Source organism: Neoarius graeffei, chromosome 13, assembly GCF_027579695.1.
Source record: "Neoarius graeffei isolate fNeoGra1 chromosome 13, fNeoGra1.pri, whole genome shotgun sequence".
NCBI lineage: Eukaryota > Metazoa > Chordata > Actinopteri > Siluriformes > Ariidae > Neoarius > Neoarius graeffei.
In genome coordinates, this window is record NC_083581.1 from 50579715 (window position 1) to 50643041 (window position 63327).

The 63327-nt window shown below is 42.2% G+C and overlaps 3 protein-coding genes and 1 non-coding gene across 4 annotated transcripts; 3 read left to right on the top strand and 1 right to left on the bottom strand.

Annotated features, from left to right (window-relative positions):
* Positions 1-279: 279 nt before the first annotated feature.
* Positions 280-38134, top strand: ttll9 (tubulin tyrosine ligase-like family, member 9). Its single transcript, XM_060936669.1, has 14 exons — positions 280-325; positions 6570-6660; positions 13708-13800; positions 13913-14024; positions 14172-14357; positions 27733-27801; positions 27986-28076; positions 28161-28201; positions 28351-28438; positions 28538-28596; positions 29546-29742; positions 37450-37563; positions 37720-37844; positions 38064-38134. The coding sequence occupies exons 1-14, from the start codon at positions 280-282 to the stop codon at positions 38132-38134; spliced, it is 1383 nt and encodes a 460-aa protein (XP_060792652.1).
* Positions 38135-42522: 4388 nt separating this feature from the next.
* On the bottom strand, positions 42523-45585 carry fam217ba (family with sequence similarity 217 member Ba). Its single transcript, XM_060936876.1, has 5 exons — positions 45442-45585; positions 45122-45337; positions 44905-45022; positions 44763-44830; positions 42523-44660 (listed from the first exon to the last, which is right to left on the bottom strand). Exons 2-5 carry the CDS (start codon positions 45226-45228, stop codon positions 43328-43330), a joined length of 1626 nt encoding a protein of 541 aa, XP_060792859.1. The 5' UTR covers positions 45229-45337; positions 45442-45585; the 3' UTR covers positions 42523-43327.
* Positions 45586-48481: 2896 nt separating this feature from the next.
* On the top strand, positions 48482-50609 carry ppp1r3da (protein phosphatase 1, regulatory subunit 3Da). Its single transcript, XM_060936877.1, has 2 exons — positions 48482-48683; positions 48890-50609. Exons 1-2 carry the CDS (start codon positions 48681-48683, stop codon positions 49835-49837), a joined length of 951 nt encoding a protein of 316 aa, XP_060792860.1. The 5' UTR covers positions 48482-48680; the 3' UTR covers positions 49838-50609.
* Positions 50610-54365: 3756 nt separating this feature from the next.
* LOC132897238 (U7 small nuclear RNA) lies at positions 54366-54420 on the top strand. Its single transcript, XR_009656288.1, has one exon. It is a non-coding gene; the product is annotated as a U7 small nuclear RNA (small nuclear RNA).
* Positions 54421-63327: the final 8907 nt, after the last annotated feature.

The following is a 63327-nucleotide window of genomic DNA, read 5'->3' on the forward strand; positions in this document are numbered from 1 at the left end:
ATAACAAAGTATTGAGATGAACTTTTGTTATTGACCAAATACTTATTTTCCACCATAATTTGCAAATAAATTCTTAAAAATCAGACAATGTGATTTTCTGGATTTTTTTTCTCATTTTGTCTCTCATAGTTGAGGTATACCTATGATGAAAATTACAGGCCTCTCTCATCTTTTTAAGTGGGAGAACTTGCACAATTGGTGACTGACTAAATACTTTTTTTGCCCCACTGTAAACTTGACTTGACTTGACAGTCGGACCGATGCGATGTGCGTGGTAATATGGCGGCCAGACAGCTTCACTCTGACGGGCCAATGAGCTCTCCAGGTATTTTACGTAGAGATCAGTGCTCGACCTGCCTCCTTTTGTTGCGGTCTGTTGTTGCTGTGACAACGGAGAGAACACCATTAAGCAAGAAACACACCGAGCTGTCGGAACTTTATGACGCAACGGTTTTGAAAATATATTTATATGGTGTCATATGTCGAAAAACAAGGTAAGGAAGGAAAGAGAGAGAGAGAGAGACTGACTAACTAACTAACTGCCGGAACCAAATTCCTTGTGTGTATCAACAGACTTGGCCAATAAACATTGTTCTGATTCTGATTCTGAAAATAAGCGCGAATGAGAAACACAAATAACTTCAACGATGGTAGAACAAAATGTTAACTCTAAATGCCGGTACATAAGTTACTTTACTGTATACTTTACTGTATTTGTTATTAGTATAGGTAATCATATGGGGCCGAGTAAAATTCAGGATTAATTTCACGAGTGATTTCGACGAGGGCAATTTCAAAACTTAGAAATCACGAGTGAAATTGATCCTTAATTTTACGAGGAGCCATACGATTATTTGTGTACAACCCCGATTCCAAAAAAGTTGGGACAAAGGACAAATTGTAAATAAAAACGGAATGCAATGATGTGGAAGTTTCAAAATTCCATATTTTATTCAGAATAGAACATAGATGACATATCAAATGTTTAAACTGAGAAAATGTATCATTTAAAGAGAAAAATTAGGTGATTTTAAATTTCATGACAACAACACATCTCAAAAAAGTTGGGACAAGGCCATGTTTACCACTGTGAGACATCCCCTTTTCTCTTTACAACAGTCTGTAAACGTCTGGGGACTGAGGAGACAAGTTGCCCAAGTTTAGGGATAGGAATGTTAACCCATTCTTGTCTAATGTAGGATTCTAGTTGCTCAACTGTCTTAGGTCTTTTTTGTCGTATCTTCCGTTTTATGATGCACCAAATGTTTTCTATGGGTGAAAGCTCTGGACTGCAGGCTGGCCAGTTCAATACCCGGACCCTTCTTCTACGCAGCCATGATGCTGTAATTGATGCAGTATGTGGTTTGGCATTGTCATGTTGGAAAATGCAAGGTCTTCCCTGAAAGAGACGTCGTCTGGATGGGAGCATATGTTGCTCTAGAACCTGGATATACCTTTCAGCATTGATGGTGTCTTTCCAGAAGTGTAAGCTGCCCATGCCACACGCACTAATGCAACCCCATACCATCAGAGATGCAGGCTTCTGAACTGAGTGCTGATAACAACTTGGGTTGTCCTTCTCCTCTTTAGTCCGAATGACACGGCGTCCCTGATTTCCATAAAGAACTTCAAATTTTGATTCGTCTGACCACAGAACAGTTTTCCACTTTGCCACAGTCCATTTTAAATGAGCCTTGGCCCAGAGAAGACGTCTGCGCTTCTGGATCATGTTTAGATACGGCTTCTTCTTTGAACTATAGAGTTTTAGCTGGCAACGGCGGATGGCACGGTGAATTGTGTTCACAGATAATGTTCTCTGGAAATATTCCTGAGCCCATTTTGTGATTTCCAATACAGAAGCATGCCTGTATGTGATGCAGTGCCGTCTAAGGGCCTGAAGATCACGGGCACCCAGTATGGTTTTCCAGCCTTGACCCTTACGCACAGAGATTCTTCCAGATTCTCTGAATCTTTTGATGATATTATGCACCGTAGATGATGATATGTTCAAACTCTTTGCAATTTTACACTGTCGAACTCCTCTCTGATATTGCTCCACTATTTGTCGGTGCAGAATTAGGGGGATTGGTGATCCTCTTCCCATCTTTACTTCTGAGAGCCGCTGCCACTCCAAGATGCTCTTTTTATACTCAGTCATGTTAATGACCTATTGCCAATTGACCTAATGAGTTGCAATTTGGTCCTCCAGCTCTTCCTTTTTGGTATCTTTAACTTTTCCAGCCTCTTATTGCCCCTGTCCCAACTTTTTTGAGATGTGTTGCTGTCATGAAATTTCAAATGAGCCAGTATTTGGCATGAAATTTCAAAATGTCTCACTTTCGACAATTGATATGTTGTCTATGTTCTATTGTGAATACAATATCAGTTTTTGAGATTTGTAAATTATTGCATTCCATTTTTATTTACACTTTGTACTTTGTCCCATCTTTTTTGGAATTGGGGTTGTATAATATATAGGGCCAAATTCATACTTCGGAAGCCATTCAAGTTCGCAACTTGTTTGGGTGAGACGGCTGTGGAGTTCCAAACGAGATTGTTTAATAAGATCCTAGAGAATGAGAAAATGCCAAATGAATGGAGGAAGAGTGTGCTAGTCCCATTATACAGTACAAGAATAAGGGAGATGTACAGAGCTGCAGTAATTACAAAGGAATAAAATTGATGAGCCACACCATGAAGCTATGGGAAAGGGTATTGGAGGCGAGATTGAGAAGAGAGGTAGCAATCTGTGAACAGCAGTACGGGTTTATGCCAAGGAAGAGCACGTCAGATGCAGTTTTTGCTTTAAGAATGTTAATGGGGTGGCACGGTCGTGTAGTGGTTAGTGCTGTCGCCTCAGAGCAAGAAGGTCCGGGTTCGAGTCCCGTGGCCGGCGAGTGTGCGGAGTTTGCATGTTCTCCACGTGTTTGCGTGGGTTTCCTCCGGGTGCTCCGGTTTCCCCCACAGTCCAAAGACATGCAGGTTAGGTTAACTGGTGACTCTAAATTGACCGTAGGTGTGAATGTGAGTGTGAATGGTTGTCTGTGTCTATGTGTCAGCCCTGTGATGACCTGGCGACTTGTCCAGGATGTACCCTGCCTTTCGCCTGTAGTCAGCTGGGATAGGCTCCAGCTTGCCTGCGACCCAGTAGAACAGGATAAAGCGGCTAGAGATAATGAATGAATGAGAATGTTAACAGAGAAGGCCAGAGAAAGCTACATTGTGTGTTTGTAGACCTGGAGAAGGCATACGATAGAGTGCCGAGAGATGAGTTATGGTATTGTATGAGAAAGAGTGGAGTGAATGAGAAGTTTATTAGCGTGGTGCAAGACATGTATGAGAACAGTGAAACAGCAGTGAGGTGTGCAGTTGGAACAACTGAATGGTTCAAGGTGAAGGTGGGACTCCATCAAGGATCTGCTTTGAGTCCTTTTTTGCTTGCCATAGTGATGGATAGCTTGAGGGACGAAGTGAGGCAAGAGTCACCATAGAACATGATGTTTGCGGATGATATTGTGATATGTGGTGAAAGTAGAAAGGAGGTCGAGTTGGGTTTGGAGAGATGGAGGGATGCATTGGAATGAAGAGGAATGAAGGTGAGCAGTAGCAAAACAGAATACATGTGCATCAGTGAGAACGGGGATGAGAGTGTAGTGAAGATGCAAGGAGTAGACGTAAAGAAAGTTGGTGAATTCAAGTACCTGGGGTCAACTGTGCAGGAAAATGGGGGCTGTGATAGTGAGGTAAGAAAGAGAGTGCAGGCAGGGTGGAGCAGTTGGAGAAGGATTTCGGGAGTCATTTGTGATAGGAAAGTCCCAGCAAAAGTGAAAGGTAAGATGTACAGTGGTGCTTGAAAGTTTGTGAACCCTTTAGAATTTTCTATATTTCTGCATAAATATGACCTAAAACAACATCAGATTTTCACACAAGTCCTAAAAGTAGATAAAAAGAACCCAGTTAAACAAATGAGACAAAAATATTACACTTGGTCATTTATTTATTGAGGAAAATGATCCAATATGACATATCTGTGAGTGGCAAAAGTATGTGAACCTTTGCTTTCAGTATCTGGTGTGACCCCCTTGTGCAGCAATAACTGCAACTAAACGTTTCCGGTAACTGTTGATCAGTCCTGCACACCGGCTTGGAGGAATTTTAGCCCATTCCTCCGTACAGAACAGCTTCAACTCTCGGATGTTGGTGGGTTTCCTCACATGCACCGCTTGCTTCAGGTCCTTCCACAACATTTCCATTGGATTAAGGTCAGGACTTTGACTTGGCTATTCCAAAACATTAACTTTATTCTTCTTTAACCATTCTTTGGTAGAACAACTTGTGTGCTTAGGGTTGTCGTCTTGCTGCATAACCCACCTTCTCTTGAGATTCAGTTCATGGACAGATGTCCTGACATTTTCCTTTCGAATTCGCTGGTATAATTCAGAATTCATTGTTCCATCAATGATGGCAAGCCATCCTGGCCCAGATGCAGCAAAACAGGCCCAAACCGTGATACAACCACCACCATGTTTCACAGATGGGATAAGGTTCTTATGCTGGAATGCAGCGTTTTCCTTTCTCCAAACATAACACTTCTCATTTAAACCAAAAAGTTCTATTTTGGTCTCATCCGTCCACAAAACATTTTTCCAATAGCCTTCTGGTTTGTCCACGTGATCTTTAGCAAACTGCAGATGAGCAGCAATGTTCTTTTTGGAGAGCAGTGGTTTTCTCCTTGCAACCCTGCCATGCACACCATTGTTGTACAGTGTTCTCCTGATGGTGGACTCATGAACATTAACATTAGCCAGTGTGAGAGAGGCTTTCAGTTGCTTAGAAGTTACCCTGGGGTCCTTGGTGACCTTGCCGACTATTACACGCCTTGCTCTTGGAGTGATCTTTGTTGGTTGACCACTCCTGGGGAGGGTAACGATGGCCTCCATTTGTACACAATCTATCTGACTGTGGATTGGTGGAGTCCAAACTCTTTAGAGATGGTTTTGTAACCTTTTCCAGCCTGATGAGCATCAACAACGCTTTTTCTGAGGTCCTCAGAAATCTCCTTTGTTTGTGCCATGATACAGTTCCACAAACATGTGTTGTGAAGATCAGACTTTGATAGATCCCTGTTCTTTAAATAAAACAGGGTGCCCACTCACACCTGATTGTCATCCCACTGATTGAAAATGCCGGACTCTAATTTCACATTCACGTTAACTGCTAATCCTAGAGGTTCACATACTTTTGCCACTCACAGATATGTAATATTAGATCATTTTCTTCAATAAATAAATGACCAAGTATAATATTTTTGTCTCATGTGTTTAACTGGGTTCTCTTTCTCTACTTTTAGGACTTGTGTGAAAATCTGATGATGTTTTAGGTCATATTTATGCAGAAATATAGAAAATTCTAAAGGGTTCACAAACTTTCAAGCACCGCTGTATAAGACAGTAGTGAGACCAGCTGTGATGTATGGATTGGAGACCGTACCCTTAACGAAAAGACAGGAGGCAAAGTTGGAGGTGGCAGAGTTGAGGATGTTAAGGTTGATTGCGATGGGAGTGATGAGATTGGACAGGATAAGGAACGAGCACATCAGAGGGACAGCACATGTGGAGAGCTTGGGAATGAAGCTAAGAGAGATGAGATTGTGATGGTGTGGGCACATCCTGAGAAGAGATGCAGAGCATGTGGGAAGGAGAATGTTGAGGATGGAGCTGCCAGGCAAACGAAAACGAGGAAGGCCAAAGAGGAGATACATGGATGTGCTGAGAGAGGAAATGAAAGTGGCAGGTGTGGTAGAGAAGGATGCGGAAGACAGGGAGCAATGGAGACGAAAGATCCGCTGTGGCGACCCCTAATCGGGAGCAGCCAAAAGAAGAAGTTTTCTGAACCAATCAGGGCGCAAGACTATCTTGCACGTTTGAATCAGTTTTTAAAACATCTTTCATCATGACATGGCGACACGAGGATTTTGGACAGGATTTTAACATCTTTCAGGATTGATCCCGGATATTTCTCTTGTCTCAGATGCCGATCCAATGCTGCCTGTATTACTTTAAGAGAGTCTGGTTCGTAGTTTTCCCCATTTTCTTTCCTCACTTCTGCATAAAACTGCGATAGCACCTTGTCTAACTCACAGCATTCATATGCCACTAGAGAGTCGTTTATTTGTCTTTCTGCGGCCCATTTCTTAAACAAGGAAAGCCAAAAATTCGTACTTTTTTTGGTATTTTCATTTTCCCTTGCAGCTTTCAATTAGTTTATCATTTCTTTGTCAAATATAGCGAAACGCGGCATTGCTGAGTCAGCAGAGTCAGCCATTTTGTTGACAAAATTTGCTAATTTTTGTGACCGTAACCAAGCAACGAACTAGCCAATAGCATTTCAGAAATACGGCCCCGTTTTAAGGAAAAAGCCCTCCTTGATTGACCAATCAGAATTGAGTAATTTGGCCCTATGTATTATAAGTTAGTTTACTCTTAACGTGATAACTAATAGGGGTGGGGTTTTTTTTCTTTTTTTTCTTTGTCTTTTTTTTATGAACTTTTCCCCCTGTAAACCTGTAGGCTCTAAAATTACTAAACCAGCTCAGTCTTGTCATTCCCTACAGGCAATAGGACACAAGGGTGCTTTTGGTTCCCAGAAGAGAAGAGATGGGTGAGTCTGTTTACATTGACATATTGGAAAGCATTATATTGTTTCTGTCTTTCTATCCATCTGTTTCTCAATTTTACGTTAAATAATAGAGCGGTGGCTACAGTTATCGACACCTTACCGATCTTTTGGCCATTGCAAAAGTAGAAAAGACATTCAGTACGTAAATTGTGCATGAATAATTACTCAAACTTCAGATCACGTGACACCATTCCACAATTATTGATGATTATTTATTTAAAAGAATAATAATTGGTATGTGGTAGTAAGTTAACAAAACATTAGTTTTTATTTAAATTTTGTTTTACATAGACATATTTTAGTACAAAATCTTAAATATAAATATATCGATGTTGGTGTTTATGTAAATGAGGAAGTAATTCTAATGTTTGTAAGTAAATGAACTGATAATGTTTAACCTGCGTCAGAAAATCTTTTTGTTCCACTTTCTACGTATTTTCATAGATCACATTTTGTTAATCATTTGTTGTTGTTGTTGTTTGTATTAATTTCTAGTTTTGTAGTTTACCAGTACTGGTGTAGTGGTTAGCACTGTCAGCTCACAGCAAGAAGGTCCTGGGTTCGAGCCCAGCGGCCAGCGAGGCCCTTTCTGTGCGGAGTTTGCATGTTCTCCCTGTGTCTGCATGGGTTTCCTCCAGGTGCTCCGGTTTCCCCCACAGTCCAAAGACATGCAGGTTAGGCTAACTGGTGGCTCTAAATTGACTGTAGGTGTGAATGGTTGTTTGTCTCTGTGTCAACCCTGTGATGACCTGGTGACTTGTCCAGGGTGTACCCCGCCTCTCGCCCATAGTCAGCTGGGATAGGCTCCAGCTTGCCTGTGACCCTGTAGAACAGGATAAGCAGCTACAGATAATGGATGGATGGATAGTTTACCAATAAATGTCAACATGAAAATCCAGGTCAAAGGTCACATGCCATTCCTCAAAACTTTTATATTTTTACATCTAAAAATATAAAATGTCTACTGATATTGTAATATGTGGTAGATATTTACAAAAAACTGCAAAAAAAAATTCTGAATGGAGTGGAAAAATCTGAAAATTTCAAGAATGTGATTTTTTTTTTTCCAAATATATGCAAGAAATTTAATTCTGGACTAATTCTATTTATTGCAGTAAGATTCAAAATACTCTATAAGCATTCCATTCTGTTATAAATCAGAAAAAATTATGATAAATCACAGCACTTTTTTTTTAAAAAGTACTTAATCTCCTTCAAGAACATTACATAAAGATCAATACATAACAGTTGTAAATGTCAGTTAATTCCACAGGGTGTCGATAATGGTGGACACCGGTGAAAGTGATCACTATTATCGACACCTCACATGACTTCTCAAATGCGCGTTTAGATACAAAATGAAGACTGTCAAATGAAAGAGTAAGAAACAAAGTAGGTTTTGACAAGGAGATCATGAAATATCGGTGAATTTGAAAAGTAAAAACATGTCCATGATCTTTCCACCATGCTTACCTGCGATGATAACATCCAGGTTTTTCTCAAATTGCTGATCATGCTAAAAAAATTCCATCTCAGGTAACGAGCTGTGTCAGTAGATGACAAGATCAAAGGGTGGGGTGAGGGGGGTCTTCTGGTTGATTAATTAACCAATAATAACTGTTGTTGGGGGCGTCGTGGCTCAGGTGGATGAGGTACCATACCATAAATCTGGGGACCTGGGTTCGATTCCGACCCGAGGTCATTTCCCGATCCCTCCTCATCTCTCTCCCGCTCATTTCCTGTCACTACGCTGTCCTATCCAATAAAGGTGAAAAAAGCCCCAAAAAAATCTTTAAAAAAAAATAATACCTGTTGTAACTGAAACTCACCTTTGTAAAATTGCTTTTTATTGGTAAATCTGAAAAGGTGTCGATAATTATGGGTTGTTGATAATTGTAGCCACTGCTCTACTTTATTGGCACAAATGTCACATTACAATATTACCAAAGCAGCAAAATGTAAAGTTAGTAATATTAATATAACAAGGTTAGTTCAAAAGAAACAAGAAGTTATGAACAAGCTATGACAGGCAAAAATTGGAATATTAATTTATTTGTTGTTCGGGAGCCACTTTATTCTGGTCAGATTTGTGGTGGATCCGCAACCCATCTCAGGGACTCTGGGCTTGAGATGAGAATACAGTGTCCTCCGTGATTATTAGCACTGCTTGTAAAGATTAGTAAAAAGGGTTAGAAAAAATCCACTTTTTGGTGAAGTAGTTTCATATCACACTGAAATGTACAACCCCGATTCCAAAAACTTGGGACAAAGTACAAATTGTAAATAAAATCGGAATGCAATAATTTACAAATCTCAAAAACTGATATTGTATTCACAATAGAACATAGACAACATATCAAATGTCGAAAGTGAGACATTTTGAAATTTCATGCCAAATATTGGCTCATTTGAAATTTCATGACAGCAACACATCTCAAAAAAGTTGGGACAGGGGCAATAAGAGGCTGGAAAAGTTAAAGGTACAAAAAAGGAAGAGCTGGAGGACCAAATTGCAACTCATTAGGTCAATTGGCAATAGGTCATTAACATGACTGGGTATAAAAAGAGCATCTTGGAGTGGCAGCGGGTCTCAGAAGTAAAGATGGGAAGAGGATCACCAATCCCCCTAATTCTGCGCCGACAAATAGTGGAGCAATATCAGAAAGGAGTTCGACAGTGTACAATTGCAAAAAGAGTTTGAACATATCATCATCTACAGTGCATAATATCATCAAAAGATTCAGAGAATCTGGAAGAATCTCTGTGCGTAAGGGTCAAGGCCGGAAAACCATACTGGGTGCCTGTGATCTTCGGGCCCTCAGACGGCACTGCATCACATACAGGCATGCTTCTGTATTGGAAATCACAAAATGGGCTCAGGAATATTTCCAGAGAACATTATCTGTGAACAGGGCGGCACGGTGGTGTAGTGGTTAGCGCTGTCGCCTCACAGCAAGAAGGTCCTGGGTTCGAGCCCCGGGGCCGGCGAGGGCCTTTCTGTGTGGAGTTTGCATGTTCTCCCCGTGTCCGCGTGGGTTTCCTCCGGGTGCTCCGGTTTCCCCCACAGTCCAAAGACATGCAGGTTAGGTTAACTGGTGACTCTAAATTGACCGTAGGTGTGAATGTGAGTGTGAATGGTTGTCTGTGTCTATGTGTCAGCCCTGTGATGACCTGGCGACTTGTCCAGGGTGTACCCCGCCTTTCGCCCGTAGTCAGCTGGGATAGGCTCCAGCTTGCCTGCGACCCTGTAGAAGGATAAAGCGGCTAGAGATAATGAGATGAGATGAGATTATCTGTGAACACAATTCACCGTGCCATCCGCCGTTGCCAGCTAAAACTCTATAGTTCAAAGAAGAAGCCGTATCTAAACATGATCCAGAAGCGCAGACGTCTTCTCTGGGCCAAGGCTCATTTAAAATGGACTGGCAAAGTGGAAAACTGTTCTGTGGTCAGACGAATCAAAATTTGAAGTTCTTTATGGAAATCAGGTTCGCCGTGTCATTTGGACTAAAGAGGAGAAGGACGACCCAAGTTGTTATCAGCGCTCAGTTCAGAAGCCTGCATCTCTGATGGTATGGGGTTGCATTAGTGTGTGTGGCATGGGCAGCTTACACATCTGGAAAGACACCATCAATGCTGAAAGGTATGTCCAGGTTCTAGAGCAACATATGCTCCCATCCAGACGACATCTCTTTCAGGGAAGACCTTGCATTTTCCAACATGACAATGCCAAACTGCATCAATTACAGCATCATGGCTGCGTAGAAGAAGGGTCCGGGTACTGAACTGGCCAGCCTGCAGTCCAGCTCTTTCACCCATAGAAAACATTTGGCGCATCATAAAACGGAAGATACGACAAAAAAGACCTAAGACAGTTGAGCAACTAGAATCCTACATTAGACAAGAATCGGTCAACGTTCCTATCCCTAAACTTGAGCAACTTGTCTCCTCAGTCCCCAGATGTTTACAGACTGTTGTAAAGAGAAAAGGGGATGTCTCACAGTGGTAAACATAGCCTTGTATCAACTTTTTTGAGATGTGTTGTTGTCATGAAATTTAAAATCACCTAATTTTTCTCTTTAAATGATGCATTTTCTCAGTTTAAACATTTGATATGTCATCTATGTTCTATTCTGAATAAAATATGGAATTTTGAAACTTCCACATCATTGCATTCCGTTTTTATTTACAATTTGTACTTTGTCCCAACTTTTTTGGAATCGGGGTTGTATTTATTTGTTTGAAAAATCCAACCTTTAATTATAAAAACTGTATTCAGAGAAAAACAAATCCCTCAGCAAGAAATAATTATTTTCAACAAAAACGTGTGCTACTATTACTGGCACCCCCTGGACATGATAGTAAATTGTTATAGTGATGCTTCAATATAACTGAAGCATGTTTCTTATTTAAATTGTACATTTCTGAGTTGATTGGAGTGTGTGCTTTCAAGCTGTAATCCATGACTTCCTGATTAACTGGGGGACAAATATGAGGGGACACAAAGGCCAAATTCTCTTAGTCATCCATCAACATGGGAAAGATAAGAGAACACACAAACCAAATGAGGGAGAAGTGTGTTGATCTTCAATAATCGGGGAATTGTTAAAAAAAAAAAAAAAGTAGCTACTCGCCTGAAAATGCCCATTTCTACTGTTTGGGCAATGATAAAAAAGTGGACACCAACTGGAACTGTTACAAACTTGCCTGGAAGAGGACCCAAGTTTATTTTGCCCCCACATACAGTGAGGAGGAGGGTAAGAGAAGCAAAAAAAAAAAATCCCCAAGGATTACTGTTGGTGAATTACAAGAAAAAGTAAAATCTTGGGGTTTCCAAGTCTCCAAAGCCACCATCAGACACCATGTCCATGCCAAAGGATTATGTAGAACGTATGCCAAAAAAAAAGCCTTTTCTGTCAGTTAACCCCAAATGTAAGTGCCTGAAGTTTGCGAAACAATACGACAACTTTGACTGGAACCGTATTCTATAGTCTGATGTAACAAAAATAGAGCCTTTTGGCAATAAACACTGGAAGTGGGTTTGGTGTAAAAAGAAGGATGGCTATAATGAAAAGAAACCGATTCCAACTTGAAAATATGTTGGAAATTCTGTGATGTTTTGGGGCTGTTTTTCCTCCAAAGGCCCTGAAAACCTTGTTTGCATCATGGATTCCATGAAATACCAGGACCTTTTAAATCAAAATCTGGCTGCCTCTGCCAGGAAACTAAGGCTACATCCACACGACAACGGCAACAAGATTTTATTTAAAAAAATATCGCGTCCACATGGGCAACGGATCAGTAAAATATCAGGTACATATGGCAACGCAACGCTTGCTGAAAACGATGCAATACACATGCCACACCTCTACGTGCGCTGTAAGACGGTCCCATCGGAGACACCAGAACAATAGAAGAAGTAGGACGCATGCACATAAACCCCTTCTTCTACCCGGCGTGAAGCACTCACAGGAACAAACACACAACAACAAGAAGAAGATGGCTGCAACTACGCGAGGAAATCATGCCTTCTGTGTGTACAAATTAGTTTTATTAGTGTGCATAGTTTTATATAACTTAATTTTCTTATTGTGTGTGTGAACATTTTGAAAAGCATTTTTATATAATTTATATAACTTTTTATATTGTGTGTGAACATTTTGAAAAGCAGTCTTATCCAATAAAAAAAAGAAATTCAAGAAATGGTTCAGTTACTTGTTTATTTAAAAGAAAAGCTGTATACAAAAGTGAATGCAATGCAGTGGTTCATACAAAACAGCAAGAGTGCTGCTTGTTCTAGTCATGTGGTTGTGACGTCATCGTAAACAAATCTGTTCTACTCATCCAGACGACTTCGCAACGGCGCCGTTGCCAGATTTTTCCACCCTGGAACCCGTTCTCGTTTTGGGGCACCCAAAACGCTGGTGCCGTGTGGACGCCAGGCTGAAACGATAAACAATTTTATCAGATTCACCTGAATCCGTTGCCATGTGGACAGCCTCTAAAACTGGGTCATCATTGGACAATGATCTGAAACATATGTCCAAATCAACATAAAAATGGTTTTCTGACCATAGAATCAAGATTCTCCCATGGCTATCTCAGTCCCCTGACCTGAACCCCATTGAAAACTTGTGGGGTAAGCTGAAGAAGAGAGAGCACAAGAGAGGGCCGAGGACCCTGGATGATCTGGAGAGATTGTGTTCAGAGGAATGGTCTCAGATGCCCTTCTCTGTATCTCCAACCTTATAAAATGTTATAGGAGACTTGGTGCTATTTTACTGGCAAAGGGAGGTTGTACACAGTATTAAAAGCAGGGGTACCAATAATTGTGGCACATATGTTTTTGGTGAAAATAATTATTTCTTAAGGGATTTGTTTTTCTCTGAATAAATTTATTTCAATTAAAGGTTGGATTTTTCTCATTTTTTTCAGTGAGATGAAGCTACTTTATCAAAAGGTGGATTTTTTTTTCTAATTCTATTTTATTAATCTTTACAAGGGGGGCCAGTAATCCTGGAGGGCACTGTACACCCTAGATGGGACGCCAGTCCATCACACACATATTCACACATTCTTTTACACCTTGGGATAATTTAACGCAGCCAGTTTGCCTTGGCAGGTGGGAGGAAGCCCATGTGAACACAAGATGAACATGCAAACCTCGACACAGAAAATCAGGAATAGTCCCCTAAATATATCAGTATTTGTAAGACTTGTCACTACTTGTCCCTAAAATGATGAGAGGATACCATAAATTTGGCTGCAGGTAGAATGATTGAATGATTTCACTTTTCTCTCACAGCATATGTGGGAGTTTATCAGTGTAAGTGTACTCCTCAAATTCTGGCATGATGCTGATATTTTTTCATCGAATGCATTTCTAATTGATGCATTTTGGGGCAATTTGATAGACAAACAGAGCTGCAATTACTTTGTGTGTGTGTGTGTGTGTGTGTGTGTGTGTGTGCGCGCACACGCAAGCTTTTCTGAAGGTACACTGTATTAAACTTTGACTTCTCATCATAGGGAAGGGAGGAGTTGTGTGCGCTTCCGATGTAGCCTGAACAACACAGTCTTGGATGTTCTTCGCCAGAGACCAGGCTGGGTTGAGGTCAAGGAGTAAGTCTTACAAAGCAAACCTGTTCCTTGAAGTCAAACCAATGCTGTGTGGTCTGACTCATATCCCTTTAATTTTAATGTAATGCAGTTAATTTTTGTCTCAACTGTATAGCGACGGAGAATGGGACTTCAACTGGTGTGATGTGGGGTATCTCAGAGAGATCTTTGACCACACTTTCATGGAGGAGCATGTTAGAATTTGTCACTTCCGAAACCAATATGAGGTTAGCAACAGCAGCAAAGCTATTAATGATCACTGATAATCTATGTTCATTGAAATGTAGAAATAAAATTCTTAGTTTGTCAGAATATTGAAGAGTGGAAATACATCTGTTAAAGATAATTCTAATACTAATGTTGTTTCTTTGCAGTTGACACGCAAGAATCTGATGGTGAAGAACTTAAAACGCTATAGAAAAACCCTTGAACGCAAAGCTGGCCGCCTGGAGGCAGCTAAATGTGATTTCTTTCCGCGTACCTTTGAACTACCTAGCGAGTACCATCTGTTTGTTGAGGAGTTTAAGAGATGTCCAGGCAACATCTGGATTATGAAACCGGTAAGTATAAAGCCCTTACACTTATACGTAGAGATCCATGTTATTTTACACTGACTGTAGAATGCACTCTGAAAGTAATTGAGTGATACAGTTAACAGTTATTCCATTAAACTGAGTCGTACATGAGCTGATAGCCGCGGCGCGTAGCACTGAGTTGGCTATAAGCCATGTATGACAAGATTGAGTGGAATAACTGTTTCATTCTATCCACATTCACTGGATTTTGAGAAACAGAGCATTTTTATGTTTTGCAAATTCGATAAATAAAATCTTTGTACAAAACATCCGACAAAATCATTTCCACTTAGAATGTAAACAAACCGGTGAAATGACAGTAGCAATTTGTGAAAAATGCTATAATAATAATTCTTGGGGGAAAAAATGATATGTTCTTACCATCAAATATTTTCATTCCATATTTTGATGCTTTGTGTGTGTGGGGGGGGGTTCATCGAGTATAGTTTTTATTTCGTCTTTGGCTGGTTCAGTAAAACGCTCCACCATTTTTTTTTTCTTCTTCTTTAGTTTTTTTTTTTTTTTTTTGGCTGTTCGCAAACCAACTTAAAGGTGCATTACCACCACCAACTGGGCTGGAGTGTGGAACGGGAGATAATGGGGGGGAAAACTATATTCTTTTAGCTATTTCTGTTTCTTTTAAATACTTGATAAAATGATTATATCTGACTTGATACGCTCTGCCATTTTGTTTTTCTCTATTCACAGTATATGAGCTGATAGTCTTGTAATAGAGTAGCCAATCAGAGTGCGTGATTGGTCATATCTAGTAAATGTGGATATAATAATTCTAGTTGTTTCTCCATATGCAGTAAAGACTAATAGTAATGCAACCCTTTGTACATCTATTTGTTTTCCAAATTTATGATATATGTAACACGAAAGGCATTTTCGCACCTGGGGTGATTTTTTTTTTAATGTGATTAATTCGCAAGTCAGGATTTTTTTAACTGCTGTTTTTGTCATGACTACTTTCATATTGATTGATTGATTGATTGATTGATTGATTGATTGCTTTATTCCGAACAGTCAAGGAAAAAAAAATAAAAATAAAAAATGCAATAATCGAAACATAGTCATGAACAATCAGGATAGCGTAGCCACAAGGCAATAACATAATAATGTTCTGAAAGGATTAGGAAGAAGTAAATAACTTATCAAATCCTAACCCTCTATACCACCGCTAATCAAACGTCACTTTCCACCATAATAAAAATATATATAAAAGACAACAAAAGCAACAAACAAAAAAGAAAACATACCAAGATATGCCAACATGGTATAATATGGACCAAATCAGTCATATATACAGATACTTAGTATGTTTTATATATATACAGTATGTGCATGTACACATAGACATACACATACATATAACTATACACATATCCATACGTACACAGACACCCATAATATCATATAATTATGCATATATATATATAATACACACACACACACACACACACACAATACTCATTATGATATAAATATATATTCATATGTACCCATACACACATGTATACACTTGTATTATCAATAGAATGTTATTGTAATTCCTCCTCCCTATACCTCATAAAGATCTGTTCCTTATATCTTTTTTTGAACTGGTTTATAGTTGAACATTTCATGAGCTCCACATTCAAACTGTTCCATAGCTTTACTCCACAAATAGAGATACTGAACATTTTTTTTTTTTTTTTTTTAAAGATATTTTTTTGGGCTTTTTGCACCTTTATTGGATAGGACAGTGTAGAGACAGGAAATGAGCGGGAGAGAGACGGGAAGGGATCGGGAAATGACCTCGGGCCGGAATCGAACCCGGGTCGCCCGCATTCATGGTATGGCGCCTTAACCACCTGAGCCACGACGCCCCCATACTGAACATTTTTTAATGTTGTCCTAGCACTGCGAGTTTTAAATTTCAATTTTCCCCTCAAATTATAGCCCCCCTCTCTATCTGAGAACATTGTTTGGGTATTCCTTGGTACTTTATAATTCCTTACTTTGTACATTACTAAGGCAGTTTTATATTCTATAATATCCCTGAATTTTAAACATTTTGAATTTAAGAATAGTGAATTAGTATGATCTCGGTAACCAGCACTATGAATTATTCTTATAGCTCTTTTTTGAAGTATAGTTACTGCATGAAGTGAACATTTATACGTATTTCCCCACAGCTCTGAGCAGTAATTGAAGTACAGTAAAACCAGGGAACAATAAAGAATGCGGAGTGAATTATAGTCCAGGACGTGCTTAGCTTTACTCAAAACAGATATGCTTCTTGATAGTTTAATTAGTATGTATTTTATATGTGATTTCCAAATAATTCTATCATCTATTATTACCTCAAGAAATTTCTTATTAGAAACTCTTTCAATGTCAACACTATCTACCTGTCCATTTATTGCCTTATTTATTTTATAATTATTAAATAACATGATTTTTGTTTGAGACAGATTTAATGATGATTTATTTCGATCAAACCAGCTTTTTAACCTGCACAATTCTGAAGAGATTGTTTTCTAACTCATGTAAATTTGTTCCAGAACAAAACATATTCGTGTCATCTGCAAATAATACCATCTTAAATATCTTAGATACATTGCACATATTTATATAAAGAATGAACAGTTTAGGACCCAATACTGACCCCTGGGGGACACCACAAGCAATGTTCAAACGAGATGACACAGAATCACCCAACTTCACAAATTGCGTCCTGTTGCTCAAATAACTTCTTATCCAATTTAATACAACTCCCCTGATCCCATATTGTTCCATCTTATTAATTAATATATAATAATTAATAGTATCAAAAGCTTTTTGGAGATCAATAAATATCCCAGTGACATATATTTTTTATCATCTATGGAGTTACTGATTTCTTCAATTGATTCCATTAGTGCCAGCTCTGTTGTTCTATTTGCTCTAAATCCATATTGACTATCACTGAGTAGTTTGTATTTTTCAATGAATTTATCTAATCTGTTATTGAATAGTTTTTCAAGAATTTTGGAGAATTGAGGAAGTAAAGAAACAGGTCTGTAATTTGTGACGTTGTGTTTGTCCCAAGATTTATACAATGGAATTATTTTTGCTATTTTCATATTGCTTGGAAATGTTCCGGTTTGAAATGACAAGTTACAGATGTATGTTAATGGTTTAGAAACCCCCCCCCAATAAGAGTTTTCACTAGTTTCATATCAATATCATTACAATCTGTGGACATTTTATTCCTACATTTATTAACTATATCAATAATTTCCCTCTCATCTACTGGTGTAAAAAACATAGAACAAGAATTCCTCTTTATTATATTATCAATACAATCATCATTTGTTACCGGATCAGAGATATTTTGAGTTAATCTTGGTCCAACATTAACAAAAAAAAGTATTAAAACTATTAGCAACTACATCCATGTTATAATTTTCGATATCTTTGTCATTAAAGTTTTTAGGGTAATGTATTTGTCCAGAGCCATCTTTAATAATACTATGTTCCATATTTCTTTAATATTATTTTTGCTATTATCTATTAATTTGCCATAATAATCCTTCCTACATCTCCTTATGATAGTCATTAACTTGTTTTTATATTTTTTATATTTATTTTCTGCCTCTTTGGTTCTTAATTTAATAAATTCTCTATATAGAGTATTTTTCTTCTTACAGGCATTTTGTAATCCCTTAGTAATCCAAGGTTGGTCATTATAGTTTTGTTTTGTACTATATTGCTTCAGTGGGCAAGTTTTATCATATAATAATTTGAATATACTTAAAAAGTTATCATATGCTCTTTCAATGTTATTCTCTGTATAAACTGATTCCCAGTCTTGCAGTCATAAATCATTATTTAATGCAAACACGGCTTCCTCTGTCCTAACTCTTCTGTACTTAAGTTTATGGTCTGTCACATTTCTCTTGCAATAACAGTCATTCTTCTTCTTCTTTGCCAACACCTTTTTATTCCCCTGGTTGGGTGTCGGTGGCCATGATCCCCCTCCTCCATTTCTGCCTGTCCTCGGTGTCCTGTTCGTTCAACCCTAGTTCTTCCAGTCTTTCACTCAGTCCATCTTTCCATCTCTTCAACTGGCGCCCTCTGCTCCTCTTTCCCCTCACTGGCTCTTCCCATGCCTGTTTCACCACTTCCTCCTTCTTTTTCCTTAAAATATGACCGTACCAGCGGAGTTTATTTTGTTCTATTACTGTTATTACACTTGCCATCACTGTTCTTCTCACTTCCTCGTTGCTTATCCTGTCACGCAGTGTCACTCCCAGCATCTTTCGGAGCATGCTCATCTCTGTTGGTAGTAGTTCTCTTTGATCTTTCTTCTATAAGTCCCAGCATTCTGACCCATAAGTCAACACTGGCCTGACTACAGTTGTATAGACCTTTTCTTTCAGTCTCATTGGCATCCTTTTATCAGTTACAGTGGGGAAAATAAGTATTTGATACACTACCGATTTTGCAAGTTTTCCCACTTACAAAGAATGGAAAGGTCTGTAATTTTTATCGTAGGTACACTTCAACTGTGAGAGACAGAATCTAAAAAAAATCCAGAAAATCACATTGATTTTTAAATATTTTTAAATTGTATTGCATGAAATAAGTATTTGATACAATAGAAAAACAGAACTTAATATTTGGTACAGAAACCTTTGTTTACAATTACAGAGGTCAGACGTTTCCTGTAGTTCTTGACCAGGTTTGCACACACTGCAGCAGGGATTTTGGCCCACTCCTCCATACAGATCTTCTCCAGATCTTTCAGGTTTCAGGGCTGTCGCTGGGCAACACAGAGTTTCAGCTCCCTCCAAAGATTTTCTATTGGGTTCAGGTCTGGAGACTGGCTAAGCCACTCCAGGACCTTGAAATGCTTCTTACGGAGCCACTCCTTAGTTGCCCTGGCTGTGTGTTTCGGGTCATTGGCATGCTGGAAGACCCAGCCATGACCCATCTTCAATGCTTTTACTGAGGGAAGGAGGTTGTTGCCTAAAATCTCGCGATACATGGCCCCATCCATCCTCCCCTCAATACGGTGCAGTCGTCCTGTCCCCTTTGCAGAAAAGCATCCCCAAAGTATGATGCTTCCACCCCCATGCTTCACGGTTGGAATGGTGTTCTTGGGGTTGTACTCATCCTTCTTCTTCCTCCAAATACGGCAAGTGGAGTTTATACCAAAAAGCTCCATTTTGGTCTCATCTGACTACATGACCTTCTCCCATACCTCCTCTGGATCATCCAGATGGTCACTGGCAAACTTCAGACGGGCATGGACATGTGCTGGCTTGAGCAGGGGGACCTTGCGCACGCTGAAGGATTTTAATCTATGACGGCGTAGTGTGTTACTAATGGTAATCTTTGAGACTGTGGTCCCAGCTCTCTTCAGGTCATTGACCAGGTCCTCCTGTGTAGTTCTGGGCTGATCTCTCACCTTTCTCATGATCACTGATACCCCACGAGGCGAGATCTTGCATGGAGCCCCAGACTGAGGGAGACTGACAGTCATCTTGAGTTTCTTCCATTTTCTAATAATTGCGCCAACAGTTGTTGGCTTCTCACCAAGCTGCTTGCCTATCGTCCTGTAGCCCATCCCAGCCTTGTGCAGGTCTACAATTTTGTCCCTGGTGTCCTTAGACAGGTCTTGTCCATGGTGAAGAGGTTGGAGTCTGATTGATTGTGTGTGGACAGGTGTCTTTTATACAGGTAACGAGTTAAAACAGGTGCAATTAATACTGGTAATGAGTGGAGAATAGGAGGGCTTCTTAAGGAAAAACTAACAGGTCTGTGAGAGCCAGAATTCTTGCTGGTTAGTAGGTGATCGGATACTTATTTCATGCAATAAAATGCAAATTAATTATTTAAAAATCATACAATGTGATTTTCTGGATTTTTTTTTTAGATTCTGTCTCTCACAGTTGAAGTGTACCTACGATAAAAATTACAGACCTCTCCATTCTTTGTAAGTGAGAAAACTTGCAAAATCGGCAGTGAATCAAATACTTATTTTCCCCACTGTATAACTGGCTTAACCTCCTTCCATTTCATCCAGCTGGCACTCACCCTTGCTTGTACCTCCTTTTCACACCCTCCTCTATCAGCGACTAGCGATCCCAGGTATTTGAAACAATTTACCTGCTTCAATTCCTCTCCATGTCTCTCTGATGGTAACATTCTCATCTCCTTTCTTACTGCACACTAACACCTCCGTCTTTTTAGTATTCACCTTCAACCCGTATCTTTCCAGACTCTACTGCCATCTCACAAGTCTGTCCTGCAGTTGACCTGCGCTGTCTGCCATAATCGCCAGATCGTCTGCAAAAAGCAGCTCCCACAGATTTTCAGCTCTTAGATGCTCTGACAGTACATCAATGACGATCGTGAACAAAAGGGGACTTAATGCTGAGCCTTGGTGTAGTCCTACCCTGATCACGAACTCTCTTGACATCCCCTCTGCTGTTCTCACCGCTGTCTTTGACTCCTTATATGTTTCCATGACCAGTCTGACCAGTTTCTCTGGTATTCCTTTTCTTCACAAGCACCAGTACATTACTTCCCGAGGAACACGGTCGTATGCCTTCTCAAGGTCCACAAAACCACAGAATACTGACAGGCTACCTTCAGTTCTTTTCTCTACTAGTTGTCTGACAATAAAGATCGTGTCTATTGTACTCTTTCCTAGCATGAAGCCAAACTGCTTAGGGTCAGTTTCTACCACTGCACGGATTCACTTGTCTAATATTTTCTCCAATAGTTTCAGTCCATATTCCAATAACTTAATTCCACGATAATTACCACATTCCAGAATGTCACCCTTCTTCTTGAAAATGGGCACTATCAAACTCTTCCTCCAATCCTCTGGGATGTTCTCTTCCATCCATACCACTCCCAGTATGTCTGTCAACCATGTCAGGCATTGTTCACCTCCTGCTTTCAACATGTCAGCATTCACTTCGCTGTTTCCTGGCGCTTTGTTGTTCTTCATTTCTTTTAATGCCTCTCTTACCTCTTCCACCTCTATCCCTTTTACTGATCTTTCCACTTTGAGCAATTCTCCTGTCTCTTCCCTCTCATTTTCTGCATTAAAGAGTTCTTCAAAATAGTCGGCCCACCTGGCACCAATCTTTTCCTCCTCGAATAAGATTTTTCCTTCTTTATCTTTGATGATATCGATGTTTCTCATATCCTCACACTCTCTGTGTCTTGCTCTTGCGATCCTGTAGATTCGATTCTCCCCTTCCTTGGTCTCTAGTTCGTCCTACAGCTCCTGCGTGCCCTGCTTTCTTGCGATAGCGATAATCTTCTTGGCTTCTCTCCTTTTCAACCTGTACTCCATCCTATCAATCTCCAACATTGACTTCTGCCATTTTTTGAAAGCCAGTTTCTTCTCTTTGAGAACTTGTCTCACATCTTCATTCCACCACCATGAGTCTCTCTGTTTCTTTCTTCCGGGCTTTGTTCTTCCTAATGTCTCTTCACTTGCTTTTCTCAAGGTCTCCTTCAACTTTTGCCACATACCCTCAGCATCACCTTCTCTTTCCCTCCCTGCACTCAACTTTTCCACCGCTTTATTAAACTCACTTTGTTTCCACATTCTTCAGTTTCCATGTTCTGAATCTTCCTATCTTCCTGACTTTTCGCTTTTGTTCTTCTTTGCTTCTCATGTCAAGCACCACTAGTCTGTGTTGGCTCCCAATGTCACTCCCTGGGATAACTTTACAGTCCTTCAAGTTCTTTGCTTCACTCTGCTTGACCATGATATAGTCCAGCTGGCTACATCTTCCTCCACTACTATATGTAATGAGGTGGTCATCTCTTTTTCTATACCTTGTGTTACACATTAATAACTCCTGCCTCTGCGCCAAGTCTAGGATTTTCTCCCCTTCTTCATTTCTCACTCCATAGCCGTGACCACCATGCACCCCGTCATAACCATTGCTCTCCCTACCCACGTGTCCATTTAAATCACCTCCAATTACCAGCTTTTCATTTTCCGCCCCTTCCTCTATCAGACCTTCCAGATCCATCAAGAAAGCTTCTTTCTCCTCCTCTTCACATCCGGCCTGTGGACCATATGCTGATATTACTGTGACCATCTCCAGTCCACCTTTCAGTCTGATTGACATCAATCTGTCATTGACCCTCTTCACTTCCAGGACATTTTCTTTCCACTTTTGTGACAGTATAATCCCCACTCCATTTCTTTTATTGGATTTTCCACTGTAGTACAGTTTATATCCTCCTCCTATTTCTCTAACAGCATTACCTCCCCACTTGGTTTCCTGGATACACATTACATCAATGTTCCTTTTCTCCATCTCATCTGCCAGCTCTCTTCCTCTACCCGTCATAGATCCTACATTCCATGTAGCATATCTCCATCCTTCCTCATCTCATTCTCATTATCTCTAGCCGCTTTATCCTTCTACAGGGTCGCAGGCAAGCTGGAGCCTATCCCAGCTGGCTACGGGCGAAAGGCGGGGTACACCCTGGACAAGTCGCCAGGTCATCACAGGGCTGACACATAGACACAGACAACCATTCACACTCACATTCACACCTACGGTCAATTTAGAGTCACCAGTTAACCTAACCTGCATGTCTTTGGACTGTGGGGGAAACCGGAGCACCTGGAGGAAACCCACGCAGACACGGGGAGAACATGCAAACTCCACACAGAAAGGCCCTCGCCGGCCCCGGGGCTCGAACCCAGGACCTTCTTGCTGTGAGGCGACAGCGCTAACCACTACACCACCGTGCCGCCTCCATCCTTCCTTTCCTTTCCAATTTCCAGGTAGCACATCAGGCCTTTGGGAGCCGTCATATCCCACTACTCTTCCATGGGTGTCCCCAGCATTCTTTTTGTCGTAAGCAGGTGGGGGCGCCCACGGGGTACTTCGGGCTGTACCCTGTCCAATTCTTTTCTGGATCATAGCATGAAATTGAAGCTAGAGTTTTGCGGCCAGATGCCCTTCCTGACGCCAACCCCTTTTAGTCTCCTTTTACAACACGCAGAGGATATGTTGGGCCTATTCTCACCCGGAACCCATACGGGTATGGGTTGATTATGAAAACCTGGAACTGAAACCACAATTACAGTCATAAATTGTAAAAACTGGTAGATGATCACTGATATCATTGATTAATATTCCACTTATTATCTACAACCCCGATTCCAAAAAAGTTGGGACAAAGTACAAATTGTAAATAAAAACGGAATGCAATAATTTACGAATCTCAAAAACTGATATTGTATTCACAATAGAGCATAGACAACATATCAAATGTCGAAAGTGAGACATTTTGAAATTTCATGCCAAATATTGGCTCATTTGAAATTTCATGACAGCAACACATCTCAAAAAAGTTGGGGCAGGGGCAATAAGAGGCTGGAAAAGTTAAAGGTACAAAAAAGGAACAGCTGGAGGACCAAAATGCAACTCATTAGGTCAATTGGCAATAGGTCATTAACATGACTGGGTATAAAAAGAGCATCTTGGAGTGGCAGCAGCTCTCAGAAGTAAAGATGGGAAGAGGATCACCAATCCCTCTAATTCTGCGCCGACAAATAATGGAGCAATATCAGAAAGGAGTTCGACAGTGTAAAATTGCAAAGAGTTTGAACATATTATCATCTACAGTGCATAATATCATCAAAAGATTCAGAGAATCTGGAAGAATCTCTGTGCGTAAGGGTCAAGGCCGGAAAACCATACTGGGTGCCCATGATCTTCGGGCCCTTAGACGGCACTGCGTCACATACAGGCATGCTTCTGTATTGGAAATCACAAAATGGGCTCAGGAATATTTCCAGAGAACATTATCTGTGAACACAATTCACCGTGCCATCCGCCGTTGCCAGCTAAAGCTCTATAGTTCAAAGAAGAAGCCGTATCTAAACATGATCCAGAAGCGCAGACGTCTTCTCTGGGCCAAGGCTCATTTAAAATGGACTGTGGCAAAGTGGAAAACTGTTCTATGGTCAGACGAATCAAAATTTGAAGTTCTTTATGGAAATCAGGGACGCCGTGTCATTCAGACTAAAGAGGAGAAGGACGACCCAAGTTGTTATCAGCGCTCAGTTCAGAAGCCTGCATCTCTGATGGTATGGGGTTGCATTAGTGTGTGTGGCATGGGCAGCTTACACATCTGGAAAGACACCATCAATGCTGAAAGGTATATCCAGGTTCTAGAGCGACATACGCTCCCATCCAGACGACGTCTCTTTCAGGGAAGACCTTGCATTTTTCAACATGACAATGCCAAACCACATACTGCATCAATTACAGCATCATGGCTGCGTAGAAGAAGGGTCCGGGTACTGAACTGGCCAGCCTGCAGTCCAGATCTTTCACCCATAGAAAACATTTGGCGCATCATAAAACGGAAGATACGACAAAAAAGACCCAAGACAGTTGAGCAACTAGAATCCTACATTAGACAAGAATGGGTTAACATTCCTATCCCTAAACTTGAGCAACTTGTCTCCTCAGTCCCCAGACGTTTACAGACTGTTGTAAAGAGAAAAGGGGATGTCTCACAGTGGTAAACATGGCCTTGTCCCAACTTTTTTGAGATGTGTTGTTGTCATGAAATTTAAAATCACCTAATTTTTCTCTTTAAATTATACATTTTCTCATTTTAAACATTTGATATGTCATCTATGTTCTATTCTGAATAAAATATGGAATTTTGAAACTTCCACATCATTGCATTCCGTTTTTATTTACAATTTGTACTTTGTCCCAACTTATTTGGAATCGGGGTTGTATGTCATTGGTAAATATATTATCTATTAAAGTAGCACTATGGTCAGTAATTCTGGTGGGTCTGGTAATTTTTGGGTGAAGACTCATACTGTGCATGGTATTAATAAATTCCTCCATCATACTGTGCTTATTAGGGTTCAGCAGATCAATATTTGTATCCCCACAAATGAAGATAACTTTTTTATTATCTACTGTAAATGTCTTTTCAACCCAGTCCTTCAACGCCTCTATACTAGTTTCTGGTGCTCTATATATACACTGTACAGCTAATTAATACATTTCTACTTTTTTCAATATTAATTTCAATTGTTAAACAGTCTAATAAATTATCAATCATAGTTGTCATGCCATCTGTTAACTTATAATTCAAATTACAGTCCACATACACCGCCACTCCTCCTCCACCTGTATTTTTCCTGTTTATATAATTAAATTCATATCCAGCCAATTCGAAATCCACTCCTTTCTCCATGTCAATCCAGGTCTCCGATATGGCAATTATGTTGAATGGATGAGTAAACTGACTTAAGTATTTCTTGATGTGTTTGAAGTTAGCGCACATGCTTCTGCTGTTGAAGCGTATTATTGATAATTTTCCCACAGCCTTAGTGGACTGATTGTACTGTTCATCTGTATAATCGTGGCAATTATCATTAATGGCTGAGAAAAAGTTATTGTCTGGGTCTATGTCATTTTCTACATCCAATAGTTTATGGTCAGTGAATTCATGTGGTTTCAGTTCCAGGTTTTCATAATCAACAAGCATTTGCGTTAGCCGAGTAGTGTTCCGAGTAATGGATGAAAAAGTTATTTCGGTGTGTGTCATGGTTGAGTTTGGTGTAGTGTCAGGTCGGTATTGATTACCTTACAGTCCCGATAGCCATCGCTGGTATTTGTCCAAGTCCTCGATGTTTCGTATGACCAGAACTCTCGCCTCCTCCCGTGTACCGTTCAGCTTAATGAATACTTTTGCAGTTGGTTATCCATATAGATTGAATTTTATTTTCTTTCTTCAGATGACATGCTTTTCTGTCTGTCAGCATTGCGTTTTGTCAAGTTGATGTAGACATTTGTACCTTTTCAGTTTCCTTCCTTGTTTCAGCAATGCAGTTTTGTTTTCGATTGACGAATCTCATTATGATGGAAGTGTTTTCCTTGTCTCTCCTGGGTAGAATGTGGCAGGCCTCGACATTGCTGCAATCAATATTGATGCCCTTTGAGTGTAGGAATGTCGACACTTGTTGCTCCACAGAGTTGCTGCCCAGTTCGTCAAATTCTCCCTCCCTTATCACCGCTTTTGCATATGACCTGGGTTTAATCTGAATCTCAGTGATGAGATGATATTATTCATCCTGGTGTACTGTTCCAGTTCAGCAACTCTGCTTTCCAGGTGGGCGAGACACCGGTCCTTCTCGGCGTGCTGCAGCCCTTATCGACTTCACTTCCGTCACCAGGTCCATGATGGTTTTCTGTTGTTTAACAACAGAAACTTCCTCTGCCAGAAAGTTGAATGACTTTTTAATGTCCTCGCCTTCCTCGGCTGTAAAGTTCTTTTTTGGAGGCATAATTCACCACTAAAGCCATCCAATTAGTTGAAATGTTTGGAGAGTCATTTCCTCGCCTCACTGCCTTAGATCCAAGACTGAAGGAGCTGCAAAGATCCACAGCAGAGATGTGCTGTTAGATGAACTGCACAGAGCTGACCATATTCACCCTGAAGAAATATTTAGAATATCCCACAAGTCACATGACCTTCAACAAAAAGTTGCATCATCTGAAAATCCTGAAGAACCATCCACTGAAAAATGTACAACCCCAAATTGGAAAAAGTTGGGATGGTATCCATCCATCCATTATCCGTAACCACTTATCCTGTTCAGGGTTGCAGGCAAGCTGGAGCCTATCCCAGCTGACTATCACTTTAAATCCACTGAATGTGAATATTACACAGCGCTAGAGCAGCATATGTGTATATATAGCCCTGTTTCAGCCCTGTGAGATGTGAGCCCTTCACATGTTGTTCAGTGGTGGATAGGCAGGCGCTACACTGCAGGTCTGATGTGAATTATTATGAATATGTTGAGTAGTAGGCACAATGGACCATTTATTTTGGCACACAAGCCAAATGAATTGAGACAGCAGGCCATATTTAGCCCGTGGGCTTTGAATTTGGCAAATGTACCTTAGAGGAAGACTCACTGCAAATCAGTGCATGTTATTCTGATTGATCACTTTTATCTTAAAATGAAATATTTCTGTCCTGATCCGAGTGGTCTTTTCCCAGATAAGTGCCACAATCCAGAGCATTTTAAGTGCTTACTGGTGGTTTTTGGTTGCCCAACAACTTACTAGGGCACTTTATGTTGGCTTTTCATTGAATTATATAGAACACCATTTGCTATAGCCGTCTTTTGTGGAAACTAGCTGACAGTCTACACTTTAAATCCACTTTAAATGTATTATTTTATTTCAAATCCTGCTGTACTGGAATACAGAATCAACCCATTAAATATTTTGTCATTGTCTAATTATATGAACTGTACTGTATGCATTTCTTTTTAAAATTGTAATATCATTCCATGCAGGTGGCCCGTTCGCAGGGGAAGGGAATTTTTCTTTTTCGGAAACTAAAGGATATCATAGAATGGAGAAAGGTATAGCATATCTGCCCGAACCTATTAACTTCATGTACTTTTATGTATATTCTGGAACAATGATGTGGCTAAACCATAAATGATGTTTGTGTTTCACTGAATTAAACAAAGAGAAAAGAAGGAAAGTATCCATTCAGTCATTTATTCTACAACAAGAAACTGATAATGCTATTACTTTTTGTAGGATGGAATCCGCTCTGAGGAACAAAAAGATGAAGCTCAGGTTGAGAGCTACGTTGCCCAGCGTTATATTGAGAAGCCCTATCTCATAAATGGTCTGTCAGCCTGTTGACCTCTCTGTGTTTTTACTTCATTTGCATTGTCAAAGCTTTTTCATGAGTGCTCATATTTATTCACAGGCAGAAAATTTGACCTCAGAGTCTACATTCTTGTAACTTCAGTAAGTGAGCTTCTGGGATTGGACTTGGATGAGGAGAATTGATTTACACCATATGACAGTTTATATGTGTATTTTTCCGAGACATCACTGAAAATGTGTAAAAATGGTAAGAAAACTCACACAGTAACTTATGAGGTCTATTTCTATAGTATGTCCCACTCAAGGCTTGGCTGTATCGAGATGGTTTTGCCAGATTCTCCAACACCAGGTTCTCCCTGAGCAGTATTGATGATCAGTGTATGTGCTTGTTCTGTGCTTTGAGTTTGCACATTTGCCAAATATAATTTATGTATGAAATACACCACTGAGCCAACTTTAACTTTAATTTACAATCAGATGTCCATCTTACGAATGTGGCAATACAGAAAACGGCCCCGGACTATGATCCTGAGAAGGTATGCAATGTTGCCATGTTACCACTATGTCATTTTACATGTCCACCATAATGGGACAAAGTATATGAAATGGTATTTTGAATAATAATAATAATAACAAATTTACCGGTCGATCTACGTTCCGACTCTCACCTATGGTCATGAGCTTTGGGTAATGACAGAAAGAACAAGATCGCGGATACAAGCGGCTGAAATGAGTTTCCTTCGCAGGGTGGCTGGGCGCTCCCTTAGAGATAGGGTGAGAAGCACAGTCACTCGGGAGGAGCTCGGAGTAGAGCCGCTGCTCCTCCACATCGAGAGGAACCAGCTGAGGTGGCTCGGGCATCTTTTTCGGATGCCTCCTGGACGCCTCCCTGGGGAGGTGTTCCAGGCATGTCCCCCCAGGAGGAGGCCCCGGGGAAGACCCAGGACACGCTGGAGGGACTATGTCTCTCGGCTGGCCTGGGAACGCCTCGGTGTTCTTCCTGAGGAGCTGGCTGAGGTGTCTGGGGAAAGGGAAGTTTGGGCTTCCATGCTTAGACTGCTGCCTCCGCGACCCGGTCCCGGATAAGCGGAAGAAGACGAGACGAGATGAGATAATAACAAATTCATTTTTTCTTTCTTTTTTTTAAAATAGGATTGTTTTTGAATTATTGAATCTATCCTTATACGACTATAGTCTATACAGTCTTGAATCTATTCTTATATGACTATAACTGTCTATTATTTTTTTTTTTCAAAAATGAGATTAATTTTCATTTTTATGATCACAGAAGGAAATACTGAAAAATGTAGTCTATAAATCTGCCTCTACATTTGTCACGGGAGTCACACATACTGTAAATGAGGATCACACATTTTAAATCATCTTACTGTTCTTTATTTGTAATGTATTTCTTTTAAAGGAAAATTAAGTTGTACACTACTGACTATAAATAATATAAATAAGTGTAACTTTCCCTGTTTACAGGGTTGCAAATGGCACATGCAACAGTTGCGACGTTACTTGACTGCAAAGCATGGCAGAGAGACAGTGGAGACCCTTTTTAAAGACATTGACAACATCTTTATCCGCAGCTTACAGAGTGTGCAGAAGGTCATCATTAATGACAAGCACTGTTTTGAGTTGTACGGATATGACATTCTGATTGACAAGGATCTCAAGCCGTGAGTACTCTGTTTGCTCTTGCATTTTCACTCTTACTTGCATTTATAAAACATATGATCCCATTTATAAATATTATACATCCACACAATAATTCTCACAAGTGTTACTTGGCTGTCGGGTCATTGACTGTGTTTCACTTGTTAATTAAGAAAAAAACCATTAGCTCTAGTTTAATTTAGTTTTGTGTCCCACTGAGCAGAGATTTAGTTACAGGTTTCATGCAGATGTTTGAATGCCTTAATTTGGAAAGTATTCAAGGTTCTATATAGACATGATGAAAATGCATGAAATGGATTAAATAACATTCAGTCAGAAATAAAAACATTCCATTACTTCATAATGTTGCAACAAGCATTATGTTGTGCAAGCAGTATTATATGCCCACTGAGCATGAAGTGCACAAATATTTTATCTCAGTGGAGTTACGTTAGTCTTTAGCACTTTACTCAGGGCATATCAGTAGATGGCGGGTGCCTTTTACAAATATCCAATGAGTACCTGCTTGCTAACATCAACACTGTAATGCCAGTTCAACTTAAACTAACTATCAAATGACTGGACAAGGGCCAACGAATTTCTGTAAGCATAGTGCAAGTTCAGAAAGATGTAAATCTACATCTTAACATTCATAATTTGACAAATTTATAGCCAACATAAATTAGATATTGACACTATTGAGCATCCCAATAAAATAAAATTGTTAGTATGCCTTTAGTTATCATTGTAGAAGGAGTTCAGAACCAGGGTTGAGGAGTTTGATGCAAATGCTGGCTTTTTTTTTTTATTAAACTAACGTCATGAAAACAAGACTATAAGCATGACTATGGGCTCCAGACAACAGACCAGAACGAGGGTTATGTATATAACCGCGGTTCTATGAGTTTCGGATGACCGCCAGAGGCGGTGCTTTCAGCACATGGATATCCATCACACGAACGTGCAGGTCGAGTAATAGTAACAACAAAGTCACGTGTGACCTGGGTGACGTCACCCCGTGACCCCGGCATAAAAGGCCGGTAAACCCAGGAAGTGACCTTTTGGCAAATCTTCTCGTGTACACTCCGAGTGACTGCCAAGCTCTGGCGGTCATCCGAAACTCATAGAACCGCGGTTATATACATAACCCTCGTTCTATTTCGTTTCTACTGACCGCCAGAGGCGGTGCTTTCAGCACATGGATGACTAATACCAACCAGGTCATGAGGAGTGCCTACCCGTACCCAGTGCTGCTGCGACGGGCCTGGAATGACAGCCGTCGCCACAGGATTATGTGGGACGACATTAAGACGGTAAAACCTGGTGAAGGTGCAGCTGGAAGCCCAGGAGGCTGCGCTGCATATGTCTGAAAGGGGCACGCCCTTCAGTGATGCCCATGAGGCTACCACGCCCCGTGCAGAGTGCGCCCTGGCAGCCGGAGGAATCGGGAAGCCACTGTGCCTGTAGGCATGTAATATGGCCTCGACTATCCACTTGGATAGCCTCTGCTTAGAGAGCGCCAGACCCCTCGACGGTCCTGTGTGGCACAGAAACAGGGCGTCACTCCTACGGAAGCCCTCTGTACGCGACACGTACACCCTGAGGGCGCGAACTGGGCACAAAAGTTCCGACCTCTCACCATGGCCCGCCTCGAACGCCGCAAGGCTAAGGGGCTGGTTGACGAAGGTAGCAGAGACGGTCTTCGGGAGGAAAGAGGGGTTAGGCCACAGGGTGACCCCACTGTCGCCAGAGTGCCACTGCAGGCACTCCCCACTGACTGACAGCGCGTGTAGTTCCCCGACGTGCCTCGATGTAATGGCCAGAAGAAAAGCAGTCTTCAGGGAGAGCCATGAAATGTCTGCCGTGAGCAGGGGCTCAGAACGGTGCGTCGCAGAGAGCCTGCAGCACCAATGAAGGTCCCATGTGGGTACCCGGCTCCGTCGGGGGGGTCTCAACCGGAGAGCGCCCTTCAAGAAACGTGCCACCAAGGCGTGGGACCCCACGGTCCTTCCCCCAACTCTGGCATGCTGAGCAGAGATGGTAGCTGCATAGACCTTGATGGTGGCAGGGGTAAGACCCTTATCAAAAGCAGAGACTGGCGGAACAGTCAAATGGTCGGCAGGGGGCAGCATGTAGGCTCCTCCCCCCGAGTTAAGCACCAGTTGGAGAAAAGCCTCCATCTGTTGGCATAGAGGGCATTGGTGGGGGGTGCCCGAGAGCTTGCAATGGTATTGACCACTGCCGGCTCACAAGGACCTCGCAGGGGGTCCGGCCCTTCAGCGGCCATACCCAGAGCTGCAGACGGGCTGGATCCGGGTGCCAGATCTGCCCTCCCAGCTGTGATAGGTCAGTCCTCACTGGCAGGCACCAGGGGTCGCCGTTCAGAAGTTGCAGCAACTTGGGAACCACACTCTGCCCGGCCACCGGGGGGGCGACAAGCAGCAGCCCGTGGTGGTCCATCGCAACCCTGTGTAGGGTTGGCACGATCAGCAGCAGAGGGGGGGAGGCATACAGCAGTTGCCTCGGCCAAGCATGCGCCAGCGCATCCTGGCCCAGGGGACTGGGGCCGTGGAGGCTGAACCACAGAGGGCAGTGTGTCGACTCCTGGCAGGCAAAGAGGTCCACCTCTGCCCTGCCAAAACGTTCCCAGATGGCGAGAACCACCGCTGGGTTGAGTCTCCATTCCCCGGGATCGGGGTCCTGGCGGGACAGCAGATCTGCTGCCCTGTTGGCAGTGCCTGGCAAGTACATGGCACGCAGGCTCAAGAGATGTCGATGGGCCCACCGCAGAAGTTGGCCAGCCACTTCCAAGCACTGGAGGGACTTTGTGCCTCCCTGGTGGTTGATGTAGTACACTACCGTAGCGTCGTCCGTCCGCACCAGAACGTGTCTGCCGGTCAGGCCTAGGAGGAAGTGCTGTAGGCCGAGGAACACAGCCCGTAGCTCCAGCACGTTGATGTGCTGCGCCCGTGCAGCACCGGGTGGAGGTGGAGACCGTTGAACCACCTCTGAAGCGGCATAAGTCCAGAAGTCCCAGCGGGACCAGAGAGGAGGCTGCCGTAAGCATGCCCAGCAGGCGCTGAAAGGTCTTCAGGGCGAGTGACCTACCCCGTCCGAAGCGGCCAAGCAGTAGGCGGATGTTGTGGATCCTTGTCTGGGAGGGAGTTACCATCAACGACCTCGAATCCAGGTGCATGCCCAAGAAAGTCGTCTCCCGGCTGGGCACCAGCGAGCTCTTCTTGTAATTCACCCTGAGCCCCAGCTCTACGACATGCGAGAGCACAGTCGCGATGTTGGTGCGGGCCTGAGCTGCTGACCGTGAACAGACAAGCCAGTCGTCCAGGTAGGGCAGGACACGCAAACCCCTTGCCTGAAGTAGTGCCGATGCCGCTGCCGCACACCCGGTGAACACACGGGGTGCCAGCGATATCCCAAAGGGCAGAACATTGAACTCGAAAGCCTGGCCCTCGAAGGCAAACCGCAGGAACTGCCTGTGGTGTGGCACAATGGGAGCATGGAAGTAGGCGTCTTTCAGGTCAAAGGTGACAAACCAGTCGCCCGCCTGGATGTGGTGTAAGACATCCACTGTACGCAGCATGCGGAATCTCATGGTCCTCAAGTGGGAATTGAGGGACCTCAGGTCGAGGATCGGGCGGATACCGCCGTCCTTCGGAACCAGAAAATACCTGGAGTAGAACCCACCTTGCTGTCTCTGCCTGTCGACGGGAGAGACTGCTCCTTTCTCCAGGAGGGTGGCGATTTCCTGCCGGGGGACGAGGGACTTCCCCGGATGGCTCACGGTGGTGTTTGACCCCATGAAACGTGGTGGACGGCGGCAGAACTGGATGCGGTAACCCTCGGTGAGGGTCACCAGCACCCAGGGGTCAACGCTCTCCAGCTTTGGAGCTGTTCGCTGGAAAAGCGGCCGACCGCCGGCGCGCTGATGTCAGCGCCGTCCAGAGCGCCCCCGTCGGTCACCATGGGGGCGACAAGGAGTGGACTGGGTGTAGGGGGCGGCACCGCGGGTCCGGGAGGTGGTGGGGTGGCGAAAGTCATCAACCCGTCTGGTCTCCTGGCGGGTGCGTGGCCGAGACAGAGTCGGTGTGGGCCCCCTGAAGGACTGGGCAGCATTGCCATGGTGGTGGGCCTGGCGGGGGCCAGCGAACTGCTGTTACGCCTAGATGACCTGGGCACTCCGATCCAGGGCTTGCTGAGTGGCTTCGCCAAACAGCTCCCCGGGGACAACAGGGAGAGAGTGCAGCACACGCCGGTCGGGCTCGGCCAGAGGGGACTGTGCCCGCCATATCTGCTGGCGGCCGAGGGTGAGATACGACATCAGCCGGCCCAGTTCCCGCGACGAGTAGGCAAAGGCCTGGAGCCGCGTCACACAGCTCCCGTGATGCCGCGCTCGTCCCCTCCGGCGTCTGGGGGTCCATGACACCTGGCTGGCAGAAGGGAACTTAAATAGGGCGAGAACGCTCCAAGTAAGTAGCCCAAAATAAACTATCAGGCCGAAATAAAAAATAAACGACCGGGCGAACACACCCGTGGTCGGGAATATTAACAAGGATGGCGCCGTGCGCTACAGAACTGATAAACAGCGGCGAGAAACACCGCTTTAATTTAAATGAATGAAGACCGCCTACCTGAGCGACAACAACCGGCCTCCAGCAGCGAGGACACGCCTCGGAGGGCTAGTCAGCTAACTCCACCGAGCGAGAGCGCTCAGCTTAACGGAGTAACAACCAATACGAATATAACACACAAGACAGCCGGCCCGTGAGCAGGCCGGAGACAAGGCTACACAAAACAAGCGGTTGATAATATTAACAAGGATAGGCACTGTGCGCCACAGAACTGATAAACAGCGGTGAGAAACACCGCTTTAATTTAAATGAATGAAAGCCGCTTCTCAATGTTGGGCATCTGCAGGAGGCCATAGGTAGGGGTGTCCTGCATTGCCGCCAGGGCCCTGCAGTCACTAGGGAGGTGGGAAGGCATCTAGGGTCCGCCCAACACCTCTGTAACTCCTCGATGTATGAGGCCGAGGGCGGAACAGACAACGAGGAAGGCTATGTGGGACCTCTGAAGAAAGCGCTCTGATGCTGGGCCACCGGGGCGTGTCCAACCCCAGACGGGCCAGTGCAGCCCTCAGCGTTGGCTGGATGCTCAGGCACATGCAGTCTGCGCAGGCCATGTCCGTCAGCCCCTGCCGCAGGTGATCAATACCCAGGCATAAGGGGCACTCGCGGTGGCCGTCCTCCGGTTCGAGGGGGACCGGCAGTTGGCGCAGCGAGAGAAGAGGTCCATGACGCCTGGCTGGCAGAAGGGAACTTAAAAAATAGGGCGAGAACACCCCAAGTAAGCAGCCCAAAATAAACAATCAGGCGGTAATGAAAAACGACCGGGCGAACACACCCGTGGTCGGGAATATTAACAAGGATAGGCGCCGTGCGCCACAGCACTGATAAGCAGCGGCGAGAAACACCGTTTTAATTTAGATGAATGAAAACCGCTTACCTGGGCGACAACAAGCCAGCCTCCAGCGGCGAGGACACCGCCCCGGAGGGCTAGTCAGCTAACTCCACCGAGCGAGAGCGCTCAGCTTAACGGAGTAACAATACGAATACAACCCACAAGACCGCCGGCCTGTGAGCAGGCCGGAGACAAGGCTATACAAAATAAGGCGGTTAATAATATTAACAAAGATAGGCGCAGTGCGCCACAGAACTGATAAACAGCGGCGAGGAACACCGCTTTAAATTAAATAAATGAAAACCGCTTACCTGAATGAGGACAAGCCGGCCTCCAGCGGTGAGGACACCGCCCCGGAGGACTAATCAGCTAACTCCACCGAGCGAGAGCGCTCAGCTTAACGGAGTAACAAACAATACAACACAAGACCGCCGGCCTGTGAGCAGGCCGGAGACAAGGCTACACAAAATAAGGCGGTTAATAATATTAACAAAGATAGGCGCAGTGCGCCACAGAACTGATAAACAGCGGCGAGAACCACCGCTTTAAATTAAATGAATGAAAACCGCTTACCTGAATGAAGACAAGCCGGCCTCCAGCGGTGAGGACACCGCCCCGGAGGGCTAATCAGCTAACTCCACCGAGCGAGAGCGCTCAGCTTAACGGAGTAATAAATCAATACGAATACAACACACAAGACAGCCGGCCTGTGAACAGGCCGGCGGCGAGGCTACACAAAACAAGGTGGTTAATAATATTAACAAGGATAGGCGCCGAGCGCCGCAGAACTGATAAACAGCGGCGAGAGGAACGCCGCTTTAATTTAAATAAATGAAACTCGCTTACCTGAAGCGAAAACAAGCCGGCCTCCAGCGGTGAGGACACCGCCCCGGAGGGCTAATCAGCTAACTCCACCGAGCGAGAGCGCTCAGCTTACGGAGTAATAAATCAAATACGAATATAACGACAAGAAGAAAAGAGTTGGTGGACTTAGCGCAGTTTCTTGGAGGGTGCATAAGCACAGCCCCAACCCTACGGGTAACGAAACTACCACAGCGCTTTGTCCAAATTTCAATCCAACTCGCAACCTGCAAACGCGAGAAGATGTAAGAGGTCACTTCCTGGGTTTACCGGCCTTTTATGCCGGGGTCACGGGGTGACGTCACCCAGGTCACACGTGACTTTGTTGTTACTATTACTCGACCTGCACGTTCGTGTGATGGATATCCATGTGCTGAAAGCACCGCCTCTGGCGGTCAGTAGAAACGAAATAGAACCACCTGATAACATGAGTAGCACATGAAAAAACCCTGACAAAGAAACACACAGCCAATAAAAGCTAAATAGGGTGCTGAATAAGGCGTAAGGAGACAGAGGTGGTGACAGTCTCTTGTGACATGCAGGGGCTGATGGGTAGTGTAGTTCTGCACTACCATGACAATCTCATTCAACTTAGTTTTGTGGTGTTTACAGAAATTTAGGCACTACCTTGGCTACTATATATATATTAGCTCCTAATATACTGCCTTGTATATTGATTTTAAATAATAAAATTTGTTAGACTGAACACAATTTTATACACAGATGGTGCTGGGCGGCATGGTGGTGTAGTGGTTAGCACTGTCGCCTCACAGTAAGAGGGTCCTGGGTTCGAGCCCAGCAGCCGACGAGGGCCTTTCTGTGTGGAGTTTACATGCTCTCCCCATGTTCGCATGGGTTTCCTCCGGGTGCTCTGGTTTCTCCCACAGTCCAAAGGCATGCAGGTTAGGCTAATTGGTGGCTCTAAATTGGCCGTAGGTGTAAGCGTGAATGGTTGCCTATGTGTTAGCCCTGCGATGACTTGGCGACTTGTCCAGGGTGTACCCTGCCTCTCGCCCATAGTCAGCTGGGATAGACTCCAGCTTGCCCGCGACCCTGTAGGACAGGATAAGTGGCTACAGGTGATGGATGGATGGTGCTGGGGGAAAAAAAACCCTTGAATTTGTCTTTAGAAAAGCTTTAATGAAACTTGTAGTTTTGGATATTGTGAGATTGCATAAGAAATCGATTTTGCAAGGTGTAAAAAAAAAAAGCAAATTTTCCATGAATTCAGTGTTCAATTTAAATTTGTGTTTGTTGTAACTTTTTAAAAGTATTTTCTTAATCCTTCAGCCCATTTCTTGCTAGACTGATGCTATGAAAATCATATTACATTTGCAAGTTCACCCACAATAGCAAACTCACTCGCAGTATGTATTCTGCTTGCCTCACTGCAGGTGGCTGATTGAGGTGAATGCTTCTCCCTCTCTCACTGCTAGCAGTCAAGAGGATTATGCGCTGAAGTATAGACTGCTGGAGGACACTTTGCACATTGTGGACATGGAAGGCTGGTATGATGTGCCAAAATATTTAAATGTAAAATATCTTAACTGGTGGGATTATCAGCTGCAAACATGTTGCTATTTTACAATGTTAAATAAACCACGCTTATTAACTAAAATGTGTACAGAATGCATTGCCATTCAGAACTGTGCTTTTACTTTCAGTCTTACTGGCAAAGAAAAGCAGGTTGGGGGTTTTGACCTCATGTGGAATGATGGCCCAGTGTACAGGGAAGATGTGGGCTTGGAGGCTCTGGGAGGCACCTACCAAATGGCTAACACACGTCTTGGTGATTACTTTAATAGTATCTAAACAGTAGTTTAAGAATTATCATCAGTACAATACATGGCTAGTTATTGTACATTTCGCTCTGTGAGCTACTGAAAATCTGAAATTAATTCATTGACAAATACCTTCTTGTATTTCTCACAGTTTTCAGTATCCTGTGTTTCATATATCACTGGCATGAATTGTGTTAATCTGTATTTTGCTGCCTCTGTTGTAACAGGCTGTGTGAATGATCGGACGAAACAGCTGCAACAGCTCTTGAAGCCGCTTACAGGACAGAAGAAAATATGAATAAAAATCTATGCACTATTTTACTTCCTTATGTTCCAGACTTCTTCCAGAACTAGTCAAGTTTTACTCGTACTAATTGCAAAGTCATCACCTCATGACCATGAACTTAGGGGCCTGACTATTTGATGCTAGTTCTAGTTCCTCCATACCTATGAGCTATTTATCTTAGCCGACTCAGGGTTGAACTGGTGACCCTGGAACTGTGAGGCAGCAACACTGTCCTCCACTGCCACAAAATTGTTATGGTATAACTGTTTGTGTTGGCATTTTTATGCCTCCGCCACCGTAAGGTGCAGGAGGCATTATGTTTTCGGGTTGTCCGTGCGTGCGTCCGTCCATCCGTGCATCCATCCCGAAACCTTGTGAACGCGATATCTCCAAGGCTAATGAAAGGAATTTCACCAAACTTTCACCATTTGTGTGCTTTGGGACAAACATGAACTGATTAGATTTTGAGATCAAAAAGTCACTGTGAGGTCAAAAGTCTGTCCGAAAACCTTGTGACCACAATATCTCCAAGGCAAATCAAAGGAATTTCACCAAACTTTTACAATTTGTGCATTTGGGGACAAAGATAAACTTGTTAGATTTTGAGATCAAAAGGTCTAAGATCAAGGTCACTGTGAGGTCAAATGTCTGTCCAAAAACCTTGTGACCACAATATCTCCAAGGCAAATCAAAGGAATTTCACCAAACTTTCATAATTTGTGCATTTGGGGACAAGGATAAACTGATTAGATTTTGAGATCAAAAGGTCTAACGTCCGTGTATGCGTCCATCCCGGAACCTTGTGAACGCGATATCTCAAAGGCTGATGAAAGGAATTTCGCCAAACTTTCACCATTTGTGCGCTTTGGGACAAACATGAACTGATTAGATTTTGAGGTTAAAAGGTCACAGGTCAAGATTACTGTGAGGTCAAATGTCCATCCCCAAATCACAACTTAATAAGGCGTGTAGTCTACCAGGCGGAAGCATCCCCATCGACACCGTTGGCGTCTAGTTCTATCTAGTTTGTTACTGCTTCTTTGTGTGTGATTCATCTGCAAATGCAAAATGACTAAGATCATAACTTTTTTATAAAACAAACTTCCAGTTTCTTAATGTCCTATATGGTGAGTTGTTTATGTTGCCAAACCCTGATGGCATTGGGTCAGTGCTCAATTTGCTTGTGACTGAAGCATCTTCAACAAGCACTTATGCAACATTGCCCTAACTGGAGCATAATGCCAACTGTGACACAAAGAACTTGCCTTGTAGGCTAAGAAAGGACTATTACGTATTCAGCAAGCTACCCTGAGTGGGGAGTAAAGTGGACAACTGATATGATGCCAAGCACTGCTTGAAAAAGCAAGGCATGCATCACTGTGGTATGACCAAAGGAGGAACTGTAGCCAGCAGAGGACTAATTTGGTTAATGAATTGTAAGCCAGCGTAAAGGCCACCTTGGCAAAGTCAAACTCAATCCTCCATCTAATGTAATGTTTTTTGAATGCCTGACTCACTTTATGGTACATCAGCCCAAGTGGGTTTCTGGGCTGTTCTACAGTGTACCAGTTTCATAAAGAAGCTCCTCTTATGCATTTTAGAGTGGAAAGGGATCTGCAATGAAGTGGCAGATGTGGAAACAATAAAACTAAAATCAATGCTGCCAGTAGAGAAACAGGAATCGGTGTATTTATATTTAGATCATGTGACACTTTAATTGCTCACAGGCAAACTTCTACTAATTATGTGCCTTCTGATAGCAACTGGTTGTGTTAGAACTAATTTAGGGGTTTCACACCAAGGAGGGTGAACACTTATGCAACCACCGCTGTTACGTTTTGTATTTGTAAATATTTTGGCAAACTATGGATTTTTCTAACTTCAAAATCATGGGTTATGATTCATGCATATAATCCTAAGAAATTCCATATCAATTCCAGGTTGTAATGAAAAATGTGGAAGGTTCAGGGGAGTACTTATGCAAGGCATTGTACATATTCTACCCATTTAATTTGTATATAGTCCGTTTCTAATTGTATTTATATTTGGACATACGGTACATTTCAATATCCAGTGACTCAACTGTGAACTGATGTGTAAAAGAATGATAAGCAAAGGAGACATGAAAGGTATAATCTGATAAGGTCAAGAATACTTTTGTAATGTTTCTCATAAAATACTGCATTAACCTTTACTGACATTTTGTCTCCGCAAAATACAAACCCAATGGTACATGAACATGTTTTTCCCTGTTGAATGCCTTTGACACACATTCAAAATCTCATCTCATCTCATTATCTCTAGCCGCTTTATCCTGTTCTACAGGGTCACAGGCAAGCTGGAGCCTATCCCAGCTGACTACGGGCGAAAGGCGGGGTACACCCTGGACAAGTCACCAGGTCATCACAGGGCTGACACAGACAACCATTCACACTCACATTCACACCTACGGTCAATTTAGAGTCACCAGTTAACCTAACCTGCATGTCTTTGGACTGTGGGGGAAACCGGAGCACCCGGAGGAAACCCACACGGACACGGGGAGAACATGCAAACTCCGCACAGAAAGGCCCTCGCCGGCCACGGGGCTCGAACCCGGACCTTCTTGCTGTGAGGCGACAGCGCTAACCACTACACCACCGCGCCGCCCACATTCAAAATAAAATAGTAAAAGTTTAAGTGCAGAAAATACAGTAGCAAGTAACCTACTACCTCACTCAGGCACCATCCAACATTAAGTAAGGTGTTTATCTATAAATCTTCACAGTTCAGTCACTACCATTACTTTTCCAATAAAATTAATACAAGCAGCACCAAAAGAGAATAAACAACCGTATGCTTTTTTTCAGAGAAATAAAATGGAGACAAGGATACACAAATAATAGACATGCTCCTAAAAATACATTTTTTATATTACCAAAGAACAAACTGTAAACTGAAAATCTACAACCCTGATTCCAAAAGAGTTGGGACACCGTGTAAAAAGTAAATCCTTTTCAATCTGTATTCAATTGAATACAATACAAAGACAAAATATTTAATGTTCAAACTGATAAACATTGAATTTTTTGTAAATATACATTCATTCTGAATTTGATGCCTGCAACATGTTCCAAAAAAGTTGGGACAGCAGCATGTTTACCAGTATGTTACATCACCTTTTCTTTTACCAACACTCAGTAAGTGTTGAAGTTTTGAATGTAAAATTCTTTCTTATTCTTGCCTGATATACGGCTTCAGTTGCTCAACAATCCAGGGTCTCCATTGTCATATTTTGCGCTTCATATCCCCTTTGGACACAAGAGAAAATGCTATGGAACTTCATGCTACGGAAATTCATGTGTACAATTATACCCGAAGGGGATAATGCACCACACATTTTCAATGAGAGGCAAGCAGGCAGGCCAGTTTAGCACCAGCACTCGTTTACTACAAAGCCACACTATTGTATGTGCAGAAAGTGGCTTCACATTGTCTTACTGGAATAAGCAGGGACATCCCTGAAAATGACAGTATCTGGATGGCAGCATATGTTGCTCCAAAACCTGTATGTACTTTTCAGCAATAATGGTGCTTCACAGATATGCAAGTTACCCATAACATGGGAACTAACGCCCATTCCCCATACCATCACAGGTGATGGCTTTTGAACTTTGTGCTGGTAACAATCTGGATGGTCCTTTTCTTCTTTAGTCCGGGGGACGCAATGCCCATGAGTTCAAATTGTTTATGGAAATGTGGACTTGTCAGACCACAGCACATTTTCCACTTTGTATCAGTCCATTTCAGATAAGCTTGGGCCCAGAGAATTCAGCGGCATTTCTGGATGTTGATATATGGCTTTCACTTTGCATTGCAGATGCAGTGACAAACTGTGTTTACATGTTTTTTTCCCCCCACAGTATTCCCAAGCCCATGTAGTAATATCCTTTATACAATCATGTCGGTCATGTTGGACAGGGATTGAAGGTCACAGGCGTTTCAGTGTTGATTTTTTGGCCTTACCCCTTACATGTAGAGATTTCTCTGGATTTTCTGAATCTTTTGATATTATGGATTGTTGTTGGTGTCGCTAAATTGCTTGTAACTGTACACTGAAAAACGTTCTTACATTGTTGTTTGCCCATGCAGTTTTTCACAAAGTGAAAGTGAACCTCGCTTCATCCTTGCTTACGAATGATTGAGTCTTTACAATTACCAGTTAACCTGTACAATGTTCCAAACATGTTTTTGAGCATTTCACAACCTTCCCAATCTTTGGTTGCCCCGTCCCAACTTTTTTGGAAAGTGTTGCAGGCATCAAATTCAGAATGAATGGATATTTACAAAAAAACAAAATTTATGTTTGAACATTAAAACATCTTGTCTTTGTATTGTATTCATTTGAATACAAGTCAAAAAGGATTTGTATTCTGTTTTTATTTATGCTTTACACAGCATCCCAACTTTTTTGGAATTGGGGTTGTAGAACATACATAAACAACTGCATCTCCTTAACATACCACAACAGAACATTAAACTCCAGCTAGCTAATACGAGATATTGCTCAAAATACAGAGTGCCCCAAATATACATGATCAGGCAATATATACACATGTTGTTTAACAAGTACCAAAGGGCAATAAATAAGACAAAGACGGACAAAATAGCAAAAAACGATTGCTTAAATTCAACAGAGAAAAGCCCTTCTATACAAGACATTACAAAAATACATATAGCCATTACAAAACATTCATTATTCATGTCAAAAATATACATTCTTTAATATATCTTAGTACTATATTAGGTCCAAACAAACTTTAAATTACAGGTTGCTGGCAACAGGATAGCAGAAATGACTTCAACACTAATGTTCACATCTTAATCAGATTTATCATGTATAGGCCTTAAGTGTAAATTAAGATTTTAGGAAAACATTTACAAGAACTGTCTTTATCCAGGACTTACGTCCAAATAAAATTTATTAAAAATTTCACATATTAAATAAATAACCTTCATTTGCAAAACAAAGGATAAACTTATAAAACTGAACAATTACATCTTTCAAAACTGACACAAAATTCAGCCGCTATTTAAAAAAAAAAAAAAAAAACACTACTAAAGTAATAAATACAATGCAAAATATTATTTTGCAGCTAAATGCCTACTGTGACACATATTGTGTACTCAGGCTGTTAAGTTTTTGATGATTATATTGTAATCCTTTTATTTGGACAAGTGGGCATTTTTTAGCTTTCTATCTGCCCTGCTCCCTTTAATGTTGTTATTTTCACTGACCACTCTTTTAACCCCAGCCATTGCACCACCGCCCCCAATCTCTGTCCGCTGCCCTTCTTTTTGTTCCCTCCTTCCTGAAAGACGGATGTCTCGTTTATTAGCAGCAACAACACGTTTGTCAAGTGCACTTCTTGCTCCCACAGGTGGATCTTTGGGACTCTCTGCTTCAGCAGCCTTCCCATTGTGCCCTTTCCAGGCTGAAGGTTGTCTTTTGCTCTTCATACTCAGCTCCTGAGAAACGTTTTGCAGATTTCCAACAGCCTCCATTTGTTTTTGGTGGATTTTTGGGCTTACAGGACAGTGAGGTCGACCCATCGCTTTGTTTTCCAAGGCTGAAGCCCTACTTTCACTATTGCTTCTTTTGTGCGTAATGCTGGGTGAAGTTTTGCGCTCCAGCAGCGGACTGAGGCGGGAATGCCGCTGGTAGGTATATGAAGAACAGCTACCATTGCACAGTGGGTAGCGTACATGGCAGTAGAGGCAGCGAGAGAGCTGGCATGATGATTGGCTGCCCAGGGATGATAGGAGAGTTAAAGGGAAAGGGCGCTGACTCTGGCGCATGCTTTTGGGGGAGCTGAGGCGAGTAGGCGGTGCAGTGTGAGGCCGATTAAGGCTGGATATTTGTGGGCCATTAGGGGCACGAACTCTAGAACGTACACTGGTTGCCGTGGGTTGGCTGCTCTCATTCTGAATGGTCTGGATCTGGCGCCACTCTAGCTGCAGTAAACGTTCCAGGAACACCTCAAGCTGGCCAACTGGTTTGGGACGCGGTGCATGTTTCCCCTCCGTGTTCAAGAAGATGGCAAGTTGCCTCAGGCTCCAGGTGTTGAAAGGTGGAGGTAGGAAATCAGGATAATTGTAGGCATCACTTTCTGTTTGTACTGGCCTGGGGCCTGGGATATGTGGATGCAGGTCCAATGAGTCAACGATTTCTGCTCTGAGATTGAGCTGAGGAGGGGTGCAGGGAGAAGGCAGCACAGGGAGCCTCTCTGAATCGGACAGGTCACTGGCACTGTCTGTGTCATCCTCTTTGTGCTCCAGGAGGTGCAGGGACCCAAGGTCTCGGACAGTCTCGGGCAAGCGGATCTGATGAGGAGCCAGCGGAAGTGATAAAGCACGCCGGCTCTTTTCTCGGGCTGCATAGTTTTGCTCAACCTGAATGCAGCATGGGGACTGGTGCTGCACCTTCTGCCTCTTCTCTTCCCATTCTGATGGAGATGGCTTGGACCTTGGATGCTTTACATCAGCTTCAAACTGTGTACTATAAACATACAGAGCACATCCGAGGTTTGGGGGGGGAAACATACAGTGGTACACAAAATAGATAAATTCATTGCCGGTTTAAAAAAAAAAAAACACTCACTGGAGCATCTTGTATGTACCAGTGTTAGGGCTCTTGACATGCTTTGTTCGGTTGCTGTGTTGGACCTTCTGATAAATCACAGTAAAGGTGAAATCATTATACATTATTTTTGCATGTTCTCTATGTAAAAAGACAAACTTACAATTTCAGCTCTGTGCATGGGCTCCATGTCCTGCCTTGAAATGACATTCTTATGCAACGAGCTTGTTTTCTTCTGAGGTTTCTGGGTTTGACTGACTTCGCTTGCTGTTTTATTGTTGCTGAAACCACAAATAAATATGAATGAGAAGAGGGTCTGTCTATGCAATCTGGTATAGGTAAAATGAAGGGCTTCATAGTCCCAATCTCAAGATTCGTACCTGGTATCAATCGCAGTATTTTCTGAATTTTTCACTCTAACCTTCTCTTTAACTGGTACCTTCTTCAGGATTGTCGATGTGGTTCGTTCTTGTAGAATGGGTCCCATTGCAACAAATCCGTCAGGGTTAATGATCCCAAGAAATGTCCCATTTAAACCAGTGAACTCTTCCTGCTGTCTTCATTGCAGAATGTCACGACATTGTAATCACTGCATGCTTGGAAACGATAAACAAAAACAACAGCAGGTTAATAAAGGTCTGAACAATTCGTAAATATTGCTGTAAATACCTTCCCCGTGGGGTATATTTGTAAAATCTACCTCCAGGTAAACATCTTCATACCAACAGCCGAGCTTAAGCGTAACTATAAGACATACCGTCAATGTATTAAATTATCAGTTATCACTGAAGGCTTTTTCAACCTTGTTTACCTTCTCCATGGACCGACAGTACTGCTGTAACGCTTTGCATGACGGGAAATGAAGTATATCGTGAAATGAAATCAAGCGTTTGGATAGTTTTGCCGAAAGACCATGACACCTGTCCGTACGGTCAATACAAACAGAAAGTCATTACACTCTCATGGTTTATAGCCACTAAAATAAGTTCGAGGTAGTGTTCAGAAAAGCTACTTACTGATTTTTTTGAATGTGTAAGGAACTTCATTACCCATAAAGCAGCGGTGCAGCTGTCACGCATCTTCCGTGTGTGCGTGCACGTACGCGCGTGCTTGTGATAACTGATTCTGACTCTTTACGGAGTCGGGTCATTTTGTCAACTCACCAATGAGAACAGACTCTTTTGGCTCCCAAACTTAACCATTGGCATGTTTCTTTTAATTTCTAAATGTAGAATATTTTCACAAACGAAATTGTATATTATATATTTATAATATAATATATTAGTTATATATTTAATATAACTGTCACCGCTTGATACCCTAAACCATGACTAATTAGCTAAAAGCTAATTTTACTCAGAGGTGGACAAAGTACCCAACTTCATAACTTAAGTCAAAGTACAGATCCCGCTGGTCAAATGTTACTCCGATAGTTCTCATCTCATCTCATTATCTCTAGCCGCTTTATCCTGTTCTACAGGTCGCAGGCAAGCTGGAGCCTATCCCAGCTGACTACAGGCGAAAGGCGGGGTACACCCTGGACAAGTCGCCAGGTCATCACAGGGCTGACACATAGACACAGACAACCATTCACACTCACATTCACACCTACGCTCAATTTAGAGTCACCAGTTAACCTAACCTGCATGTCTTTGGACTGTGGGGGAAACCGGAGCACCCGGAGGAAACCCACGCGGACACGGGGAGAACATGCAAACTCCACACAGAAAGGCCCTCGCTGGCCACGGGGCTCGAACCCGGACCTTCTTGCTGTGAGGCGACAGCGCTAACCACTACACCACCGTGCCGCCCACTCCGATAGTTGTCCAGTCAAATTTTTACTTAAGTTAAAGTACTTGCTTTTAAAACTACTTAAGTATTAAAAGCCCATTTTCTGTCAACGCATTGTTGTATTATTGCCACAACGCGTACAAAACCTAACGCCACGACCAAAGACAGAAATGTGAATTCACAAAAATGAACGCATGCTGTGCCATCATGGTGGTTTAACGTTAAGCTAGCTAGTCAGTGAAGCTCCACCTGACATGCTAGCAAACTCTTTATAAACTCGAAATCATATTGGGTAGCTAACGCTACTAGAAAATAAAGATTTCTACATTTTGTTTATTTGGCAAGATTATCCTAAAACATATTTCTGAAAGGACTTCAGATAAGTTAACGTTATTCATGTTAGCGTAACTCCATTTTTACATGCTAACTAACAGTGTCCAAGTTAACTTGCTACATGTTATTGTTAGCCGTGGACAAGGCTACGGCAACTTGGCAGGCAAATCCATAGAAAGTAATTTGACTAACCAGACTGCATAGCTATTGTAATGTTATCGCCAGCTCTAAAAGCACAGACAACTTCATTGCAAGCTTTGTCTTGGAATAAAACGTTTACATCCCTCAATATGCTTCCGCAGGTCAGACGGCGAGTTTTTGTAGGCCGTGATGTGGTTCGTTTTCGGCAAACATTTAAAACGAAACGAATCTTTAATCCTTTCGAAAACTGAAACATGGGTTCTCGGTATAGCCATGAGTGTGTGTGTTCTCCAGAAGAACCGCCTCCTTCCATTCTGCCATCAACTGATCGTGTTAAATAACGCTGCTGAGAAATCATTGATCTTGATTTTATACAGTCTATGGATGTGACATGACCCTAGTGATTACTGATAGACTGTTTCAAGTGTCACCTGTGAAAAAAACAATCACGTTTTAGAAAAGAAAAGAAAAAAAACATCCACTTTCAAAGCTGCTTCATAGTAATGAGGACCTTGATAGAAATGTAGTGGAGTGAAAAGTACGATATTTGTCTTTCAAATATAGTGAAGTTAAAGTCATAAGTTTCCAAAAAAATCAATACTCAAGTAAAGGACAGATACTCAAAAAGTGTACTTAAGTACAGTACTCAAGTAAATGTACTTCGTTACTGTCCATCTCTGATTTTACTTCAGCAAGCAGCTATCATACAGAGATTCATACCACTCACCCTCACTAAAAGCTCATATTATGAAAAGAGTTTCTGTGGAAGCGTTTTAATTAAATCACACTGCAAATGTAACAGCATTACAAAAAAAGTAAAAAGTTTTCATGTACGAGTCGGGCAGCACGGTGGTGTCCTCAAGGTCCTCGTTACTATGAAGCAGCTTTGAAAGTGGATGTTTTTTTCTTTTCTTTTCTAAAACGTGATTGTTTTTTTCACAGGTGACACTGAGACAGTCTATCAGTAATCACTCGGGTCATGTCACGTCCATAGACTGTATAAAATCAAGTTCAATGATTTCTCAGCAGCATTATTTAACACGATCAGTGGTTAGCACTGTCGCCTCACAGCAAGAAGGTTCTGGGTTCGAGCCCAGTGGCCGGCGAGGGCCTTTCTGTGTGGAGTTTGCATGTTCTCCCTGTGTCCGCGTGGGTTTCCTCCGGGTGCTCCGGTTTCCCCCACAGTCCAACGACATTCAGGTTAGGTTAACTGGTGGCTCTAAATTGACCGTAGGTGTGAATGTGAGTGTGAATGGTTGTCTGTGTCTATGTGTCAGCCCTGTGATGACCTGGCGACTTGTCCAGGGTGTACCCCGCCTCTCACCCACAGTCAGCTGGGATAGGCTCCAGCTTGCCTGTGACCCTGTAGAACAGGATAAGCAGCTACAGATAATGGATGGATGCATGGATGGAGTCGGCTCCAAACCTTCATATTAAAGAGTCGGTTCAAAGAGTCGATTCTTTCGCGAATGACACCTCTTGTGTGTGCCTGTTTGGCTGGACACTTCTGCAGGCTTTGCGCAGTTTGAGCAATGTGTAAGGTTTAAGTGGTGCAGTTTAATATATATGTATATATATGACATTCATCATTCTTTTGCCAACGATGTAATATATAAACACTACTGGAGGATCTACAGATGAAAGAAATAACAAAATACATCGGATCGGAAGTTTATGGTGAGCCGATATGATATGACGCACAAACTGCTTCCCGGTGACATTTCAAAGATATGCGGAATTACTGAAGTAGCGAAAAACCTGAAAAATGCATTGCACCTGATTTTTGCTCAGGCAACAAGCGTGGATTTGACATTGCTTTGTTTTAAATGTGCTCACTGAGAAATGAAACTGAATAACAAGTAATGCATTTTATTTACCTCCAGGTGTTAAAAAAAAAGCTTTGTTGCACTCTGGATATGGCTTATTCTTCAACACACAGCCAGGAAAATACATCCTCAGGAGAATCAGATGATGAGCTATATTTTGTTGGGGTGTCAGATATCTCAAAGCAAGCTTCTTCTCTGAACCTTAGAGACAAAGCATGGCCAAACACCAAAGCAGAGAGAAAACCTGTAAAAATTCGTCCACCTAGTCCCACAACGTCACAACTGAGACCATTAGGCCATAGTTTCTCCTGTGAACCCCCTCCCACGCCCATCATCCAGAGACGGTCCCAGTCTCTACCGTCACCTTCGGAAAGGCGGAGGCTCAGTCGTAGAATCGGGGTCCGATTTGTGGACTCGCTGGGAATGGACCTAGAAAATGTTAAGGTTTTCAAAAGTGGAGAAGATCCGTTTGTACCAGAGCATGTTTTGTTTAGACTTTTGATGAATGCAGAATTGGCAGCCAACAAGGGCTTGGAGATTTCTCTACCCTATTTGAAACCTGTGTTCCCTGAGCAACCTGGTGACTGTTCAAATTTCCTGGACCGTTTGTACAACCAGCAAGTGTGCTTGGAACGCGTTTTATGCTATGAGCCGGGCATCATTGGGATCGTCCAAGTGGTGAACCTGGCCTTTGAGAAAGAGGTTACAATTCGTTACTCTTTCACAAACTGGAAGAGCTGTGCTGAGTCCAAGGCTTACTGGGTTGCCAATAAATACTTGGAAGGCCATTCAAGTGGATGTAACTGTGACGGTTTTCGGTTCCATCTTCCAGTTCCACCGTTCATCCTCCACCCTGGAGCAGTGCTGGAGTTTGCGATCTGTTATAAAGTGCAGGGCAATCAGTTTTGGGACAACAATGAGGGACAAAATTACAAGTTAGTTTGCCAGAGCTACAATATTCCTGTGCCCAAGGAATGTGAACATAGCATGATACATTTTGTCTGAGTGCCCTGAGACACTGTGCATATACAATCGGTGGCCACTTTATTCACTACACCTGCCTTTTTATTTGGTAAACTTAAATGCACTTTGTAGGTATACATTTAGTAAATTTAGCCTACTTGGAAGCGTTTTTATATATTAAATTTGGATGCACTTTGTTAAAAAGATGAAAAGTTAATTACCTTTTCATCACTGTAAAGGGACTATCACAGGACAGTCCCTGACAAGATATAGTATCATTAGGGTGGTGGACCATTCTCAGCATATCAGTGACACTAACATGGTAGTGGTGTGTGTGTGGTAGTGGTAGGGAGTGTCTCAGGTACAGGAATGTTGCTTAGGTTTTAGCACTATATACATTTAACCTAATAAAGTGGCCACAAAGTGTTTGCTATTCACCAGCACGTTTGTTGTATTAAAAGTGAGTAACAAATTGTTTGCCAAAACATCTGACACAGTTTTTGAAAGACTCACAACTCGGGTATCCAGGTAACTACCCCACTTGTATACCTTTACAGTTTTATACAGCTGTGCCATCAGCCTGACTTTTTATCACATGGCAAAATATGATGCAGTATTTGTGTAACTTGTAAGCTGAAACTACTGAATAGAATGCAGATGATATATTAATTTTTCTTTACAAAAAAAAAAGTTATAAACCTCTAAGTCATTTGCCAAACCCTCTTTTATCTGAAGTGCCTGGGAAATAGTTACAGTATAAGTCGATAGATTACATTAAACTCAGTTTTGTTGAAGCAATAAATTATTTACTCCACCCCACACTGTGTGTGTGTTTTTTCCCCTTGGTAATGAAGAGCTTTGTGCTTGACTTGAGCTTCTTTTAGGGACGCTCCCACTCGAAGTGATTTGGCGTCCTATAAGTATTTGAACTGCTAGTTCTCATATTGTGACCAAGCACACACATTAAATACGAGTTTCTTTTTTCCAAAATTAAATATTTCTTTTCCAATAATAAACCTATAAATGTCATCATAAAATTCTTTATGTAATAGTAAATTTTTAATATTAATTTCTAATTGTTTATTTCTCTTTTTTTATGATTTTATCATGAAAGTTTGGATATTTGGTACAATCTAGAAGCAAGTGTTTGACATTTTCTTTTACACCACAAGTTGTACATTGATTTTTTTTTAAAGAAATAGTGTATCATTAAGTAGACATTTTTCAAATCTAAGTCTTGTAATTATCCTTTGTTTGTTTCTGTTTTTGTCAGAATATGTGGTATGTGTTGTAATATTTGGTTCTAGTTGGTAGAAGAATCTACCAGTTTGAGTGAGTTATCCCATCTGTCTTGCCATATTGTAAAAATAACATCTTTGATATGTTTTGTTATACAACCCCGATTCCAAAAAAGTTGGGACAAATTGTAAATAAAAACGGAATGCAATGATGTGGAAGTTTCAAAATTCCATATTTTATTCAGAATAGAACATAGATTACATATCAAATGTTTAAACTGAGAAAATGTATCATTTAAAGAGAAAAATTAGATGACTTTAAATTTCATAACACCACATGTCAAAAAAGTTGGGACAAGGCCATGTTTACCACTGTGAGACATCCCCTTTTCTCTTTACAACAGTCTGTAAACGTCTGGGGACTGAAGAGACAAGTTGCTCAAGTTTAGGGATAGGAATGTTAACCCATTCTTGTCTAATGTAGGATTCTAGTTGCTCAACTGTCTTAGGTCTTTTTTGTCGTATCTTCCGTTTTATGATGCGCCAAATGTTTTCTATGGGTGAAAGATCTGGACTGCAGGCTGGCCAGTTCAGTACCCAGACCCTTCTTCTACGCAGCCATGATGCTGTAATTGATGCAGTATGTGGTTTGGCATTGTCATGTTGGAAAATGCAAGGTCTTCCCTGAAAGAGACGTCGTCTGGGTGGGAGCATATGTTGCTCTAGAACCTGGATATACCTTTCAGCATTGATGGTGTCTTTCCAGATGTGTAAGCTGCCCATGCCACATGCACTAATGCAACCCCATACCATCAGAGATGCAGGCTTCTGAACTGAGCGCTGATAACAACTTGGGTCGTCCTTCTCCTCTTTAGTCCAAATGACATGGCGTCCATGATTTCCATAAAGAACTTCAAATTTTGATTCATCTGACCACAGAACAGTTTTCCACTTTGCCACAGTCCATTTTAAATGAGCCTTGGCCCAGAGAAGACGTCTGCGCTTCTGGATCATGTTTAGATACGGCTTCTTCTTTGAACTATAGAGTTTTAGCTGGCAACGGCGGATGGCACGGTGAATTGTGTTCACAGAAAATGTTCTCTGGAAATATTCCTGAGCCCATTTTGTGATTTCCAATACAGAAGCATGCCTGTATGTGATGCAGTGCCGTCTAAGGGCCCGAAGATCACGGGCACCCAGTATGGTTTTCTGGCCTTGACCCTTACGCACAGAGATTCTTCCAGATTCTCTGAATCTTTTGATGATATTATGCACTGTAGATGATGATATGTTCAAACTCTTTGCAATTTTACACTGTCGAACTCCTTTCTGATATTGCTCCACTATTTGTCAGCGCAGAATTGGGGGGGATTGGTGATCCTCTTCCCATCTTTACTTCTGAGAGCCGCTGCCACTCCAAGATGCTCTTTTTATACCCAGTCATGTTAATGACCTATTGCCAATTGACCTAATGAGTTGCAATTTGGTCCTCCAGCTCTTCCTTTTTTGTACCTTTAACTTTTCCAGCCTCTTATTGCCCCTATCCCAACTTTTTTGAGATGTGTTGCTGTCATGAAATTTCAAATGAGCCAATATTTGGCATGAAATTTCAAAATGTCTCACTTTCGACATTTGATATGTTGTCTATGTTCTATTGTGAATATAATATCAGTTTTTGAGATTTGTAAATTATTGCATTCCATTTTTATTTACAATTTGTACTTTGTCCCAACTTTTTTGGAATCGGGGTTGTATCTGCAGTGGTAAAAGGGTAATGAATGTCATAATAGGTTTTATTTACTGATCTTTTGGCCAATTTATCAGCCATTTAATTTCATATAATACCCACATGAGCTGGAATCCAACAAAAAACAACCTTACCACCCATATGTTTAAACTGATACATAAGATATCAGAAATCTAATAATTCTATATCATTATCTTCCTTTTGAATTTTTTGAAGGACAGACAAGGAGTCAGAAAATATCACACTTTGAGGGAGAGATTTATCAATGAAAAGTTCCAAGGCCTTTGTAATTGCTATTAAGGCTACATCCACACGACAACGGCAACGAGATTTTATTTAAAAAAATATCGCGTCCACATGGGCAACAGATCAGTAAAATATCAGGTACATATGGCAATGCAACGCTTGCTGAAAACGATGCAATACACATGCCACACCTCTACGTGCGCTGTAAGACGGTCCCATCGGAGACACCAGAACAATAGAAGAAGTAGGACGCATGCGCATAAACCCCTTCTTCTACCCGGCGTGAAGCACTCACAGGAACAAACACACAACAACAACAAGAAGATGGCTGCGACTATGCGAGGAAATCGTGCCTTCTGTGTGTACTAATTAGTTTTATTAGTGTGCATAGTTTTATATAGTTTGCCGTGTGGACAGGGCCTAACTCAGCTGTTAAGATAGTATCGTTTGAGATTTTATAATCTTTTTGAATGTTTAGACTTGGAATTACAACGCCAGATGCACAATCGAGATTTTTTTTGAACCATCAGTAAATATATGTAAGTGTTGATTGTATTGGAGTTGAATGTGTTCTAATGCTGACTGTAGCATGTAGCAACTATTATCCTCTTATTTGGATATTTTAGGGACTAAATCTAAGTCAACTTTTGGAGCTTGGGATTCCCAGAACGGAAAAAGATCAACCAAAGGATAACAAGCTGGAACTGGGAGACTGTTAACCAAATGTACAACTTTAGAGAATATAGGACAAAAGTGAATATTAAGGTCACAATTTTGTTCTTCTAGAAAACATTTTTTTGTTGGATGATCTTCAAAAGATCTATATTTAATTGCACTTTGAGTTTATTTGAATTCTCTTCTTATGGGTGGCATGGTGGTGTAGTGGTTAGCACTGTCGCCTCACAGCAAGAAGGTTCTGGGTTCAAACCCAGCGGCTGGCAAGGGCCTTTCTGTGTGGAGTTTGCATGTCCTCCCTGTGTCTGCATGGGTTTCCTCTGGGTGCTCTGGTTTCCAAAGACATGCAGGTTAGGTTAATATGGGACGGCCTTGGGCTGAGGTGCCCTTGAGTGAGGCACCTAACTCCCAACTGCTCCCTGGGTGCTGTTAGCATGGCTGCCCACTGCTTTGGGTATGTATGTATGTGTGTGTGCTCATTGCTTGTGTGTGCATGTTCACTGATGGGTTAAATGCAGAGAGGAAATTTCACAACTGTGTGATGAATAAAGTTGTGCTTTCTTTTTCTTTAGATCCAAAAGCATAATAGAGCAGTCTATCTCCAAAACAATGTGAATTTTCCATGTAAGTTTGGAGTCAAAATAAGCTATTTTGACTCCAAAGGGAAAATTTGCTCTTTTAGTATTTGTCCAGAAGGTTTCTTGTAAAAAGAAGCCCACATTTTTACTTTGGTTCCATGGTGTAATGGCTAGCACTCTGGACTTTGACTCCGAGTTCAAAATCTCAGTGGAACCTCTGAAGCCTTTAATTGCAGTGTTCTCAACTGCATGCTCTGTTTGGGCGGCACGGTGGTGTAGTGGTTAGCACAGTCGTCTCACAGCAAGAAGGTTCCGGGTTCGAACCCAGCGGCCGGCGAGGGCCTTTCTGTGTGGAGTTTGCATGTTCTCCCCGCGCCTGCATGGGTTTCCTCCGGGTGCTCCGGTTTCCCCCACAATCCAAAGACATGCAATTAGGTTGATGTGGGGCGGCCTTGGGCTGAAGTGCCCTTGAGCAAGGTACCTGACCCCTGACTGCTCCCTGGGTGCTTTGGTGTGGCTGCCCACTGCTCTGGGTGTGTGTGCGTGTGTTCACTGCTTCATATGGGTTAAATGCAGAGGATGAATTTCACTGTGCTTGAAGTGTGCATGTGACGAATAATAAAGGTTTCTTCTTCTTCTATGTGCAGTACATGAGAGCCTTTTTATAAATGAATCTTTGAAGTGAACTGTATCGGATCACTGGTCTCTAAATGACTCGTTCAAAAAGATTTAAACACAAATTTAACATTTTTAAGAGGGGGGGAAAACTTAGCAATTATGTCAAATGAATATGCATAAATAACAGTAAACATCCCTGAAATAATAACCACATTCGACTTCTTTATAAAGTTCTTTGTCACAACAGTCCATATGACTCATTTGCCCCCTGCACCTTATCACATAGATGTTTCTTTATAAAACAGTACAACATGGGTGTAAATTTATATTATATTGAACCCTTTGTAATTATTTATTTTATTTCTAGCATTTGATACTGTACAAAAAGACCTCGCACTTTCCTCCTCAAAACCGAACGAGTCACTTAGTCAAAGATTCGAATCTTTTCTAAACTCAAACGACTCTTGTTCAATAAACATGAGTCGTTGCTTTCTTTGCGCGTGAGCTTTTTACTTTCCCGCCTCAGTGTTTGTGGAGAAAAACAGACGCTTTGAAACAAACACTCCTAAACTTTATATATTCAGTAGTCACTTCTGTTTTACGTATTTAGGCATGTATTTGTTGAAGTATTTTAAATAGATAGCCGGGAAGATTTCTGGTTTACTTTAAGCCGGTTAATGTTAACGCGTCTGTCAGAGCTGAGGTAAGAAATCTGTCGTCCGAGTCCTAAGCTAATTAAACTTTAGCTAACTTTAGCTATTAAAATCCTGAGGAATCAGTTCGGGTTTTGTTAGCAAGTAAAGCTTTATCTTGACCTGGTCGATCACTTCTTATACTAGCTAACATAAATGATGTGGCTAACCTTTAAGGGTTGTTTTACAATCAGGGTACAATGTTTGTGTCACAGGGGTCCAAAATTCAAATTGATTCAAACTGGTTCTTGTACCAGTTTTTAAGTGAAGGACAAGTTAAAGAACAGATTTCAGGTAATTTTTTGACGTGTGTATGCTAGTTTTGTGTAATCTGCTATAAGATAAAGAAGATTAAGTGTAGCTTTAAGCAGGGCTGGGAGAAACAAATGAAGTGATTCTCGGAGAGGACTTTTTTTTTTGGACAATTCAAAGTCCACTACTTCCATAGTGCTTTTAAATATAAGGCTGTAAGCTTTGTGTTAGTTGTCCCTAATATTTATGTCCCAATATCTTGACCACATTTTAGGATGAAAATAATCATTTTAGATATGTTATTTTATATTGAAAAATTAGCTGTCTCGGAGAGGACTTTTTTTTTTTTACACAATTACATACTAATTTGATCAAAATAGTCTGAAAACTTGCTGGCATTCAACATTAAAACTTAACTATGTTTCCAATTATCTCATCTCATCTCATTATCTCTAGCCGCTTTATCCTGTTCTACAGGGTCGCAGGCAAGCTGGAGCCTATCTCAGCTGACTACGGGCGAAAGGCAGGGTACACCCTGGACAAGTCGCCAGGTCATCACAGGGCTGACACATAGACACAGACAACCATTCACACTCACATTCACACCTACGGTCAATTTAGAGTCACCAGTTAGCCTAACCTGCATGTCTTTGGACTGTGGGGGAAACCGGAGCACCCAGAGGAAACCCACGCGGACACGGGGAGAACATGCAAACTCCGCACAGAAAGGCCCTCGCCGGCCACGGGGCTCGAACCCGGACATTTTTGCTGTGAGGCGACAGCGCTAACCACTACACCACTGTGCCGCCCACATGTTTCCAATTATATGGAACCAAATATTTGTTTTATGGTATAAAGAATGATTTAAGTGCATCCCTTTTTGGAGCTACCTGTGGTCAAAAAAGCACTTTTTCTAAATGACACGAGTAATTTTGCTAAATATGACATATATTGCCATACATTCATCAAAATAACGTTATCACCAAATTTTTTTTGCATGGTAAATAGAGCTATCACAGGGCTACAATAAACAACCAAGTTTATTTAGTCAAGCTTTTTGATATTGAAGATAATAAGTGCAGAGATGCCTACTAGTACGGATTGGCCGTATTTTGTACGGAAAAGTTACGTAAATACGATGTTACGACAAACAGTGTTATTCTGTACGGAATTATTATAAAGTCTTAAATTCCAGTGAGTTGTTTTTAAATGTCCAAGCGACTTTTTCAATCCATGCGCGATTCACGGCTAGGCTATTTATTTTTACGACAACCACGCATGCTGTGTGTGACATGCGCAGATTCCGCACATGCTGTGTGTGACATGCGCAGATTCCGCACATTTGTTCGCGCTATTTTCGGTACGGTAGAATGGCCGTGCATTACACCCAGTCAAAAGGGCAATGGATACGCGCACTGCAAACTGTGTAGAACTGACATTAACATCACTCGTGGTGGTTGCGATGATTGCACGCGGCATGTCAACTACAAAAAAAACATATGGGGTATGCTGAAATGGCGAGTCAGGCGGAAAGTAAATCTGGGGGTATCCAGCAGTTTTTTACGAAATCTGTGGATGAAAAGACATGGAACGTGACATGCTGAAGCGTTGATGGTTGACCTATGCTTGGAGTTGAACTTGCCAATTAGTGCCATGAAATGTGAGTTCAACTTATTCAGTTTCTTTTTACATGTATGATTTTTATTCACTGAAATATCAAACACTGGCTGTACTTCTTTAATTCAAAGTCTTTTCAGTGTTGCAAGTACAAATGTACATGTAGTATGATCAAAAACAGAATTTTATGATTAGTGCTGTTGGGATTGTGGCAAAAAATTGATCATTCCACTGTTTTAAATACAATTATAAATGTCATTTTATTCAATGCCTCTTCTGAAGCAATATGCTGAAGTATTTATATATTGGGACATTAATATAATGTCGGACTCTCTTTGGCATGAAATAAGAATTTTTTTTTATTTATTTTATTAGAATCCGTTAACAAGTAGCACATTTTGCCAGGTAATATAATACTTTTGAGGAGTTACATTCAATACCAATGATTGGTAGTCAACCGTAATGTCTGCAAACAGGGAACACTATTGTATTTATAAAAATGTGATATATTGTATGCTCTAGAAATTTGTTGAGTGGAAATTCAGTTGAGATGGCTGCTCGCGTTTTGTTTATTCAATTCAAACAAAACAGTTATTTTTAATAATTTAAATGTTAAACATATTGGTATATATACCTCTTTATAATGGAAATGCGCATAAATTAATGTTACTCAAAGTCATTCCAAAATACTGAAAAATGTTTTCAAGAATACTGAAATTCAAAATTTGGGCTAGGCATCTCTGTAAGTGTTAAATGTCTATTTTTAGCTTGTGTACGCTGATTGTAAAACAACCCTTAACAAACAATGTAAAGCTAACGGTTAGGTACATAATGAAACTGGGCAGATGTTGGTCATCCTGATGCTACATCAGTCAGCTATAACATGAAGAACCACCTGTCTAATATTGTGTAGGTCCCGCTTGTGCTGCCAAAACAGCTCTGACCCGTTGAAGCATGGACTCTACAAAATCTCTGAAGGTGTGCTGTGGTATCAGGCACCAAGACATTAGCAGCAGATCATTTTAAGTCATGTGAGGTGAGGCCTCCATGGATCAGACTTGGTTGTTCAGCACATCCCACAGATTCACAATCGGATTGAGATCTTTGGAGGCCAAGTCAACACTCTGAACTCTTTGTTGTGTTCCTCAAACCATTTCTGAACCATTTTTGCAGGGCTCATTATGCTGCTGAATGAGGCCCCTGCCACTGGGGAATACTGTTGTCATGAAAGGGGGTACTTGGTCTGCAATAGTGTTTAGGTACGTGTTAAAGTAACACGTGGTCGAGTCCTGAGCTAATTTAACTTTAGCTATTAAAATCCTGAGGAGTCAGTTCAGGTTTTGTTAGCAAGTAAAGCTTTATCTTAGTGGTTAGCACGGTTGCCTCACAGCAAGAAGGTTCCGGGTTTGAACCCAGCGGCCGGCGAGGGCCTTTCTGTGTGGAGTTTGCATGTTCTCCCCGTGTCTGCGTGGGTTTCCTCCGGGTGCTCCGGTTTCCCCCACAATCCAAAGACATGCAGTTAGGTTGACGTGGGGTGGCCTTGGGCTGAGGTGCCCTTGAGCAAGGTACCTGACCTCTGACTGCTCCCCAGGCGCTCTGGTGTGGCTGCCCACTGCTCTGGGTGTGTGTGCGTGTTTTCACTGCTTCAGATGGGTTAAATGCAGTGGATGAATTTCACTGTGCTTGAAGTGTGCATGTGACAAAGGTTTCTTCTTCTTCTACGTGTTAAAATAACATCCATGTGAACACTGGGACCTGAGATTTCTCAGCCAAACATTACCCAAGGCATCACACTGCCTCTGCTAGCTTGCCTTCTTCCTGGGACCACACACACCCAGCTGTCCACATGATGTAAAAGAAAAGAGGATTCATCAGAACAGGCCACCTTCTTCCATTTCTCTGTGGTCCAATCCTGATGCTCACGTACCCATTGTAGGCACTTTCAGCTGTGGACAGGGTCAGCATGGGCTCTCTGACCAGTCTGTAGCTACACAGCAAACTGTGATGCACTTTGTCTTCTGACACCTTTCTATAACTTTTTCAGCAGTTTGTGCTACAGTAGCTCTTCTTTGGGATTGGACCAAACAGGCTAGCCTTCACTCCCCATGCACATCAATGAGCCAAGGGCACTCATGGCCCTGTTGCCAGTTCACTGGTTTTCTTTCTGTGGCAGCGAGGGCGGAGTCAGGAAAGGTAAGTGGCAGAATCATTACACCTGATGTCAATTAACCTGTGTTTGTGTGTCTTCCCAGTGACCGCGCCCTATATAAAGAGAGAGAGAGCAGAGGAAGTGAGCTCTCTCCTGAACCAAACGACTTGTGTGTGTATGACTGGGAGAGTAATTTGTGTCTGAAAAGAACAAATAAACTAAATTATGGAACTTTATTCTGGCCTGCCATCTTTCTGTGCTCCTCCCCCTCCTACGAACTGCTACAGTGGTGTTGAAACCCGGGCCGGTTTGCTGGCGCTGCGGGGAGCTGGGCCACCTCCAACAGCAGTGTTCGGCAATGGAAATGGGTGCGGTGGTTCGGATCCCCGACACGCCAGGAGCTGCCCTCGATTGGGCCGGAGCGTATCACATACCGGTGAGTATCCAAGGGGATACATATCAGGCGTTGGTGGATTCTGGTTGTAATCAGACCTCAATTCACTAAAGCCTGGTGCAAGACGAGGCATTGGGGGGAGCACAGGGGGTGAAGGTGTTGTGTGTGCATGGGGATGTTCACAGCTAGCCTGGCTAACGCGACTTCAAAGCTCTCCGAGCATTTGGTCTGGCCAAGCTATTAAGCCAAACCATTTCCCAGAGCCCGTGGTTGACCCGCCTCCCTGAAATGCCTCAGTTTGCTACTGGTCGAAGCCAGAAAAGGCTGTGACGAAGCTTAAACCAATCACATCACTCTTTCCTCTGACGTATGTGACGCGACGGGGCTAACTGGTAGATTAAACTCTTACCGAAGCCGGTCGGGAGCAAGGCGAAAACGTCCTTCCTTTCAATAAATACCTCCCGGGCTGCGCTTTGCTCCGTTTTCAATGAGAACTTCCCGTTGAATGCTTTCAATACAGCATCTACCGCTGTGTTAAAGGCTTGTCGCTGCTCCATGTTCGTGATGTGAATGAAGCGCTTCCGGCATAGATTCTGTAAACAATCTATGGCTTCCGGTCGCAGTTCTACTACCTCACTGCCTTGAACACGCCTCTACCCAGGGCCGTTGGAGATGCTCAAAGTTGATTGGTTCCCGATTTTTCAGGAGCTTGGAAATGCTGTAGATAGCCTGCCTGGCCAGACTAAGCTCGGAACAGGCCCTCGTGTTGCGTCACGCTTAGGATGGGCGGGCCCAGGCTAGTTCACAGCTACCCTTTGGTGTCAGTCCACATTTTTTTCCGAGGGAAAAAATTTAGAGTAAAGACGGCAGGCCAGAATAAAGTTCCATAATTTAGTTTATTTGTTCTTTTCAGACACAAATTACTCTCCCAGTCATACACACACAAGTTGTTTAGTTCAGGAGAGAGCTCACTTCCTCTGCTCTCCTTTATATAGGGCGCGGTCACTGGGAAGACACACAAACACAGGTTAATTGACATCAGGGCCCTGTACTACGAAGCGGGTTTTCTGGCTTACCAGGGTAACTTCGAGAGTAACTTGATCACGTGCAGCGTAACTTCCCGATTAACCCATACTACGAAAGTTGGCTATGTTCAAACCGAGGTATGCTGCCATGGCAATTTACGCTGCATCTCAAACCTGCTCGTCTCAGGTTATGTTCTTGGTTAACCCGAGGTTTCCGATTAACCACACACTTTTTAAACACCACCTCTCCACCGACATTTCCTCTAGAGACAATGCCAGCGTACCTGGATGACCCATGCGATATTGGAGCGCAGATTAGAGATGGGATTTATGGCTCTTTGATGGGATCCGCATCTTTGTGATCCGTTCTTTGAAAAGAGCCGTTCAAAAGACTGGCTCATTTGGCTCTTTTTTAAATATTTATTCAGTTTTAAGAAGACAGCGTCTAAAGAAGCCAGATCCCTCTGCTTAGACAGTGACATCAATATTTCTGGACATACCTTTTATATAAAGCAACCTAGACTTACATTATTGTAACCCCTAAACGCTCATAAATAACCATTAAAAAACAATGAGGGCTTCAAGGAATGTCCATGCAGAACGGCTTTTCTGTAAAAAAAAAAAAGAACCCACTCAGGAACATAGTTATCAAGAACGCAAGAATATTTTATAGAAAAACACTTTTACAAAAATATTTAAGTCTGAGATACAAAATAGATACAACTACAATAAATATAACACAAGAACGAGTTATCACACAAGAACATTTTAACAGAAAAAAACAAACTTTCTATATTAAAAATATTGAAATTGTAACAAAAATGGATACAACTAAACAGTCAGATAAATAAAGTTATAACAAGAACACGATTATTTTAATAGGAAAAAACAAACTATTAATGCAAAAAATATTATTATTAGAAAATAGATACAACTAGACAAACAGATAAATAAATAAAATACACAAAAATAGAACAAACAAAATGACGATAGAATAAATTAAATGAACGTCCGTGCAAAGTAGTTTTCCCACAATATTATCATTAATATCACACAACAACATTATAAACTATATACAAAACAATTTGAACTATTAGGCAAACAGATAAAACTTGAATAAATAAAAGGCAAATGAATGCTTGCTTGCATGCGCGCGCGCACACACACACACACACACCATTATGAATGATGTTTTTATATTTTATTTTCACCTGTTGCCAGGTGCGTTTGGCACTGCTGTTGCCTTTGAAATGTTCACAGGACATACACCAACTTAGTCAAAGGGACTGAACAGTCAGCCATCCTAATTCATGTGACTCTGTGCACATATCAGCTTAAGTAGGCTACTCCATGAATTTACCATACCAAATTTTATTCAGGATTTTTCGGACATTAAACAAGCTATATATGACTGGGGCCACGTCGAAGGACCATTTTCTGTGACTTGTGATTGATCATGAAGCTTTCTCTCATCCTATACTTCTGTTCTGGAACATGTAGAAGGGAGAATGTACTTACGCATTTACCTGATCGGCAATTCGTTGCCAACATGCTTGCCGCTCCTTATTGGCAGCCGCTGTGTTAGATTTTGCTCTTAATGTTGTTTTGAACTCCTTGTAGCTTTGCATTATGACAGCGCATTCTTCCTCCGTGAAGTACGGCGACCGTGCCATTGTGAACAGTGGTGATTTGCGCTGATAACCTCCCCTTTAACGTGAACGCGCATTAACCCTGATTAGGTTAACACAGGTTCAACAAATCAACTTCATAACTGGCGTCGTAGTACCGTTTAACCCCAAACAAGATAACCAGGTTTTGTCAACCCCGGTTTAGCGGGGGAACCCTGGGTTACTTCTGGGTAGGTTGACCTCCGTTCGTAGTACAGGGCCCTGGTGTAGTGATTCTGCCACTTACCTTCCCTGACTCCGCCCTCCGGCTTGACCACACCCCTGCTGCCACACTTTCCTCAGACCACATTTGGTAGGTACTAACCACTGCATACCAGGGACACCCCACAAGACCTGACGTTTTGGAGATGCTCAGACCTAGTGGTCTAGCCATCACAATTTGGCCCTTGTCAAAGTCACTCAGATTTTTATGTTTGCCCATTTTTCCTGCGTCCAACACCTCAACTTTGAGAACTGACTGTTCGCTTGCTGCCCAGTATATCCCAGCCCATGATAGGTTCCATTGGAATGAGATCAGTGTTATTCACTTGTTAGCCAGTGAGAGTCAGCATCCGTCAGTGGTTTTAATGTTCTGGCTGATTGGTGTATGCGGTAATGTTTCTGAGCAGTCCAA

Excerpts from the sequence above, each read along its gene's own strand:
- ttll9 (XM_060936669.1), top strand. The coding sequence starts at position 280 with ATGGCGGCCAGACAGCTTCACTCTGACGGGCCAATGAGCTCTCCAG. Across the intron at positions 13,801-13,912 it reads GGCTGGGTTGAGGTCAAGGA|CGACGGAGAATGGGACTTCA; the intron begins GTAAGTCTTACA and ends TCAACTGTATAG. Across the intron at positions 37,845-38,063 it reads AATGGCTAACACACGTCTTG|GCTGTGTGAATGATCGGACG; the intron begins GTGATTACTTTA and ends CTGTTGTAACAG.
- fam217ba (XM_060936876.1), bottom strand. The coding sequence starts at position 45,228 with ATGGGACCCATTCTACAAGAACGAACCACATCGACAATCCTGAAGAAG. Across the intron at positions 45,023-45,121 it reads AATACTGCGATTGATACCAG|CAACAATAAAACAGCAAGCG; the intron begins GTACGAATCTTG and ends TTGTGGTTTCAG. Across the intron at positions 44,661-44,762 it reads GGTACATACAAGATGCTCCA|TACACAGTTTGAAGCTGATG; the intron begins GTGAGTGTTTTT and ends GTATGTTTATAG.